The sequence below is a fragment of the Malus sylvestris genome, chromosome 12 (genome assembly GCF_916048215.2).
Source record: "Malus sylvestris chromosome 12, drMalSylv7.2, whole genome shotgun sequence".
In the NCBI taxonomy this organism is placed as follows: Eukaryota; Viridiplantae; Streptophyta; class Magnoliopsida; order Rosales; family Rosaceae; genus Malus; species Malus sylvestris.
Window position 1 is genome coordinate 24,806,186 of NC_062271.1, and position 72,089 is coordinate 24,878,274.

The window sequence follows — 72,089 nt, forward strand, 5'->3', positions numbered from 1 at the left end:
GCAGAATACCAAAACAATGCTCCACATCCTTCCTACACCCCTCTTGACATTTTGCGAAGTGTTTTTCTTTTTCACTTTGTGAATGTGGCACTGTTTTGACAAATGTTGTCCATCTTGGGTAAATGTCTTCTGCTAGCTAGTATGCTCATTCGTATTTATGGTCATTGACCCAATATGTGACTCTTGGTGCTTTTCCTTGCAGCACCTCGTCGAACACTAGAGATTGGGCAATGACATTAATGTCATTTTGAGCTCCTGAAACACTAAAAAAAAGCATGTCAAATCCATGTATCAAATGAAGCCACCGCTTCCAAATGATACTTTTGGCTTTCTTTTTCCAAAAGCTCCTTACTACGCACTTGGACAGTTTTTCCAAGTCCACTGCATATAGTCAATGCCTCCAATCATACTAGGAAAGCATCTCATCTCACCCTTCGTCAAAAGCTTTCGCAAGTCCTTTGGCGTGGGTTTCTAGAGGTACTCATTGCTGTAGATGGCTTTGATTGCAGAGCAAAACCACATCAAGGACTCTAAAGCAGTTGATTTTCCCATCTTTGCTATCTCATCCACTTGATCTGCAGATGCTCCATATGCAAGCATCCACAATGCAGCAATAATTTTTTGCTCAGGAAGAAGATCTAGAACATGAAAAACATCATTTTTTGCACAAAGTATGGATCATGGTTGCAAATAGCACTCATGATTTTGTCGAACAAACTTCGTTGAATTTTAAAACGACATCTAAAAATATGATCAAGGAATAAACTGTTAGGAATAAAATAATCTTCCAAGAGATTTTTACCTCATCTTTTCCTCTTTCTATCCAAGTTTGCGGCACATCTGAGTTTGGATATTTGACCCACAACCTCCATGACAAGACGGGAATGTGAGGACATCTGTCTTCTATGTTCATCATCCTCATCCTCTTCCATTACGAAAGCCTCATCTTCACTCCCTTGAGATTGAACAATTATTCATGTTGTGCCAACAATTTTTTCTGTTGCTTATCGATTTCATACAATCTCCTTGAAGAAGACATTGTAAGAACTCAAGATTTAAAAATGATGAAGAATTATTCTGAGCTAAAAAATGATTGAGTTTGGTGTATGAATGAGGATGGATGTAGGGTTTATATGGACAGAAAAAGAAAGGATGCGGTTTTGGACAATTTCATGTAACACTACGTGATTAGTTGAAAATCTTATTGAAATATTGGCTAAATTATTGTAAACAGATAGTGACACGTGGTGCGTCGAGATTGGTTGAAAATATTATCAGAAATCTATCCACAAAATAGTACGTTTGAATGATGACACGTGGCGTGATAAGATTGGTTGAAAATCTAATCGAAATCTTGGCTAAATTATTATAAACAGATAATGACACGTGGCGCATCGGGATTGGTTGAAAATCTTATCGAACATCTATCCACAAAAATAGTACTTTCGTGTGACAACCCGTCCCTAATACTACGATTTTATAAATTTTAAAGGGTAAATTACATAGCAACCCCTTAGGTTTGAGGTCTATTTGCAATCTTATACAACATCTTTAAAATATTTCACTTTCATACCTCAAGTACTATTTTATTTCAATTTCATACAACCGTTACATTTTCCATCCCATGCTGACGTGGCTGCCAAATGTCTGCCACGTGGCAAATAAAATAATTTTTTTTTTAAAAAAAACATGAAATTGGAAGAAAAAAAAAAGGGACCGAACCCCTGCAACCCAGAAGAAGAAGGAGGAAGAAGAAGAAGAGAAGAAGAAAAAAAAAAACAAGGGACCGAACCCAGAAGAGAAGAGGAAGAGGAGAAGGAGGAAGAAGAAGAAGAAAAAAAAAATGATCGAACCCCTGCAACCTAGAAGAAGAATGAGGAAGAAGAAGAAGAGAAGGAGGAGAATGAGGAGGAAGAAGAAGAAGAAGAAGAAAAAAAAAAAGGACCGAACCCAGAAGAAGAAGAAAGAGAGAAAAAAAAAGTGGCAGGTTTTTTAAAAAAAATTAAAAAATTATTTTTATTTGCCACGTGGCATATATGTGGCAGCCACGTCAGCATTTAACAGATTCATGGATGGAAAATGTAACGGTTGTATGAAATTGAAATAAAATAGTACTTGAGGTATGAAAGTGAAATGTTTTAAAGATGTTGTATAAGATTGCAATAGACCTCAAACCTGATGGGCTACTATGTAATTTACCCAATTTTAAAAGTGTGAATTAACGAAAATGCCCTTAGAGGTAAGGACTTTGACTTCCGTTGACCATTGTTTAGAGAGATGTATGACTCATCCTTTTAAAAAATCCTTGTAGTACTCGACATTTCAAATGCATAGATGCAAACATAACGGAATTCAAAGTTACAACGAAGATTCTACGAAGCATTGAATGTCAGGGGTAAATTTGTAATTTCACATCACGGGGATATCTTGTTCTTTTTATATATTTTATGGCTTTGGGATGTGTGCCAAGTGAGGCCCACACCCCACTCTTCTCCCTCACCCCGTGTCTCCTTCTTTTTTTTCCCCATTTTCTGGAAACACTCTCATCTCTCTCAACCCGTACCATTCCCTTCTCTCTGCAAACCCAAGCAAAATCATCAGACACAGAAAAATGAACTTCAAAACACCACCATCATAATCCTCTCATCCTCACAAGTCCATCCACATAAACAAAATCGAAAACAACTGAGTTTTGAAACGTCGAAAAAAGGTCCAAGAGCTTTCAAGCCATTTACAGTCCAATTTCGTCCACTTCTTGGATTTCAAAAGGTATAAACTTGTTCTTCTATTTCTAAGCTTCATTTCCATATAAAGATCATCGATTTTGGTTAAGAATTGAAGAAGTTATAAATATTTAAAGTTTACCCAATTTCCGGCGACCTCCGAGGATTTTGAGCCATTTTCCGACCAAACCACGGTGAGTTAGCCATTGAGGAGGGTACCACTCTCTTTGTCTCATCCTGAGGTATGATTTTCATTTTTGAATCACTCAATTTCATTAAGTATTGACAAAGTTATGGACGTTTAAATTTTATCTAGTTTTCCAGCCAATTTTCCTAGTTTTCGACGGACCAGTCATCTTTCATGCCATTTTCCAGTCATCTTCGGCAACCATTGGGCTTCAAGTAGGTATAATCTTGTTGTACACTTTCCTAGCTTTGTTTTAATATATTATGGGCAAAAATTGGTTGTGAAATACGTCCGAACGGAGCATTTGAATTCACCCTAGATTTTCGATCGAAAATCTGCAAAATAAATAAAATAAAAAAGTAAAAGAGAAAAGGGCCTAAGCCCAAATCCGGCCCAAACCTTTGAGTCTTTGTCCAAGTCCATTTCTGAAATTAGAGGATATTCCTCTTGGAATATTCCTTTAACTCCCAAGTAACATTAACAAAATATTCCTTCTGAAGAGGGAATATTCTGTTAAAGTTAACCGTTGATTTTTTCAAAATTTTCTCAGAAACCTTGCTAGACTAATTTTGACACTCCGAGTCCATTTTTTACATCCATTTAGTGAAATTCCAGGGTTTTAGCATAGTTGACCATCAGGGCGTCTCCATTGACTTTTAAGGTTGACTGTTGACTTTTTGTAAAATTTGTCAGCAACCTTCCTTAACGTATTTTGGTGCCCTGATTCCAATTCTGCACTCCGTTTTCTCAAATTTGATCGTTTAAGTTGAGTTTTACCAACGGGTCCCAATGTTATGCTTAGGTACGATTATTATCGGTGACTCCAGCTTTTCTAGTTCAAACGACTGCGACCTCGCCAGTATCTATGAGTGGGTCTTAACTTTTAAATAATATATATTTATATAGTTTCCATTTACATGTTTGAAAAATAATTTCTTACATATGCCTGGATTAGACTAATGCTTATAAGAATTAGCGAAATGATGAAATTTATGAAATTATTCTCAATACTACAAGATGCATAGGGATGCGTACTAGTATGAGATGCTTTAATTATATTTGCAACCATGAATAGTGTTATGGTTGATTAGAATTATCGATTACCATTATATGATCATGATTATATTATCTACTCATCGTGTGTTGCATTGGTGTTAGTACTCGCCAGGGCCAGGGTTAGTCTTTTACGTGTATGTCTACATCGCACCGTACGCTCACTTTGGATCCATTGTAGGTGCCAGTCTTGGCCTAGATTGCTATAGGCAATTAGGACTCGTAAGTGATTCGCATAGCGTCAGTCTTCACGTGATTGTAGTACTAGAGCCTAAATCATTATTACACGCAATCTTGTTCACGTCAGAATACCTCTGCATGAACTTGTGAGTCGGCATATGTCAATGAGCACTCGATATGATATGCTTATTTATATGAGATGTTGTGATTATGAAAAATGATGACGAATTGAATTCTTGAGATATTGCAGTTTACGGTAAGCATTTTCTTACTATATGTAGTATGTATATTTTGGAAACTATACTTGTTTTACGGCGATGAGTTATTATGTTTTCAAAAAGGTTTTTATAAAACTTTATTTTTGGCCCACTCACCCTTGTTTTTCGCCCCTCCAGATTTTAGTGGCTGAGCTTTCGTGTTGATGAGGATTCTTGGCAAACTTTGGTAAAGGTGATTACCTTCAACTGTATAATTCTTATCCTACATTTAATGTACTTTACTTATGCTCTGACATCATGTATGAATTGGGTTCATTCCCGCTCACAAACGCACTCTTACATTTAGGCACTTTTAGGTTTAAATTTATTCACATTTTCCACACCACCACATTTTATGGCTTCATCACCCTCCAGGTGTCTGCCAGCACAGCTCGAGTCGAAGTCCAGGTGGACATTTTGGGTCAGGATGTGTCATTTCGGATAATGATACGTGGCGTGACAAGATTGGTTAAAAATCCTATCCGAAATTAAAACTATTTTTTTTTATTATTTTATAAAAAAATTAATAATATTTTAAATGGACTGGATGCTAGCGCAATTTATAGGGGTAGAGATGCATTTGTACCAACACATTTTTCAGACTTTGTGCTAGCGTATTTTTTAGAGGTAAAGATGCATTTGACCAATTATTGTTCATTAGGGTCAATCACTATTCATTTGAATGGATTAAATGGGCTAAGTGCCAGTGCATTTTTAAGGATGGAGTTGAGATTTAACGCGGCTCAACCCACCCATGTCCACTCCTAACCATTGTGCCATTGTGCCATTGTGCATGAGCACTAATGCGTATCTAACCCTATTCTGTTTTGGACCCGGCTTCTCTGCCCTCCTAGTTCCTGTACACTTCCATCCCCTTTTATTTTGTGCGGTCAGGGTTAAGCCACGTCAACATTTTATACTGATTTTTTTATAGAGATAATAAGACAAAAAGCAATAGTGATATAAAATGTTGACGTGACTTAACCATGACCGCACAAATAGGAGGGGGTGGGAGTGTATGGGAACTGAGAGGACAGAGAAGCCAGGTCCATTCTGTTTTGAGTGAAAATGAGGCGATGGTCCATCAGATTGTGCTGGGTGGATTTGACAGGTCGTTTTAACCATATTATTGATGTATGGTAATTGAAATCATAATCACAAGCCGACCTAGATTTCCCAATACATAGCACTTGTATGAAAATAAAAAATAATAAAAATAATTTTGGAAAACTGTCAAAAAATAATAAGCCGACCTAGATTTCCCTATATATAGTGCTTACATCATCTCCAAAGGAGCTGTCAAATTTGACAGCAACTTCATCTGCTACCATTCCATGTCATGTCACATTAGAATTGGCAATTCAGTGGGAAAACACTAGTGATGTCTTTTTTTTACTGTTATTGTTGATGTAAACTTTTTGACTCATTTGAATATGCTTTTAGAAAATAAAATAATAGCGGAAATTTTTGAAATGTCATATAAATTTATACATCTTTTTAATTTGTCATTTGTACTAAAATTTTAAGCAATTTGTCATACGAATTTTCTGAAATCATTAATTTGTCATCTCACAGTAATTATATTAAGTTTTTCATCCAAAAGAATGTTATTTTGGACTTTTAACCTCATTTTTCACAAGTTTATTTATTTATACAAAGATATATGTACGCTAGGGTGGGCAACAAATTATTTTTCATTAACTTATGGTGAACTATTAAAATAGTACATTAGACTCACTAACATGAAGCTTAACTAATTACAAACTTTGAGAATTCAACGTGGTTAAGGCAGTTGAAATGTTCCAAAGAACCTTGAAAATAAGTTATGTGCCTTGAACATCGTTTATTTTGGATAGAAAATTTAAAGGAGTTAGGGTGACATGACAAATTAATTGTTTTCAAAATTTTATATGATAAATCGCTTAAAATTTAAGTTTACATAACAAATTATAAAAGGGGTGTAAGGTAATATGACAATTCAAAAAAAAATTGAAAAATAATATTTAGTAACAACATTAGACATGAGAAAGCTACTAAGAATGCACAAAGCACATGTCAAGTGGAAACTGGTTAGTGTATCTTTTTATAGTTGTTGTTTTCAAGTTTTTATTTTATTTTATTTTATTTGTAGTTTGTTACAGAGTCATTTTTCTCTCTAACCAAAAAAAAATGTGAAATGTAAAAATTAGATTACCAAACTTACCATTTTGCCTTCTAATGTCAAACAAAAGTGAAGTTCATTTCCTCTAATTTTTCCGGGTGAATAAATTTAATTTGCATCTTCAATCAATAAGAAGTAAAGAAAAAACATGATTGATTCCTAATATTAAAAATATTGTTACCTTACCGAAATGTTTTTCTTCTTTTTTGTAGGCAAAATTGCTTTTACCGATTCTTTCCAATTGCCCATTGGGCATATAGTAAGCCCAGATGCATTTTATATGGCCCAAACAGTGTTCGTTTTAACGATTTAAGGTCCAACAACGACTCCGTCGCAAGACCCACGGGCTGGAACCGTACGCGTAGCAAATCTAACAATTTCCAACAATTGTCATTTTGTAACTACGGTCTATTGGTATTACTCTTCACAGTAAAAGTTTTTAGATTCGATTCCCGTCAAAAGTGAACTTAAACCATATTATATCATTATAGCACAAGTATGAGGCTAAGCTCACCCTCCTTAGTATGAATAATATCGTTTGTTAAAAAAACTAGTACATGATCACAAAGTGTGTGAAATTTTTTATTTTTGTTTTTTTAAATTGAATGAGAGAGGGAAAAATGAGAGAGAACGTGGAACTGGAGAGAGGAAGAGAAGTTTATTTTTTATTTTCTAAGAATTAGATATATTAAAATCAATTGTACGTGAAACTTAAACAAAAAAAAAGCAAAATTCTGTTTTGTGAAATTATGTTTTCACCCCTACCTTCTTTTTTTTGTTGTAATAAGAGATTAAATAGTTTTTTCGTCTTTTTTTTATTTTTATTTTTGGTCAATTTTCACCCTTTTTTATTGACAAAGAAGTTATATTCATATGTAACTGAGATAAAAACGAGTTCCAACACTTTACCATGCTGCGCAGTGCGCACCACGTTTTGCAAAGAAGGGAGAGAGAGAGAGAGCATCAATGGCGAACTTTTGTTCACATACTTATTTGGTGTACTAGTTTAATGGGGAAAGGGATCCTCTTCAGATCCCTTTGTTTTACTCCTCATGACCCACAAAACTGGGTCTTTGAAATTTGATCCAATGGTTAAAGTTATTATAACTTTTAATAAAACTCCCTGTTTTTAGTCGTTAGATCAAAATGTCAAGGGTCCGAATTTGTAGGTCATGAGGATTAGGTGGAAGGGATCCGGAAAGGATCCCTTTCCATTTAATGGCTCACCACATGTTTGATGAAAGTCCTCGTTGGCATTGCGGGGTTTATAATTATATGACCGTATCACATGAACAAAGAAAAAAATTAAGAAAAAAAATATGAAGAATAACTCCTCTCACTCCATTAAACTTGTTGCATGAGATGTCAATGTAGCTGAAAACAATTAGAATCTTTACCAACCCATTTCCAGTCCTTTATTGATAACTGTTATAGCCTCCTGATAGTACATCTGACTGAACCTTAGAACTTCAAATCGTATGCTGGGATGCTTCTCCGGAATCTCATCCTGAATATCTTCCAAGCCAAGCTTTAACATCAGAGTTACCATTAGGCCAGGAACTTGATGTTATGAAGCAAACACTGGAACCATTAGATTCTACCCTTCCTAGATCAGTCCTGGCCCCTGAAGCTACTGTGATCAATCTGGAAGACATGCCACCATTGCCACCTTTACCACCATTGCAATGGGGGATGGGAATACAACATGCTTCCCCTTTTTTTCAGAGAGAGAATTGGTTGGAGTTGGTCAGGATTCTTTGCTGCCAATACAGCCATCGGAATCAGTTGAGAAAGCTCAATTTGATATGCCAGCACCACAGGACCTGGTAGATTACCAGAGAGTTGCAAGAAAGATTTAGTTGACTAAGCCTACTGAACTTCCAAATCCAGTTGGTTATTTCACCATGAATCAGGTTTGCTGAAAGGTCCAAAGTGCTTAATTTTGATTGATTTCTCAAGAAATCAGGAAATGTTCTCAACTTTCCAGAAGACAATTTCAATGTCGTAAGTTGAGGGAAGGAAGAATAAGAGGAACTAGTATTAGAATAAGTAATCAACAAGCTATTGTATGACAAATCAAGACTCGAAATTCACAAACCCAGGACCCTTCTGTTTTCAAATTAATTGTACAGAAGCTATAAATTTGAGACTAAGACATGTCTAGACAATATTCCAAACTCCAAGAGTATTGCTTCACAGTTAGTGCAGACACCAAATTTACAACCAACAGTGAAGAGAAAGAACGGAACTCAATGAACATGAATCAACTTTCACTAACAAGGAAATAAGATTACAAGTTACAACACTCTCACCTAGAGCATGAACAGTACAGCCAAAGGGAAAGATGAAAAAACTAACTCAAAAGTATAAGCAACATCTAGTTATCAATGCAATTGAAAACTATGGTGTGGAAGGAAAACCAAAGCATAAAGGAGTGCCACCGCACCATGAAAACATGTGGGGTTTCCAAGACAGCCATAAACAAGGAATTAATATAAGTTGTTTGGTATGTGGGAAGTCATTCTAGAAAAACCACTTCAATTTTAACAGATTTCAGTACCAACAAGGCAACAATAAAAGATTAAACATATGAAAAACATCCTATTTAATACAGTTGAAGTATGAGATAATACAGTTGAAAGTATTATCGACCATTATTATATAATACAGTTGAAGGATGAGAGCTAAGTTTTAAGAATTAGAAGCGTTGGCCGTCGGACAGAGTTCTTTGAGAAATATCCTCAGCTGTATGTGATCAGCATATAGATCTGGTTCAGCTGATTTCAGATCCTGCACTTATCAAACCATCGACATGTATATTAGCGTGTGTACATGTGTGTGTGTGTATATATATATACATATATTTATACGTATATAGATATAAGGAAACCAACATTAGAATTATAAGGGAGTGGAAAATTTAGATATTTACTGGACATATTCGATGTTGATTCGTGTAGAAGGTGAGTGTGAGATGGCTGCAAAAGCATCGGTTGACATGGCTATGGTAGAAGGGCAAGGAGATTGACGGCAAAGGTCGACCACCTTCACCTCCACAGTAGCACCACCCTTGCAGGGCATATTAAATCCACTCAGGCACCTAATTTTATAGAGCCTTCCACACGCAAAACCACCGTGCCACAACCCTTCACTCACCGCCACAAAAAGGTACATCGGAGGGAACTGGTCTGGCCTACTCCCAAAGCATGTTGTTGCTGCACAACAATTACAATAATGGCATAAGAAAAGCTAATTGTCATTGACATGATCCAATTAATTCTCAATGCCCCTGCAACTAACTAGACATAAATTACTCACTTAAAACCATTTAAACCCCCTAATTGTGATAAGGCAATCACAACAATACAGTAATCATTGCGTTGAGATGAATAAGTTGTTTACTTACACATATAAGGAGGACCGTAAGAAGTTGCTGTGGCGAGATCGCCAGAAACTAGCCTTGATTCTGTGCAAAAAAAGCCTAAAACGATCAACATGAATAAGAGTCCCACGTTCATGGAGCCCGCCCAGGATGTTGTCAAAGGAGCAGCCACAGTTTTAATGGGTCCTTTGATTTTGAGGGTTTTGGGAGCTATGAATGAAAAAAGAGGCGGGGGGCATCCCACTCATGGCATAATTGTTTGTGGGATGACACAACTGGAGTCTAATTCTACAGAACCCATGACACTACACAATCCAAAATTAACAGATTACAGTGACAACATTCCAACAAAAGAAAGAAGACCAAAAAAACTATCTATTCTAAAGTAATTTAGTTCCATCATGCATAAATCAAGGCAGTCACGTAAGGCTAGTATCTATAGTAATCCCTCACACAGTGCAGCCCCCTAACAATCTAACAAAGAAAGATTTATGTCAAAAGAGAAAAAGAAAAGGAGCTTTAAATGCGAGTTGTTTGGTGTGGTTTTCGTTTTCTCTTCTTCTCTTACAAACTAAGCATACACCTATCCATCCATCCTCCCATTATGTATAAATCCATATGCAAACACATATTTATATACACGGACAACATTGAGTTCAATCCAAATCTATAGTCCTAACAATATACTTAACACACACAAAAAAACTACATTCAACTTAATAATTTCACAAAGCTTATAATTCACAAAAAACAAAAGAAAAACACTAACAATTTCAACTCTATAATTTCACTAACCTTGTGGCTCATAAGAAGTCTTTTACTGCAAGAAAAAAAAAGAGTGAGCAACAATTAAAACACAAATTTTCAAACAAACAAAAAAACCTACATTCAACTCAATAATTTCACGAACACCAAAAATTACAAAAAGTAAAGGCAATGGCAGTACCTCTCGGGGTTGGGAAGAGGGAGTTCGCCATAGGCGGGGGCGAAGAGATCGAGAGATCGTTTGAGGAGTTTGAGACTGAGCTTCGTCCATTAACAATATACCTAGAATTCCCCAAGTTTTCAAATGGAAATTAAACATTTACATGCTTATATAAAAAGCCAAAATATAAAAAATTAATCAAAAGGTTGGGAGAACTCACATCCCAATCATGCTCATTGCTGATATTAACAGCCATTGACAGCAGCCCTTGATTTGTGGAATTCCCACGCCCAACTCCATGAGCTCTGTCTCTGCCATCCCTCTTTCCCTCAGAACCATACCCATTTTGGACCCACCCCTCAATCCCGACACCAACCCTTGATTTGAGGAGGAAAAATCAATCCAACACTTTTTTTGGCAAGCCTCACTCCTCCCTCTCCCTTCCCCTCCCTGCCAATCCACGCCTATCTCCCTCGTTGTAGCTCTGCAACCCACGTTTTTTGGCACCCTCTCCCTTCCTCTACATGGCATTTCACACCCTCCTCCCCCATTTCATAAACCCAGCCCAAGCCTTACCCCAACTCCGGCCCCCTCACTCTCTCGCAACCCACTTTGAGTGACACGGATGCAACAACCCTCATCCTCTCTACCGCCATCGCCTAACCCCAAAATCGCGCTCTCCCTCTCTCTCTCTCTTTCTCTTCCCAAATTGAGCATCATCACTCAATCCCCTCTCTTTCTTTCCCTCGAATCGTACACCACCTGTGACTCTGTCTGTCTACAAGCCGCATGCCTTCCTCTCACCAAATCCCTATCTCTCTCGCTTCTCTCCTGCTCGCTCTCTCTCTCTCCCCCGACAGCATGGTCTCACCGAGTCCCACTGCAACTTCGGAAAGGAAATGAAAGTCTCTAACCCACCCAATCCGTTCGAAACCCTACAGACTAAAATGGCCATCGCACCCCTGCCTTTCCACAATTATCAACACGTGGCATGAAGATCAACGGCAGAGAGAGTCAGTGGCAGCCTCGTAAATAAAGTGAAATTCAGCCCAAATCACTGTTCATTTTTACAGTGCCAATTCCAATGCTTTCTTTAGACTAAAGTAATAAGAGATTAAATAGTCTTTTTAAACCTCTTTTGATTGACAAAAAAAATTCTATTCATATGTAATTTAGATAAAAACAAGTTCCAACACTTTGCCCAATAGAGAGAGATAGGGAGAGAGAGCATGAATGGCGCACTTCTCTTCACGTACTTACCCTAAAAATTTACACTTTTAGCCGCTTATTTGGTGTACTAGTTTAATGGTTCACCACATGTTTGATGAAAGTCCTCGCCGGCATTTCGGGGTTTATAATTATATGAACGTATCACCAATGCGATGGGGGATGGGAATACAACATGCTAGATCAGTCCTGGCCCCTGAACTCTTCCAAGAACAGTCCTGGCTCCTGAAGCTACTGTGGTAAATCTGGAAGACATGCCACCATTGCCACCTTTACCACCAATGCGATGGAGGATGGGAACACAACATGCTGCCCTTTTTCCACAGAGAGAATTGGTTGGAGTTGGGCAGGATTCTTGGCTGCCAATACAGCCTTCGGAATCTGTTGAGAAAGCTCAATTTGATATGCCAGCACCACAGGACCTGGTATTAGGACATGTCTAGACAATATTCCAAACTCCAGAGTATTGCTTCTCAGTTAGTGCAGACTCCAAACTAGCCCAAGACTTGCAACCAACCGTGAAGAGAAAGAATGGAACTCAATGAAGATGAATCAACTTTCACTAACAAGGAAATAAGCTTACAAGTTACAACTTTTATTTTAACAGATTTCAGTACCAACAAGGCAACAGGAAAGATTAAACATATGAAAAAACATCCTATTTAAATTATTGAATAATAGTAAAAAGGTCGAAATTATCGACCATTATTATGTATACAGTTGAAAGTCCGCGAGCTACGTTTTAAGATTTAGAAGTAGGCCGTCGGACAGAGTTCTTTGACTAATATCCTCAGCTGTATGTGATCAGCACATATCTGGTTCAGCTGATTTCATATCCTGCACTTATCAAACCATCGACATGTATATTAGTGTGTGTGTGTGTGTGTGTATACATATACGTACCACAGTAGAAGTATAAGAGAGTGGAAAATTCAGATAGATATTTACTGGGCATATTCGATGTTAATTGGTGCAGAAGAATTGTGAGAGATGGCTGCAAAAGCATCGGTTGACATGGCTATGGTAGAAGGGCATGGAGATTGACGGCAAAAATCCACCACCTTCGCCTCCACGGTAGCACGACCCTTGCAGGGCATATTAGGTCCACTCAGGCACCTAATTTTATAGATCCGTCCGCACGCAGACCCACCGTCCCACAACCCTTCACTCACCGCCACAAAAAGGTACATCGGAGGGAACTGGTCTGGCCTAGTCCCAAAGCATCTTGTTGCTGCTCAACAATTACAATAATGGCAAAATAAAAGGTAATTGTCATTGATATGATCCAATTAATTCTCAATGCCCTATTCAACCTGCAACTAACAAGACATGAATTACTCACTGAAAACCATTTAAACCCCCTAATTGTGATTAAGGCAATCACAACAATACAGTAATCATTGCGTTGAGATGAATAAGTTGTTGACTCACGAATATAAGGAGGACTGTATGGAGTTGCTGTCCCGAGATCGCCAGAAACTAGCCTTAATTCTGTGCAAAAAAAGCTTAAAACCATTAACATGAATAAGAGTTCCATGCTGAAGATGTGGTCAAAGGAGCGCCCACCCATTATTTAACGAGGGTTTTGGGAGCTATGAATGAAAAAAGAGGCGGTGCAACTAGAGGCTCAAGAGAGACGAGGCCCCAGTATGGGGCACGTGGAAATTTGATTGCTAAGATGGTGACCACTCACAACAACGAAAGAGATTGACATGAGTCAAAGTTAATGGATGGACAATGTATGAAAATTCATTTATTCAACAAGAGGCATCCAAATATGATCATTAGAGACCTTACCTTGGCCGTAATCGGAGATAACATTGCCAGAAGAGTCGGTCCATTTAAAAGCTTCTAGAACTCGGTTATTATTATTATTACTACTATTTTGCTACAATTGGACAAATTCAAATGATGAACCTCTCCCTATTCTAATCCACCAACTTACCCTACCACGACTAATCCACCAACTAACCCTACCACGACACCAAGGACGGATCTGTATAGGCCTAATTAAACTACAAATGAAAAAATGGATTGCATTTCAATTCTAACGTCATAAAAAAAATGGTTCAATGGAAAAAATACAAGGTGTTAGTTTACATGTTTGTGACATTGTACTAACTCTTCCAGTTGCTATACTGCTACAATTGAAAAAATATTTTCAGCCATGAAATTTCTGAAGAATCGATTGAGAAATCGAATGATAGATCAATAGATGAATAATGTCATGATTATTTTTATAAAGAGAGATATTTGATGGTATTAGTAATGATGTTGTTATGCACCGCTTTCAAAACATGAAAACACGTCGAGGAATATTGTAAGATATTGTACGAAAAACTTTATGGATTAATATATAGGGAACTTTAACGAAAAGCTCACGGTACTGTTCACTTTAACAAATAAGTGTTTTGTACAGTAAATTCTTAAGTTTTTTAATTGTACCTTGTTGTTTGAGGATGCCCCTATTCTTACAAATTTCTAACTTCGTCCATGCACGACACTTTGACTAAATAGTCCAAGGGCTTCAACTTTTTCTTAATTTGTGTTGTTTTTTACCCTTGCATGTGAAAGGAGATTTCGCGGCTGAGTTGCCCATAAATATAAGGAAAAATTGCACCAACAAAATCTTGTACTCAGGTTAAAAAGATTTACATAATTCAACGACCAGACTTCGAAGTGTTTCAGTGTATTATCTTCTCCCAATTTTCATCTACTATATTGTGACAAATATGAGCACATTGTGAGTTTCTCTTCCCCACGTTCGTTTCTTGTTCATTCCATAATTATATGATCTCTAGCTGCCATATGAAGACATGGGTGGGTGGGGTATAAATTGCTCTGGGTCCGACTGTGAGAGATGAATTATGACCATCCAAAATAATAATATAATAATAATTACAGGTAGGGAATATGCCTTAATTGTGACATTTTGTAAATATGTTTGATACAAAAGCTCCCCCATGGTCTTCTAGTGGATAGGGTGTTAGCAAAATTAAAAAAAAAATGATACAAAAGCTTCTTCTCACTTAACGTAATATTATTGGCCCGATGCGTTATGTGAAAATATTTATGTGCAATGTGCGTTGCTCTTCAAGACAAGGCAACATTTTATGACTGTCACGCTATTACATACTACTATTAATCAATTTATGTAACATCTCACATCGTCCAGATAAGTGGATCATCTAAGCCTTTTATGTATATTCTCATCTCTACCTAGCACGAGGCCTTTTAGGAGCTCACTAGCTTCGGATTCCATCGGAACTCCGAAGTTAAGCGAGTTCGCGCGAGAGCAATCCTATGATGGGTGACCCACTAAGAAGTTCTCGTCTGAGTTCTCAGAAACAAAACCGTGAGGGCGGTCAGGGCTCAAAGCGGACAATATCGTGCTACGGTGGAGTCGAACCCGAGATGTGGTGGGGGTCCGAGCCAGGATGTGACAATTTACATATTATAATATAAATGAATGATTTACTCATTTTTCATATACCCCATTTGATCACTATTGCACTACAATGAAATTGACACTTTTTGCTCAATATCTTGTGCTTTATAAACCTTATTATGCCAATTTAGGCCATAGTACAAAGCCAAACAAATATATCATTTGCTGCCGCAATTTTGAAGAGAGACTTGCAACCACAAATCGGTAAGTAGGAATAGCGTAAGCAACTGCTTTAATAAGGACCTCACGTCCAGCAAGAGAGAGAGTTTGATTTCCATCCTTGAATTTTTTTTGTTTTATAAGATGCTTAACAGATGCCAAGGCCACCCATTTTGGCAAAGGATCCCGTTGGGGTATTTTTAGAAAAATAGATGGTGAATTTATCTGGGTTTACGAGTTGTCAAGCCAACGAATTACTACAATGTTTCTCTATATCATTATAAACTTGAGTTCTACATAAACTACAAAGCCGCTATACTTGATAATATATATCCTCAGCTGTATGTGGTCATCATATATCTTGCTCGGCTGATTTCATATCCTACATATCAAACCATCCAATATATATATAATATGTAAGGTAAATTACATTTTATTCTCTCACGTTTGATTGTAAGTGCAATTGAAACCTCATACGTCATTTTAAAAAACATTTCAATCGCATAAATTTACTTGTTTTTATTACAATTCCATAGTTCCATTAATTGAATTGTCAATTTGATCGTTAAGTGATGTAATGACAATTGTGGGTCTCATGTTTGCCTGTCAAATTTGTCCATACAGATAAAAAAAAATTATAAAAACCCATGTGGTATAATCCTTTTGTTTTTTAAATAGGATGCTTGTAATATCTCATCATTAATCTGTCTGTTGAATTCGATACTTACTCGTTACTCAAACCACCCAACAATTTCACGGGGATCTCCTATACATTTCAAGCTGCATTATCATCATCACCGTCCAAAATTCCACGTGTAGGCATGCATGGAAATAGTCCTTCACCAAATATCTTGTCAAACTCCGTCCATCAGACTCGCAATTAGACAAAGATCAGTGAATTATTGTCAAGTTGATATGAACCTGTCCTTATCCTAACCCACCATCTTAACCTACCTCAACACTTTGACTATCAACTTTTTCTTTATTTGTGTTGTTTTTGACCCTTGCGTGTGAGTTGAATCTTATACTCTGGTTAAAATGATTTACATAATTCAACGACAAGACTTCAAAGTTCAAAGTGTTTCACAGTGTAATTATCTTCTCCCCTACTATATTGTGACAAATATGAGCACGTTGTGACTTATACGCAAAAACCCCATTTCGTTGGTTCCCTAGTTCACTACACTTGAACTGATATTGAATTACTAAGATGTATTTATTATGTACTAATTATAATTACTAAGAAATGGGATCAACCATTTTAATGAGATACGCATCATTCTTGTTCTTTTCACTATCCTAAAAGTTTGAAACAAATTGAAACACTTTCAATTTTTTCTGTTGAAAATTAGTGAAGGATGAAAATTATTTTAGAATTTGCAGCCATCTTGAACGGTGAAAAGGTACGGCGCTGATGGGTCGATTTGGGAAAAAATTACAAAAATCATAATTGATTCCTAATTTTTATGAACGATCAAGATTGCGTGATCAGAAGGTTCCGCATAATTGAATCTGGAGAAGATCCTAATCCTTTCTGGAAATCTAGACATATATAAAGAGAGAGAGAGAAAGAGGATGTGCAATATAATATTTACCAACCTCAACTGCTAATTTTTTTTTACTTCCACTGAGGATAAGTTGAAAATTTGTTGTTTATAGATACACCCACGCTTATTAGAAAATATTTCTTTACACCCACGCATATTAGAAAATATTTCTTAAATCATCCATATCATTGTCACGGTTGAAATCAATTTGCATGTCTCTAGTTGTCTAAGAGAATTTCTTTAATTCTCTTACTATTGGGCTAAAATATGCTCTGGGAAGAACATTTATCTCGTAGCTAAATTATATCACGATGTAAGCTTGACTTAAATTATTATAGATCCACCAAGTCATATTTCAAACATTTTTTTTGTTTTTTTTTTCTTATAATCTAATGGCTATGATCAAATGAGATCAAATCTAATGGTAAAAAAAAAAAAATTGATGGTCCAAAATTAAATCTAACTCTAAAATAATTTTTTTTTAATTATTTAAATCAAATTTAACTTAAAACTTTATAAATACCTATGTATTTGTATGATTTTTAATTACTTATCAAAATTTAAATATTTTTAGATTAAAATGTTCATAAAAATAAATTAGGATAATCTACATAAATTTTATTTTTTTTAAAGTTACCAAAAAAATTAGGCTAAAATCATTAGTTAATAATGTCAGACTAAAATTTTAAGACATAAGGGTTGGAAGAGAAAAATAGTTTCTAGGTTATGGCTTAGAGTTGGTTTGAGATTGTAGTGCTTTAAAAAAAACAACTTATTAAAAAATTTAGAACATTAAACGTGTTTGGTAAAAATTAAAAAAATATTTTTTTTTAAACTGCTGTCAATAAAAGTAGAAAAACAGAAGCAGAGTCTAACCTGTTTTTAGAAAGATTTTTTTTTTCTTTTTTTCAAAGCATAGTAACCAATATACATATATTTTGCACATGTTTCAAACACTTAAAGTGTCAGTGTCTTATATATCTGACCCACGGACTTGGATTCTCTGCCCTCCCAATTCGATGCCCTCCCCGTGCCCTCTTGTTTGTGTGGTCACGGTTAAGCCACGTCAATATTTTATATTACTATTTTTTTTGTCTTATTATTTTTATAAAAAATAATATAAAATGTTAGCATGGATTAACCGTGACCACACAAAATAGGAGGGCACGGGGAGGGCACCGAAATGGGAGGGCAGAGAATCCAAGTCCCTGACCCACAACCCAAAACAGAGAGAACCTCAACCTCATGTTGGGACTTGGCTAAAACCTTATTTTTAAACATCCCAATAGCGATTAATCTAAACATATTTGGTTCTCCGTAACTTCGGATATTATATGGGTAAACATCAGCGTTCTTGTATGCTATTTTGGAAGGGGTGTGCTATCCACACACCCCAAATTACTTCTCACACACCCCTTGTTAATTTATGTCCGTTGATCTTCTTCAATTCATCTGATCCAACGGCCGAAAATTAGAAGAGTATGCAAGAAGTAGAATAGGGTGTGTGGATATCATACCCCATTTTGAAATTTGGGGGGCTTAGATTAGAGCCACATTTTAGTCTGACATCAATAATGAGAAGAACCATTCTATTAATAATTTAGTACCTCACACACTATTGCCAAGACCTTTTGTTGAAACCCCTTATCAATTAATCTCCTAGGCGGCTTAAGATATTGGCAATATCGACTCATATGCGTGAGCCCCGCCGGTGTGTTTCCACACCAGATGCTCTGCAAAAAAGACACAATCTCGAATTAGAAACACATAAAGAAGAAACATATAGTATACATATATAGCAAGGGAAAGTAAAAATAATGAAAAGTTCAATCAAAGTGAGTGGAGGAAACCCTTTTTTCTTACCCAAAGCATTGAAGTAGCAGAAGCCATTATTTTGTTCTCTTTTTGCCCTCTTCCCGTGTCCCTTTCCTTTTTTACCTCTTTAAAATGATAACTGATAAGAAAAATAAATAAATAAATAGATCTCCGTACGTATGACTTTTATGCTTCTTTTCTTCCTCTTTCCCGACAACACATTTCTTATTCGGCAACTTTATACTTTGAAATTTTGGCTTTTTATTTTTTTAAATTTAAATTTCTTCATTTTATAATATTCAATTTTTTTTTTGTTAGTCTACAATGCCCAATTGCCAATGATTCTAACTATACTCTTGCCTTGCCTACAATCTATAACAAAAGAAAAGAAGAAAAAGAAAACTCCAGAAAAAAAAATCCTACTGAGCCATGAAATTTAAATCTACCACAGCTCAAAATTCAAAATATGAAAATTAATATATCGGCAATGTTCATTTTCTTCTAATAATTGCGTATTCAATTTAACGAATTAGAACAGCGGGAAATGATCATATGTTTTCCTTGACAGGTATCAATAACAATGATACGAATGAAACACGTCAGAGGGAATCAAGCAGATGGATTCATCAAGCGCGACGAAATTCCTTACCTGGGAAATGTTTGGCTTGGTGATGTCTACTTCCTTGACTCTGCACATCCACAAACTGAAAAATATTTGGCTACTTGTTCATCATCGTTCGATCACTCTTGTTAATTTTCCTTTTTTTATGTTTCGTTTTGTTTTGGCTTTTCTTTAACATCGTAGTACACATAACCAATCAAATTGATTCATTAACTTAGAGCATCTCCAAAGAAAATGTCAAAATGTCCAAATCAGTAATAACGATAATAAAAGATAACAATAATGTCTTCCAACCGAGAAGGCAAATCTGATATGGCATGACATGGAAAGACTTCTCTTCCATTTGCTGCCAAATTTGATAGCGCCTTCAAAAAAAAAAAAATCAATTATTAAATGCTTTTTATTGATTTAAAGCATTGCCTTTTTGTTTCTTGGTTTTTTAGCCAAAATAGTCACTGAGATTTGCATAACTCCTCACTTTGGTCCCTAAGATTTCAAATCAATAGAAGTGGTCCCTGAGATTGTCCACTATCCATCATTTTGGTCCTTCCGTTAAGTGTCCCGGAGCTCTTGGCCGGAAGTTTGGGCAATTTTCAAAGTTTCGTAACTCAATCGTTTCTTAACCAAATTCGACCCATAATATATCAAAATGAAGATAGGAAAGTGTAGAATAAGATTATACCTACTTGGAAGCCCAATGGTTGCTGGAGATGGTCGAAAAATAGCTTCAAAGTTGACTGGTCCGAGGGAAAACTAGAAAACTTGCCAGAAACTGGGTAAACTTTAAACGTTCATAACTTCTTCAATACTCAACGAAATCAATTAATTCATAAACAAAAATCATACTTCTCAACGAGATGAAGAGAATGGTACATTTTTTTACGGCTAACTCATTGTGGTTTGGCTGAAAAACGGCTCGAAAGTGGCTAACTCGAGACTAAGACAGCCATTTTCGAGCCATTTTTCGACCAAACCACGACGAGTTAGCATCTAAAAAATGTACCATTCTCTTCGTCTCATCGAGAAGTATAATTTTTGTTACTTGATTTCGTTGAGTATTGAAGAAGTTATGAACGTTTAAAGTTTACCTAGTTTCCGGCGAGTTTTCTAGTTTTCCAGTTTTCCAGTTTTCCCTCGGACCAGTCAACTTTGAGGCTATTTTCCAACCATCTCCGGCAACTATTGGGCTTTCAAATAGGTATAATCTTATTCTACACTTTCCTATCTTCATTTTGAATTATGGGTCAAATTTGGTTAAGAAACGATTGAATTACGAAGCTTTGAAAATTGCCTAAACTTCCGGCCAAAAGTTCTGGGACACTTAACGGAGTTTTTAACGGAATGACCACAATGATGGATAGTTGACAATCTCAGGGACCATTTCTATTAATTTGAAATCTTATGGACCAAAGTGAGAAGTTATGCAAATCTCAGGGACCATTTTGGCTAAAAAAACCTTGTTTCTTTTCGTTACCAATGTAATATTTAAATATTTTTATACCTTTTAATTCATTTTCTTTCATTCCCAATGCAAAGGAAATAAATATCCATTTTTGTTTTATGTTTAAAATTTGATATATCGGGTAGGAAGTAAAAATTTAAAAGATGTCAAAGTGCCACATAAGTCTTCAAATTTAAATTTTAGGTTTGAAATTTGACATCTCCTATGATGTTAGGCAACAAAAGCATGAATATTTTTTTTTCAAATTTCAATTGAAAAAATAGAACTAATCAAATTCATTCACCAAATGATGCACAAAGCATACAACTTTGAAACCCAATCCCTATTATTAATATTACACACAAATTCTTGACAAGCAAAACCCACCTCAAATTCCACATAGCAAAAATCCGGGATATATGGGTAAAAATCCAACACCTAATCTATCAAAATATTGAATCACATACAATTGTTAACATGTATGTGTGGGTAGGTATAATATGGGTCAGCCATTGCTCGAGTGAACCCCATGATCCTCATCCAAGGTTGCATGCGTGGAATCTGCTTCACCGATGAACTGGGTTATGGAAGAAGAAGAGTCGCTTAACATGAAAAGAAGGCAAGAGGTTCGAACTCCGCCTCACACGCTTGATTTTCTTACATTCCTTCTATAGTGAATAAGGACAACAAAATTGAAAAAATCACGATAAATGCTTCGTTTAGTGTTGAAATTAAATATGCACACCTAAAGCAAACAATAATAACGATCATCAATATGATATTATCGACATTTTGATATTTGCCCCTGTTACGTCGCTATACTTTAAGTTTTTGGGGGCCCGAGAAATTAAAATGAGGCCTTATCCGAAACATTATTTCACAAGAAAAATAAAATGTTCAAATTTTTTCTTTATAGAAAGATAAATACAAAATAGAAAATGTGAGAGGAGGAGATAGAAAGGAATGGAAAGACGATGGAAGAGAATCCTAGTCCCATCACATATTGAAGGAGTACAACTATAGTCTAAAGTTTATTATTCGAATTAAGAAAATGGAATTTTTTTTAAGATTATAATTGCACCCCTTCAATATGCTGCTTATTGAGCTCTGCACATATGTGGATCTATACCCTCTCCTATGTTGCTTATTCAGCTCTGCACATGTGTGGATCTATACCCTCTCCTATGTTGCTTATTAAGCTCTGCACTTCGATCAATTGATTCAGGAATGTCCTAAAGGTTCTCTTTGTAAATTCCTAGTTCTTTTTAAGCGAAAAAAAAGAAGAAGAGAGAAAGGTAGACTAAAAACCTTAACACGCTATATAGTAGGGAAAACACTAATTAGTACGGAAAATTGCATAATATCATCATAAACTTATATGTTTGTGAAAATAGACTAAAATTTTTCCTAATTAATTATGCGAGATATGTGACAAGTTTTGACATCTGCATTCAACTCTCTCGAATTTCATCCATTTTTTGGACTAAATAAAAAAAAATGTTACTCTTACCACATATTTGTGTCATCATTTGTATCATCTTTTTAATAAATATGACATCCACATGTGTTGGTAGGCCCTACATCTATTAGAGAGATAATTGTAATTAGACACGCATGGAAGGTCAAATATCATTTGGCTGGTGCTATTCACACTCTCATTTTTACCTCCCACATATTCTTCTTAATTTCTGGCAATCGGATCAAATGAATTGAAAAAGGTTAAAGGACAAAATCAACATACTGTGTGTGAGGTAAAAAAGAGTGTCTAAATAGTACTGTCGTATTATTTAGTCTATCAAGCTACATCTAAATTGGATGCTATGCGGTAAGGTTGTTCATGTTAGAGTATGAGTATGAGATTTTGATCTGTAACTCGGCCTATCGTCATTTTCTTTGCGTCGCATGAGTTTTGGTTATGGATTTTAATATGGTGGTTTTGGTTAGGGATTTTGATCTGTGGGTGTTGATCTATGGATTTTGATATGAAGAAACTCAAAAATCCGCAGAAGGATCCTCCTGTGTTTGATTTTGTTTTTAATTTTTAAATGTCAAATAAAAACTTAACGGTGTTATCTCTCAGTTAAGTTAGAGGATATGTGTCAAAATATTAGTAAACAATACACAAAAGAGACATGTAAAAGGGGACAGCGAATCTGCAGCCGGATTTGACAGGTCGTTTTAACCATATTATTGATGTATTGTATTTGAAATCATAATCACAAGCCGACCTAGATTTCCCAATATATAGCACTTGTATGACAAATAAAAAATAATAAAAATGATTCTGAAAAACTGTCAAAAAATAATAAGCCGACCTAGATTTCCCTATATATAGCCGCTTAGAACTTCTCCAAATGAGATGTCAAATTTTAAACATAAAATTTAAATTTAAAGGCTTATAAATATGTAGCACATTGATCTTTTTTTAAATTTGTTTATCCAACTGATATGTCAAATGTACACTATTATTTATTACATTATTTACTTTTTATAGTTGTAATTAGTTTTTTTTTTTTAACAAAAGATAAGAATAAAAATTATGAAAAACATTTATTAATTTCTAAAAATAGATTTGAAGCGGCTGTCAAATTTGACAGCAACTTCCTCTGCTACCATTCCATGTCATTCCACATAGGAATTGGCATTTTGGTTGGAAAACACTAGTGATCTCTTTTTTTTTTACCGTTATTGCTGATGTGAACATTTTGACATCTCATTTGAAGATGCTCTTAGAAAATAAAATAATAGCGGAAATTTTTGAAATGTCATATGAATTTATACATATTTTTAATTTTTCATTGGTACTAAAATTTTAAACAATTTGTCATACGAATTTTCTGAATTATTAATTTGTCATCTCACATTAATTATATTAAGTTTTTCATCCAAAAGAATGTTATTTTGGACTTTTAACCTCATTTTTCACAAGTTTATTTATTTATACAAAAATATATGTACGCTAGAGTGGGCGATAAATTAGTTTTCATTAACTTATGGTGAACTATTAAAATAGTACATTAGGCTCACTAACATGAAGTTTAAGTAATTACAAGCTTTGATAATTCAACGTGGTCAATCATGTCCATTAAAAATAAAAGGCAGTTGATGACACACCCCGATCCTAGAATCAAGGCGTGCTAATGTTTCAAAGAACCTTGAAAATAAGTCATGTGCCTTGAACATGGCTTATTTTGGATAGAAGACTTAACCAAGTTAGGATGAAATTACAAATTAATTATTTTTGAAATTTGATATGACAAATCGTTTAAAATTTAAGTTATATAACAAATTAAAAAAGGAGTATAAGATCATATGACAATTAAAAAAATCCAAAATAATATTTGGTAACAACATTAGACATGATAAAGCTAATAAGAATGCACAAAGCACATGTCAAGTGGAAACTGGTTAGTGTACCTTTTTATAGTTGTTGTTTTCAAGTTTATTTTTTTTTAAATTTATTTGTAGTTTGTTACAGAGTCATTTTTCTCTCTTACCCAAAAAAAAAAAATATGTGAAATGTAGAAATTAGATTACCAAACTTCACTTTTGTTAAGTTCATTTCCTCTAATTTTTTTCGGGTGAATAAATTTAATTTGTAGCTTCAATCATATAAGAAGTAAAGAAAAAACATGATTGATTCCTAATATCAAAAATATTTTTACCTAACCGAAATGTTTTTCTTCTTTTTTGTAGGCAAAATTGCTTTTACCGATTTTTTCCAACTGCCCATTGGGCTCATAGTAAGCCCAGATGCATTTTATATGGCCCAAACAGTGGTTCGTTTTAACGGTTTAAGGTCCAACAACGACTTCGCAAGACCCACGGGCAGGAACCGTACGCGTAGCAAATCTAACAGGTTCCGACAATTGTCACTTTGTAATACGGTCTATTGTTGTTGTTCTTCACTTGTTTGTAAGAGTTTTTAGATTTGATTCCTGCTAAAAGTGAACTTGAAACACATTATAGCATCATTATGAAGTTATGCTCACCCTCACCCTCCTTAGTATAGACAATATCGTTTGTTTGAAAAACTAGTACATGACCACAAAGTGTGTGAAATTTTTTATTTTTGTTTTTAAAATTGAATGAGAGAGGGGAAAATGAGAGAGAAGAACTAGAGAGAGAGAGGGATAGAAGGTTATTTTTTATTTTTTTAAGAATTAGAGGTATTAAAATAAATTGTAGATGAGGCTTAAACAAAAAAAGTAAAATTTTATTTTATGAAATTATGTTTTCGCCTCTACCTTTTTTAGTTGTAATAAGAGACTAATTAACAAAGAATGTTCTATTCATATGTAGTTCGGATAGAAACAAGTTCCAACACATTGCCATGCTGCGCACACGTTTTGAAGGAAGAGAGAGAGCCTAAAAATTTGCACTTTTAGCCGCTTATTTGGTCTACTCGTTTAATTGCTCACCACATGTTTGATGAAAGTCCTCGCCGGCATTTAGGGGTTTATGATTATATGAACGTATCACACGAACAAAGTAAAAATTAAGGAAAAAAATATGAAGAATAACAACTCCTCCCACTCCATAACCCACTCCACTAAACTTGTTGCATGAGATGTCAATGTGGCTGAAATCAGAGTCTTTACCAGCCCATTTCTAGTCCTTTATTGGGAACTGTTATAGCATCCTGATAGTATACCTGACTGAACTTTAGAACTTCAAATTGTATGTGATTAATTTTTGACTAGGTATCATCTTCGCCAGCCATCATTGCTTACCAGGTTCTCAAGCATCTTCCTGGTAATTCACCACCAAAATTGTTGCGAGCTATGTCTTTGAAGCTTTGGCCAGGTACCACTGGTTTTGTGGCATCCAACGCGTCCATAAAAAAGGTTGGATCGAAAAACAAGAACACGCAAGGAGGACATCTGCTTCAACAAGCAAGGATAGATACATGGTCTGATAGATCAACAGGATGCCTGACAGGCACATGGCTTAACATAGCAGCAGGATGCTCCACAGACACTTGTCTAACACCAGCAGCAGGATGCTTCACGGACACAGGGTCTCAAAACCATATGGAGTCAATACAACCAGTTACCATTCGCGGAGCACATCAATCAGGAAGTATGCTGGGATGCTTCTCCGGAATCTCATCCTGAATATCTTCCAAGCCAAGCTTTAACATCAGTTACCATTAGGCCAGGAACTTGAAGTTATGAAGCAAACACTGGAACCATTAGATTCTACCCTTCCTAGATCAGTCCTGGTCCCTGAAGCTACTGTGGTCAATCTGGAAGACATGCCACCATTGCCACCTTCACCACCAATGCAATGGAGGATGGGAATACAAAATGCTTCCCTTTTTTTCACAGAGAGAATTGGTTGGAGTTGGTCAGGATTCTTTGCTGCCAATACAGCCATCGGAATCAGTTAAGAAAGCTCAATTTGATATGCCAGCACCACAGGACCTGGTAGATTTACCAGAGAGTTGCAAGAAAGATTTAGTTGACTAAGACTACCCAACCAAATCCAGTTGGTTATTTCACCATGAATCAGGTTTGCTGAAAGGTCCAAAGTGCTTAATTTTGATTGATTTCTCAAGAAATCAGGAAATGTTCTCAACTTTCCAGAAGACAATTTCAATGTCGTAAGTTGAGGGAAGGAAGAATAAGAGGAACTAGTATCAGCATAAGTAATCAACAAGCCATTGTATGACAAATCAAGACTAGAAATTCACAAACCCAGGACCCTTCTGTTTTCAGATTAATTGTACAAAAGCTATAAATTTGAGACTAAGACATGTCTAGACAATATTCCAAACTCCGAGTATTGCTTCACAGTTAGTGCAGACACCAAATTTACAACCATCAGTGAAGAGAAAGAATGAAGATGAATCAACTTTCACTGACAAGGAAATAAGCTTAAAAGTTAACACTCTCACCTAGAGCATGAACAGTACAGCCAAAAGGAAAGATGAAAAAACTAACTCAAAAGTATAAGCAACATCTAGTTATCAATGCAATTGAACACTATTGTGTGGAAGGAAAACCGAAGCATAAAGGAGTGCCACCACACCATGAAAACATGTGGGTTTCCAAGACAGCCACAAACAAGGAATTAATATAAGTTGTTGGCTATGTAGGAAGTCATTCTAGAAAAACCACTTCAATTTTAACAGATTTCAGTACCAACAAGGAAACAATAAAAGATTAAACATATGAAAAAACATCCTATTTAATACAGTTGAAGTATGAGATAATACAATTGAAAGTATTATCGACCATTATTATATAATACAGTTGAAGGATGAGAGCTAAGTTTTAAGATTTAGAAGCGTTGGCCATCGGAGAGAGTTCTTTGAGAAATATCCTCAGCTGTATGTGATCAGCATATAGATCTGGTTCAGCTGATTTCAGATCCTGCACTTATCAAACCATCGACATGTATATTAGTGTGTGTATATGTGTGTGTGTATATATATATATACACACATATATTTATACGTATATAGATACAAGGAAACCAACATTAGAAGTATAAGAGAGTGGAAAATTTAGATAGATATTTACTGGGCATATTCGATGTTGATTTGTGTAGAAGGTGAGTGTGAGATGGCTGCAAAAGCATCGGTTGACATGGCTATGGTAGAAGGGCAAGGAGATTGACGGCAAAGGTCCACCACCTTCACCTCGACAGTAGCACCACTCTTGCAGGGCATATTAGGTCCACTCAGGCACCTAACTTTATAGAGCCTTCCACACGCAGAACCACCGTCCCATAACCCTTCACTCACCGCCGCAAAAAGGTACATCGGAGGGAACTGGTCTGGCCTACTCCCAAAGCATGCTGTTGCTGCACAACAATTACAATAATGGCATAAGAAAAGCTAATTGTCATTGGCATGATCCAGTTAATTCTCAATGCCCCTGCAACTAACTAGACATGAATTACTCACTTAAAACCATTTAAACCCCGTAATTGTGATCAAGGCAATCACAACAATACAGTAATCATTGCGTTGAGATGAATAAGTTGTTTACTTACGCATATAAGGAGGACCGTAAGAAGTTGCTGTGCCGAGATCGCCAGAAACTAGACTTGATTCTGTGCAAAAAAGGCCTAAAACGATCAACATGAATAAGAGTCCCATGTTCACGGAGCCCGCCCAGGATGTTGTCAAAGGAGCGGCCACAGTTTTAATGGGTCCTTTGATTTTGAGGGCTTTGGGAGCTATGAATGAAAAAAGAGGCGGGCACGTGGAATGCTGATTGCTAAGATGGTGGCGTATCACAAGAAGATTGACACGAGTCAAAATAATATATTTAATGGCTCGAACAATGAAATATTAATTATCAGTCGAATGAAATGAAGAGGAGGAGAAAGAAAATAATTATAGAATATTATGAAAACTTTAAATATAAACTTATGATAAAAATAATATTATTACCCGCCGGAAAACTCATCGGTTTCTGGAATTTTTGGCCGGTTTCTGGGTGAATTTCAAATGATCCATATATGAAAATTCAACGATCCATATATGAAAATTCATCTATTCAACGAGAGGCATCCAAATATGATGGTTAGAGACCTTACCTCGGTCCATTTAAAAGCTTCTAGAACTCGGTTTTTCTTCGGCCTTTCACGAATCCGGTTCGTGGAGACGAGAGGAATGTTTGAGGGTGGTTTTGGTGTTAAATTTTTGCCATTAAAGTGATGGGGGTTTGTGGTTGTTCACGTGGTGGCATTCCCACTATCTAAGATCTCATTTTTCAGCTTGAGGTGGCAGGTATGTGAACAGGTGTCCTTTAGTTCAAACTACAACACAAACGCAAGAGAGTGGCAGGTATGTGAACAGGTCTCCTTTGGAACTCGGTTTTTATTAAGAAAACTAATGAAAAATGTTTGAAAACTTTGAGTTTTAACGACAATGATAAAATAAAGGGTAAAGTAAATAGTATCAATATTGATTTTTTAGTGTAAAAATATGATTTTTTCGTTAAAATGAACAATATCGGGAGCTTTTCGTTAAAGTTCCTTTTTTATTATTGTGTTAACTTTTATTCTTTCCATCAAAGTTTAAGGGAACCGGATCCCCTCCCCCCTGAGATTAGTATACTGACCCCTGAGTAAAGGATCGGATCGTTAAAATTTGATTCAACGGTTACAATATTATAACTTTTAGAGGAACCTTCTGTTTGTAGTCGTTGGATCAAATTTCAACGATCCGGATCCCTTGCTCAAGACGCTCAATACACTAAGTTCAGGAGGGGATCCGGTCCAAAGTTTAAGCTTTTTTTATTAAAATTTAAGTTTTTTTTATTAAATAAAATAATTAGGTGTTTTTTCTGGTTAATAAAAAGTTATTTTGTTTTTTCATTAAAGTCCCAAATAAAGGAAATATCTTATACATCGGGGACCCTAATTTGAGATAATTATCTGAATAGGTGAAGACAATTCTATTGTTGATTAATTTAGAGTAATTTGTTTACCAGTTAATTAGTTTCCATCAAATCGTGTTGGTAGGTATAGTATAGATAGCAATTATCTTCCTATTTATTTCTAGGACAAGGATTGTCTGCCCTCCACTTCCAGTGCCCTCTTCGTGCCCTCTTATTTTGTGTGGTCACAGTTAAGTCACGTCAACATTTTATATTATTTTTTTATAGATATAATAAGACAAAAATGAATGGTAATATAAAATGTTGACGTGGTTTAACCGTGACCACACAAACAGGAGGGCACCGAAAAGGCACCGGAAGTGGAGGGCAGACAATCCTTGTCCTTATTTCTGTCCCAAAACAAGTTGCAAGTTGATATGTGTGCCCACTCTTGAAAAGGGAGAAGTGCCTCTTGGTTGTGTAGTTGCTTTTGACAATTTGAAATTGTAGTCAAGTTGATATGTACCTCTTGGTTTTTTAATTTCTATGAAAAGTGAAAATAATTATTATTAATTGTTATTAACATTCAAAAATTCTTATGTTGCATTTGAAATTTTAAAATATTAATAATAATAAAAGTAAAAGATATTTAGAATAAAATTTTAAAGTGTTAATAATAATGACGAGGAACCATAACAAAGTAATTTAATATATTCGACAACGGAATATTCTCCGTGTATCTTGACGGCTATATTTAATAGCTTTGACAAGTTACCGGTCAAATGAAATGAGGAGGAGGAGAAATAAAAGAATTATAGAATATTATATGAATTAGAATATTAGGGTATCCAAATGCGCATAACTCACTCATTTCTCAATTAAATTCAACGATCCATATGAAAAATCATCTATTCAACGAGAGCAATCCAAATATGATGGTTAGAGATCTTACCTTTGGCCGTAATCGGAGATAAAATTGCCCGGAAGAGTCGGTCCATTTAAAAGCTTCCAGAACTCGATTTTTCTTCGGCTTTTCACGAATCTCAATGATGAACTTTTCCTTATCCTGACCCACCATCTTACCCAACCTTGCGTGTGAGTTGCCAATAAATATTAGGAAAAATTCCACCAACAAAATCTTATACTCTGATTAAAATGCTTTACATAATTCAACGGCAAGACTTCAAAGTTCAAAGGATTTCTCGTTACTCATGCTAGTATTCTCGCTTCTGATATTTCTATTTCGTTAGTTCCCTAGTTCGCTACACTTGAACTGATATTGAATTATTAACATATATTTATTATGTACTAATTATAATTACTAAGAGATGGGATCAACCATTTTAATGAGATCCGCACCATTCTTGTTCTTCTCACTATCCTAAAAGTTGGAAACAAATTGAAACACTTCCAATTTTTTCTGTTGAAAATTAGTGAAGGATGGAAAATTATTTTAGGATTTGCAGCCATCTTGAACAGTGGAAAGGTACGGCGCTTATGGGTCGGTTTGGGAAAAAATTACAAAAATCATAATTACCCTAGAATCTGAAAAAGATTCTAATCCTGTTTAGAAAGCTAGACAGAAATTGAGAGAGAGAGAGAGAGAGAATGTGCAATATAATATTTACCAATCTCAACTGCTAATTTTTTACTCCTGTTTAGAAAGCTAGACAGAAATTGAGAGAGAGAGAGAGAGAGAGAGAGACAGAGAGAATGTGCAATATAATATTTACCAATCTCCTCAACTGCTAATTTTTTACTCGTTGACTATTCCACTGAGGATACTGAGGTGAAAATTTGTTGTTCATAGAGTACAATACACCCACGCATGTTAGAAAATATTTCTTAAATCATCCATATCATTGTCACGCATTTTTCAAAATCAAGCATTTACAATTACAAAGCACAAAATTGTCAATTCATTTAACCTTTTATGTGTCATAGTCGACTCGACAACTTCAATCGTATTATTTCTTCTTTAGTTTCTTATATTATGAAAGAACTAAAAATAGGTTAGGAACCTATAAATATTTGAAGCGAGATTGAGAAGTGTTGAAGATCAACATCAGTCCAATTGGTGTTTGAATTCTACTAGCAGCAAGTCTAGAAGACAGAGCTTCTGGAAGACTTGCACTTTGTCCATGTGCAATGAACTAGATTTTTCTAGTTTAAATATGCAAGAAGTGGCGGTGCATACAGAAATATATAAAGCTAAAGTAGTTTCTAGAAAGACTATAAATAGGAAAATATGAGACCAATTTGCAAAGCCATATATCGGTGGCAATGCATGATCAGTAGCTAGAAAGTTCTAGCAATGCCAAAGTCGGCAAATCTCACTATAAATATGCAGTGGTGTAATACAATGAAGTAAGAATCAAGAGAGAGCTAAGTAAGAGAGTGAGAAGCAAGAGTAGTTTTGTATGAGTGTGAGTGGTCTAGAGTTTGTCTCTAGAAAGTAAGTGAGTGATATAGCTTTTAAAGAGTGTCTTTGTTAGTTTGTGTGTTGTAATTAGGGGTGGGCACTTGGAATCAAAAATTGAAACCGAAACACGAACCAAATCGAATCTCACCGAACAACTTGGTTTTGTGGTTTTGAAACGGTTTTGGTTCGAAACCGAACCGCAATGTAGAAAAACGGTTTGGTTTCGGTTTTGACTTTTGAAAACCGCACCGAAACCAAACCACACCACAAATATTAATTAGTTGTTTGTTACACTTTGTACATTTAATTAGTTGTTTCCTGCTCACTGCTACTCTCGGTCTCATTTGGCATTGGGGACAAAACATTTTACATAATATTGGGGACAAAGCATTATCATAATATTAGTTCATGTGTGTGCATGTAAATCAAATTCAGATATGTATGTTTTTTGTCCTCAATTACTTTGTTTGGGCGATTATTACTTTTCTTAGGCGTCAATGGTGGATCTTGGGCAAGGTATTGAAGGCTTCAATATTGGTTTTTGGGTGATGAATGTGAAATGGTAATAGATATTGACAAGGGTACCTTAATTTGTAAAAAAAAATGGTTTATTCTGGTTGAAAATAGAATTTATTTTCATTTTGTGTGTAAATGGTTTGAAACTGAACCAAAACTGTTTGAAACTGCACAGAACCGAACCGAACAGTGTGGTTTCATTTCGGTTTTGACTTCAAAACGGCACCAAACCGAACCGCAAAAAATTGCAGTTTCAATTTTGGTTTCACTTAAAACCGTATCAAACCGAACAATGCCCATCCCTAATTGTAATATTTTATAAGTGTAATACAAGTAATTCTTTCCAACACTTAAGTTAGAATTATGTACTTTAATTTTTTTTCCTCAACAAGAAGGACAGAAGGGAAATAAAAAAGCCGGAATATTGTTGTTTGCACGATAGGTTTGGGAAGATATAATTTTTTTTTTCGTTTTGTCAATATATATAGCTTGTTTGAGCTCCTATGCCACCGTTGTCTTCTTGGAAGAAATAATATTTTTTATGTACACTATTGTTATATATATTAACACTTCAAAAATTTGATTGCACATTCCTCATAAGAATAATTTTATTTTTAAATATAGAAATTTTGAAATGCACAATTTAAAATGTCAATAATAGTTCTCTTTTAAATATGTATACTAATATATATATATAAATAAAAAAAATTTAGGGCCTTGAGCGGTCGACCTTCCCACCCTTGCTCAGGAAGGGCCCTAACTATAAAGCTAGGTTCTAACAACACTTCAGTATCTAGGACAAATTGATTTTGTTTTATAAGAGTGACTGGGCGTCAAAGAAAACTTGCTATTTTTCAATGAGCAATGCTTGGCTATTCAAGGATTAGTAGAAATTTTTATTCAAAATTCTTTGTGTTGGAATTACAGAGTTTTGTACTTATGATCAAAATTGTTCATATTATGAATCATTTTGTAAATATCATCTCTACAAAAAATGAATTAAAACTGAGGTAATTTAGTTCATCTATTGTAGTAAATCCATAGACGGTTCGTAATGCTCTTATCAATTTCGTTCATCTATTTTTATATAATTTGATGACTAAACGACCTTAGTTTAATTGATTTTTTGCAAAGTGTGATCTTTATAGAGTAATTTATAATATGAACGATTCGATTATATACACGGAGTTCTATGAATTGACAGCGAACAGTTTTGAGTAGAAACTCCCACTCATCCTTTGAGTAGCCAAATATTGTTCTTTTTCAATTATGTGTATGTTCAGTAGATAAATTGAATAGAATGTTTTGTATCAGGGTATTCTTAGGAGACCAAAATTTTTAACTAAATTTTGTAAACCAAATGATATAGATGCTAACGATTAGATTATTACTGAAATATTGATTAACGTGCTTATTTTCTATTTGTGACATATCATTTATCTTATAAAAGCACACCTTTTTCCTTTTTTTATTTTACCTAATAATAGTCCAATGCCAAATTATATAGTCATGTGAATTTCATGTCCAACTTGAGATTAGAAATTTAATAATAATTATATATTCATGTCCAACTTGAGATTAGAAATTTAATAATATAACTAATGCTCAACTTTTAATTAAGTTCGCCAAATTTAGTATCATCTCAATTACGTTTTAAAAGCTTATAATATAAGATTATCCAATACTTTTCAATATTACACTTTATGAAACCGAATGTCATCCATCCTTAAATGTATGTAAGTTTTCCTCTACACTTGCATATCCACACACCAGACTAGCCGCTCTCTATAAAACTATAAATTTACAAATTCAAAGATCAAAGAGTAAAACCAAACGTTTAATGAAGCATTGAACAAAACACGCTGTCGTTAATCACCAACCATGTGTTGCATATCCATCATAGAGGTATGCCCAAAATTCTAAATTTGTAGAAATTTAAGTATCCTTTTATAATTTTTCTGAAAAGAATTGAGAAATCTGGTTGAAAAGAACTGAAAATTCTAGCCAATATTTATACACACCTAAGTTCTAACTGTAAAAAGATTTAAAAGTTTCAATTTATCCTCTATATTCCATAATATATATTTTCTTTGAAAAAAAATATATAAATAAACATTGGCCAGCATATGAGTGTTAGCTACAAAGCCTACAACATTATGTGAGGTCTTGATGATGAACCTAGGCCCATAATCCTGGCCCAACTTTATATGGGAGTTGGAATTTTTACTTGGCCCAACAAGATCGGAATTGCTATCACCACCTCTCTCGCATGATACTCTATGTTGGCCAATTCATGTCCATCATCACATATTGAAGGAGTACAACTATAATCTAAAGTTTATTATTCGAATTAAGAAAATGAAATTGTTTTTTAGATTATAATTGTACTCCTTCCATATGCTGCTTATTCAGCTCTGCAAATGTGTGGATCTATACCCTCTCCTATGTTGCTTATTGAGCTCTGCACTTCGATCAATTGATTCAGGAATGTCCTAAAGGTTCTCTTTGTAAATTCTTATTTCTTTTTTAAGTGAAAGAAGAAGAGAGAAAGATAGACGAAAACCTTTAACACGCTAATTAGTACGGAAAACACTAATTAGTACGGAAAATTGCATAATATCACCATAAACTTCTATGTTTGTGAACACAGACTAAAATTTTTTCCTAATTAATTATGTTAGATTCATGTTATGTGACAAGTTTTGACACCTGCATTCAACTCTCTCGAATTTCATCCATTTTTTGTACTAAATAAAAAACAAAAAGTTATTCTTACCACATATTTGTGTCATCATTTGTATCATCTTTTTTAATAAAATGGGATCCACATGTATTTGTGGGCCCTGTTTCTATTAGAGAGACGGTACAAAGAATTGTACAAATATTTGGTAAATGTAGTACTACTCATTAAATAATAGGGGTGTGATATCCACACACCCCTTTTTACTTCTCCCATACCTTTTTTATTTTCGGCCGTTGGATCGGATGAATTGAAGAAGATCAACGGACATAAATTAACAAGGGGTGTATGAGAAGTAAAAAGGGGTGTGTGGATAGCACACGCAGTCGGATCAAATGAATTGAAAAAGGTTAAAGGACAAAATCAACATAGTGTGTGTGAGGTAAAAATGAGTGTGTAAATAGCAGTATCGTATTATTTAGTCTATCAAGCTACATCTAAATTGGCTGCTATGCGGTGAGGTTGTTCTTGTTAGAGTATGAGTATGAGATTGAGAGTTTTTTGTTAGAGTGAATATGAGATTGAGAGCTTTCCAATTTAAATAAGAATGTCTTATTACAAGAAGAGGGCTAATCCTTATTGGTTTAGAATTGCAATAGAGCATTAAATTGATATCAGTTTCCTATATGGATTTAATAAGGAACCCTTATTGGGATTTCTATATCTATATATATAGTGGTCTCCACCTCCATAAACTTGTAGAATATACGCTTTTTTTTAGAATAAAACCTTTTGTAGTTTGAGCATTGAGATTCTAACAAGGGTAAAAGACTGTTTACTACCCTTAAGTTTAGTGGTTTTCAACATTTAGTACATCAAGTTTTTTTCGTCTCAGAGTCATACCTAAAGTGTAAATTTTGGGACAGTCTCATACATCCGTTAGTCAAACTGTTAAGTCTTCAGTTAAACGTGACGTGGCGCCCATGTGGCCAATGACTGGGCGCCAGGTGGGTCGCCACGTGTGTCCACGTGTTTTTTTTTTTTTTTTTGTAAGAGGGGTTTCAGTGAAAAAAAAAATTATTCAAAATTCAAAAATCAAAAATCATGACTCCCCATCTTCCCAGAAAAGTGAAATAGTGAAAAAGTGAAAAGTGAAACCGCATTTCACTCCCCCAGAAAATCGCGACCCCCCATCTCCGTCCGAAACCCTACCGTCACTCGACCTCGCCGTCGCTCCTCCTCGCCGTCGCTCCACCTCACCGTTCGCTCAACCTCGCACGCCGTCGCTCCACCTCAAAATTCAAAAATCGCGACCCCCCATCTCACCCAGAAAAAGTGAAAAAGTGAAAAGTGAAACCACTTTTCACTCCCCAGAAAATCGCGACCCCCCATCTCGGTCCGAAACCCACGGGCTATCACTCAACCTCGGCTTCGCTCCACGTCGCCGTCGCTGGACCTCGCACGCCATCGCTGGACCTCGCACGCCGTCGCTCGAGCTCGCACGCCGTCGTACGTTGCGCACACGTTTCTGGGAAAGATTGTCTTGAAGCCATTGCTGCCGATGGGGTGGGATAAAAGGAGGATCGAAGTGGGTGAAACACCACTTTATCGTAAGTAACCTACTTTTTTCGATTTTTCAATTTTGAATTTTAGGGATTAGGGATCTGTGAGTTCCATTGGTTTTGTTTTCAATCGTGGTCCCCGTGGTTTGGTTTCAATTTTTCAATTGTTTATCTTCAATCGTGGTCCCCGTGGTTTTGCTTTCAATTTTTCAATTGTTTGTCTTCAATCGTGGTCCCCATGGTTTGGTTTCAATTTTCACGTTTTTTTCTATGGTTTCAGGAAAAAAGGTGGAACTGTAACCATGGTCCCCATGGTTTTGTTTTCACCTTTTTTCCTCATGGTCCTACTAGTGTTTTCACCTTTTTCCCCGTGTGCTCCAGGATTTTATGTTGTTTTCACCTTTCTCCTTGACTTTGCAGGCATGCCCGAATTATTTAGCCTTAAAATTAACCACGGTGGGAAGTGGTCTAAAAGTGCATATACGGGAGGGTTTGAGGCTTGGTTTGATTATGTAGACAAAGACTTCATGTCTTTTTTCGAGATTGATGAAATGGTTAAGGAGTTAGGATATGATGGGTTTATGTTGTATCACTATAGGATTCCTGGGATGTCTTATTGTGAGGGATTAAGGCTTATTGAACGGGACCAAGATGTGGGTGAAATGTACAAGCATGTTCCAGGGGTTAGGGAAATAGAAATGTACCTAGAACATCTAAGTCCGAAAGAAGCTGCCTTGAAACATAAGCTTTTGATGAATCTAGATGAGAGTGCCATATTAAAAAAAGGTGTCATTATAGAAGATATTGAGGAATCGAGTGTGGCAATTTCGATTACAAAGGGAAGTGGATCAAAACTGAAGAAGGGTAGAGCAAAAGGGGGTGCAGATGACTTAGAAAAACGGCTATGTCTTTTGAATGACATAGCCTACAATGGTGATGATGAACATGAGGCTGAAGGAACTAAGGGAGGACAAGGAAGTGGAGATGAGGCTGAATATGGTCCTCTCAATGCTGATGATGAAGGTGATGAAACTGAAGAAGGTCACGAAGCTGAAGAAGTTAATGAAGGGACCGAAGTAGAAGGTAATGAAGGTAAAATTTTTGAAACATTTATTTTTACAATTTTAATTTCAGTATTCAATTATTTTTGCAAAGTTTAGGTTTTTAACAAATATGCATTGTTTGTGGCAGTAAATGCAGAGGATGACACTACAGATAGTGAGTTTGTGGACAGTGACTACAGTTTGGAAGATGATGATCGTTGTGCAGCAGATGATACGGCTGTAGAAAATGTCGTTGGAGATGCTGAAAGAGGTGAAGGGGTTGCTGAAAGGGGTGAAGGGGTTGGGAACCAACATCCAGAAGACATTATTGATGCAAGGGATGTAGAAGACGTTCCCCTTGATGATAAGAGACAAGACTCAGATGGCCTGCACAGTGTTGACGATTCAGGTTCAGAATGTGATGAGAAGGTCATCTACCCTGAGTTTAATGAAGAAGCCGACAGGGATGATCCAAAGTTTGAAAAGGGATTAAAGTTCAGAGATGATGCACAGTTGAGAGAGGCAGTGTGGTCTCACTCCATTAAGCATGGTGCACCTTTTATTAAGCTAAAAAGGAATGAGAAATGGAAGATTAGTGCAAGGTGTGAGAAAAACTGTCCATGGAGATTGTATGCTTCCAGGATGTACAATGAAGATTCAATCCAAGTGAAAACCTATGTTGGGAAACATGAATGTCCGAGGATTTGGAGGGAAAATCCTAACTGCAAAGTGGCATGGCTTGTGAAGAGGTATGTGGACAAGTTCAGACTCAACCCAAGCATGCCCATCACTACATTTGTGGAAACAGTGAAAGAGGAAAGAATGGTTGAGATCCACATCAAGACAGCCTACAGAGTGAGAGCACAGTGTTTGAAAATCATTGAGGGGAGTCACTTGGATCAGTACACAAAGTTGTGGGAGTACTGTGATGAGCTTAGGAGGACAAACCCGGGTAGTACAGTTCAGATGAAGGTGCTGCCCTATGATGATGCTCATGTGATATTCCAGCGGATTTATATTTGTTTGGGGGCTTGCAAAAATGGATTTAAGAATGGATGTAGGCAGCTTGTAGGGTTGGATGGTTGTCACTTGAAGGGAGTGTTCAAGGGCCAGTTACTGTCTGCAGTGGGAATGGATGCAAATAACCAAACTTGGGTTATTGCATATGCTATAGTAGAGCTCGAGAACAAGGACAGTTGGGTTTGGTTTCTGGAACTGCTAGCTGCTGACTTGGGAATTGTGAACCAGCGTGCTTGGACTTTCATTTCTGACAAACAAAAGGGTTTAATACCAGCTTTTGAGAAGGTGCTGCCTAATTGTAATCATCGGTTTTGTGTTAGGCACTTATACACTAACTACAAGGCAGATGGGTTTAAAGGGAAAGGATTAAAGGATGCCTTGTGGAATGCTGCCAAGGCAACAACCATCGCTGATTTTAGAGAGAATATGGCTGAGGTGAATAGGCTGAATGAAAAAGCTTATAAATGGTTGGAGAAGAGACCAGCCTTGCATTGGAGTAGGTCACACTTTGACACACATACTCAGTGTGATATTCTGTTAAACAACCTCTGTGAGAGCTTCAATTCTTTTATCCTAAGGTCTAGGGACAAGCCTATTATTACCATGCTGGAAACTATAAGAGTTTTATTGATGAAGAGGATATGGTTGAGAAGAGATGCAATGAGGAAGGATAAAGGAGCTATCTGCCTAAAAATCCAGAAGAAGTTGGAGGAGTACAAACTGAAAAGCTCACACACTGTAGCTACATGGTCTGGAGGAGAAAAATTTGAAGTGGATGAAGGCAGAGGCAATGTATTTGTGGTGGATTTGAATGGGTGCACTTGCTCATGCAGAAGATGGGATTTGACAGGCTTTCCTTGCATTCATGGTTGCTCGGCCATCTATTATGCAAGGAGACAGCCTGAGGAATTTGTTTCCTCTTGGTACAAGAAGGAGAAGTACTTTGAAGCTTATGAAAACTTGATTCAACCCGTCCAAGGCATGAAATTTTGGGAGCCATCTGAAAACAAATGCATTCTGCCTCCAACTTTTAAAAGGCAGCCGGGGAGACCAAAAAAGAGGAGACATAGGGAGGTTGATGAAAATGAATTCAAGTTAAGCAAGAGAGGGCAAAAAAGTGTGAAATGTAGTGTTTGCAAGGCCTCGGGACACAACAAGGCCAGATGCCCTACCACTCATCCTCCTCCAGCTGCTAGAAAAGGAAGAAAAGCAAGAAAAATAAGGTATAATTTTGATATTTTTTGTTGATTTTTCATTTCTTAAGTGAATTTGTTATTTGTGAAGTGTACTATCTGTCAGTGCTAATGCTATATGGGTTCATTACTTAGGCCTCAGCATCTAAGGCATCACAACCATCTCAGTCATCTCAGCCATGCACTCAGGAAGCTCCACAACCTTCATCTCAGCCAACTCAAGCCTCTCAAACCACTTCAAAGTCTACTGCAAGAGGTCAGAAAAGGAGGAGGAATGTTCCATGATGCTGCTTTAATGCTTTAGGTTGTTTAAGGGTTCATTGTGTTATAGTTGAATATGCCCTTAGTGTTTTGGACAGTTTTTTGGACAGATCTTTAGTGTTTTTGGAAGAACACCTTGACTTTGCAGATTTGGAACTTTGTTGTGAATTGGATGGTGTATATTGAACTTTGTTGTGAATTGAAAGTTGTTGAGAATTCAACTTTGTTGGTAGTTTAAATGATGAATTTGCATATTTAGAATTCAAAGTTTGTTTGGAATTGAATTTGCAGATTTGGAACAGAAAGTTGTGGTATTTTGCAGGGTGGTATTCAACTTTGTTGATTTGTTTTTTTCAAAAAATTTTGGCGGGAAAAAAGTGTAAGGTGCATGGTTGTGGGAAAAAAAATTTGGCGGGAATTTTTTTTTTTTTTTTTTTTTTTTTTTTTCACTGAAACCCCTCTTACAAAAAAAAAACACATGGACACACGTGGCGACCCACCTGGCGCCCAGTTATTGGCCACATGGGCACCACGTCACATTTAACTGAAGACTTAACAGTTTGACTAACGGATGTATGAAACTGTCCCAAAATTTACATTTTAGGTATGACTCTGTGACGAAAAAAACTTGATGTACTAAATGTTGAAAACCACTAAACTTGAGGGTAGTAAACAGTCTTTTACCCTTCTAACAAAGAGGAAAAAAACGGTTGCCTTGTTCATTTGTTTTTGTTCATTCATGACTTCGACTAACAGAAGTTCTTCAGATTAGTTTTCTACATTAACTCCATATATTATAGTTTTGTATGATTAATTGTCGCTCATGAAACTTGATCTTGGTTGCAGATTTATGTCTAAATTTATCTTTGTCTTTTTTTTTTGTCGATAATTTATCCTTGTCTAAACGATAATATTTGTAGCTATCTTCCTAATAAACAAAGATTGGAGAGGGAGAGAGGGAGGCATGCCGACTTTAACGCCTATCCTCTTGTGTCCCAAAACACTACAAATACCCAATTGGGGTGTGATATTCATACATCTTATTTTACTTCTCATACACCTTTTTAATTTTCGATTGTCAGATTGGATGAATTGAAGAATGTCAACGGACAGAAATTATCAAGGATGCAAGAAGTAAAATGGAATGTGTGGATAACACATCTGTACCCAACAATCTATCTTGTCACTCTCAGACATTACACAAAAATACACCTGCAAATATATACATTTATAAAAATATATAAATAAATAAAAACAGCAAATAAACAGAGAGAAAAGGAAAGGCTTTGCATATTTAGACGGACAAGACAAGAAAAATCAGAAAAAATAGAAAGAAAAAAAAAAGAGGGAAAAAAGAGAGAGATCGCGGTTGCAACGGCCAGGCACGCCACCCTCCACCTCAACACATCTGGTTGCAAATTTTGCAAGTCAATGTGAGCAATCATTCCTTCGTTCTCTCCCTCCTCTCTTTCTCTTCAAAACACCCCAACTTTCTCTCCATTTTCTTTGGGAAAAAGAAAAATACCCAGTAAAATCTGCGATTTCCCCACCTCGAATTCGCCTGCATCACCATCGTTCCCGCCTCCAATTTTGTGTCCTTTTTTTTTTTTTCTCTGGGTGCCCAAACGGTGGTGCTTGCTGGGCAATGAGGTAGCTCTCAATTACCTATCTATTTCTTCAAATTTTATTGAATTAATTGTATGTTGTGTGAATTTAGAGCTTTGAATTTGAGGGTGGTTTGGGAAATTTGAAAAAGTTCGGTACTTTGGAAGATGCAGCATAATATATTTACTACAATGCGGAGCTTGAAGATCATGGATGGGTGTAAAGGAAGTCAAGTTTTCGCGCTTAATCCTTCCGGAGCTACTGCCGCCGGCGGAAACGGCGGTGGTGGTGGTGGTTCGGGGGACAAGCTTCTTTACGACCATCTCCGGGTCAACTCGATTCGATCCAGAGCGAGTCGGGGCAGTTTTCAGGCTCCGAACCCTACCGCCAACAATGTTTTGCTTGAGACTCTTCTCCCATACGGTCTGCCGGTGTCCGATCTCCTTGAGCCCCAAATCGAACCATCCCTCAAATCGGTTGATTTTGTCGAAACCCTATCTGATGTGTACCGTAGGATTGTGATTTGCCCCCAATTCGAGAAGTGGAAGATGTATTTGGAGCAATGTGCGACGTTTCAGGGCCTGTCGGATCCGAAATTGTTCCGGCGGAGCCTCAGGTCGGCGAGGTAGCACGCGGTCAATGTGCACTCGAAGGTGGTGCTGGCGTCTTGGTTGAGGTATGAGAGGAGGGAGGATGAGCTTATTGGGTCGTCAGCAATGGATTGTTGTGGTAGAAATGTTGAATGTCCGAAGGCTAGTTTGGTTTCCGGGTATGATCCTGAGTCTGTTTTTGAGTCTTGTATGTGTTCTAGGACGCCGCGGGGGCAAGATGACGATGATGATCTTGTGATGGGGGATGTCGAATGTTCCACTTCGGAGGAGGATGGTGATATGTCGTTTTGTATTGGAGATGCTGAGATTAGGTGTGTTCGATACAACATTGCTTCGCTTTTGAGTCCTTTCAATGCAATGTTGTATGGTAACTTTATGGAGACACGAAGGGAGAAGATAAATTTCACACAATGGGATATCTGTGGAGGCAATGAGGGCAGTGGAGATTTTTAGCAGGATAAAAAGAGTAGATTCTTTTGAAGTGAAAACTGTTTTGAACCTGCTATCCTTTGCAAACACGTTTTGTTGCGATGAGTTGAAGGCGGCATGTGATTCTCATTTGGCATCTCTGGTTTGTGAGCTGGAAGATGCGATGCTGCTGATTGACTATGGGTTGGAGGAGAGTGCTCATTTTCTCGTGGCAGCTTGTTTGCAGGTGTTTTTGAGGGAGCAACCGAGTTCGTTGCACAATTCTCATATGATGAGATTATTTTGTACTTCAGAAGCTAGGCAAAGGTTGGCTATGTCCGGGCACTCTTCTTTCGTTTTGTATCATTTTTGAGCCAGGTTGCTATTGAGGATGACATGAGATCGAATACAACGGTGATGCTTCTAGAGAGGCTGGCAGAGAGTGCCACCGAAAGTTGGCAGAAGCAACTTGCATTTCACCTGTTAGGTGTTGTGATGCTTAAGAGGAAAGAATTTAAAGATGCTCAGTGGTGGTTTGAAGCAGCAGTAGAGGTTGGTCATATTTATTCCTTGGTTTGCAAGGGCCAAGTTCAAGCATGGACATAAGTATGCGGCTTACAAGCAAATGAACTCATACACCGAAATATGTTGTAGCTTTGAAGAAGATGAAGCATAGAAAAGCAGTAGGCCCAGACGATATACCAATCGAAGTGTGAAAAGTTTTGGGAGAGACAGGTATAACATGGCTCACTGACCTTTTCAATAGGATTTTGAAAACGAAGAAGATGCCAAATGAGTGGCGAATGAGCACTTTGGTGCCTATCTACAAGAATAAGGGCGACGTACAAAATTGCATGAACTATAGGGGTATTAAGCTATTGAGTCATACAATGAAGCTCTGGGAGAGAGTCATTGAGCATAGATTGAGGCAAGAGACACGGGTTTCGGACAACCAATTCGGGTTCATGCCAGGACGCTCAACCATGGAGGCAATCTATCTCTTACGAAGATTGATGGAAAGATATAGAGATGGGAAAAAGGATTTACACATGGTCTTTATAGATTTGGAAAAAGCGTATGATAGGGTCCCAAGAGACATTCTTTGGAGGATTTTAGAGAAGAAAGGAGTACGAGTAGCATATATCCAAGCTATACAGGATATGTATGAAGGAGCAAAGACTGCCGTAAGAACTCATGAAGGACAAACCGAAAGCTTTCCCATAACTGTAGGATTACATCAAGGCTCATCCTTAAGTCCTTACCTTTTTGCGTTGGTAATGGATAAGTTAACATGACATATTCAAGATGATATTCCTTGGTGTATGCTTTTCGCAGACGATATAGTGTTGATAGATGAAACTCAGGAAGGGGTAAATGCAAAGCTTAACCTTTGGAGAGAAGTGTTGGAATCTAAAGGTCTTCGCCTAAGCCGATCAAAGACAGAATATATGGAGTGCAAGTTCAGTGCAAATGGAGGTTAAAACGAGTTAGGGGTGAGGATCGGAGATCAAGAAATACCAAAGAGCGACCGTTTTCGTTACCTAGGATCTATCTTGCAAAAGAACGGAGAATTAGATGGAGACCTCAACCATAGAATACAAGCTGGATGGATGAAGTGGAAGAGTGCATCCGGCGTGTTGTGTGACCGCCGTATGCCACTGAAGCTCAAGGGAAAATTTTATAGGACGGCAATAAGGCCGGCGATGCTGTATGGCACAGAATGTTGGGCGGTGAAGCATCAACACGTACACAAAATGGGTGTAGCGGAGATGAGGATGCTTCGTTGGATGTGTGGGCACACGAGAAAGGATAAGATTAGGAATGAGGATATCCGGGGTAAAGTAGGAGTAGCCGAAATTGAAGGAAAGATGAGAGAAAATCGGTTACGGTGGTTTGGACATGTGCAAAGAAGGCCTACTGACGCTCCGATTAGAAGATGCGACTATGGGACAGAGGTTCAGGGCCGAAGGGGTAGAGGAAGACCTAGGAAAAGTTTGGAAGAGACCCTAAGAAAAGACTTAGAGTACTTGGATCTAACGGAGGACATGACACAGGACAAAACACAATGGCGTTCTAAGATTCATATAGCCGATCCCACTCAGTGACTTGGATTTTCCAAGTCTCCAACCGAGAAGTTTTCCTCACTCGGGAAATTAAGGGAACACTACCTCAACCTACATGCTCCACTCACAAAACTTCAACATACAAGCTTCAACAAAAGAAATTTCAAAGAACTTAGCAAAGAAGGCTTTGGTGTATTTAACACAATACGTTGAAATGAATGAAAGCTTATTTATTGATATCCCTGATAAGTTACAAATATGTACATATACTTGAGTCAAATAAACAAACAAGAGGGAGCCTTCACAAAGGTTGCTTAGGAGAAGTCTCAGCAGTCGGTAGAGCCCCAGAAAGAGAAGGCACCGGAGGGGGATCATTCGGAGCCTCAGTACTGGACAAAACCCTAGAAGGAGGAGGCATCAGAGGTTGATCATTTGGAGCTTCATTACGCGGTACAGCCCCAGAAGACGAAGGCAATAAATGCCTTTGGAACAAACCCACAAATCTCTGATGATCAAGTAAAACCTGACCATCAGATTCCTTCATCTGGTCAAGCTTCCTCTTCATGTTTGTAGCATAGTCATGTGCGAGCCGGTGCAACTGTTTATTCTCCTGCTTGAGCCCTCTAATCTCCTGTTTGAGACTCATCACTTCAGCCGCCAATGATTCAACTTGGCGGGTTCGAGCAAATAGGCGTTGGGCCATATTAGACACAGAACCTGCACACTGAACACTGAGAGCCAGAGAATCCTTAACAGCCAACTCATTAGACCGTTTGGAAAGTAGTCTGTTATCTTTGGGAGTGAGAAGGTTCATGGCCACTACCGCAGCGGTCATATCATTCTTCATCACGGAATCCCCAACGGTAAGAGGACCAGTAGGGGAGACGAAGGATGGGCGCCATATGTTGTCTGGAGAAGGCGGGGCTGCCTCTTCAACAAGGTTCAAGTCAAAACGACGGTCAGAGGGGTCAGACATTTTCAAAGGTGTTGAAGAGAGAAGAGGTCGGACAAATCAAGATCTTAGAAGTGCAAGAATGGAGCTTCTACTAGTGGATATTCAAGTGTGCTTTGGAACTTAATGCCAGCCCCTATAAAAATCTGCACTCGACGAAGCTTCAGAAATCGAAGAGGCGCCTGCTCAGAAATCGAATAGGCGTTTGCTTTCTCAAAAGCTGGGCTGCTTAAAGACCATGAAGGCCGATATCAGAAATCGAAGAGGCTTGCTTTCTCAAAAGCTGGGCTGCTCAGAGACCACGAGGGCCGATCTCAGAAATTGAAGAGGCACATACTTTTCCAGCCTTGTCAGCACCTGTCACACGCACACTCAGCTTTGCGGAAATTATGGGCATTTTGTCGAAGATTTCTGGCGAAGTAGAAAGCACATGAATCGTACTATTCAATCACCCACTTCCCACACGCAACAGTAACTCATGGGTACCACAGATAACTTTGCCAAAGTTCTCTGACAAAGTTGAGACACGTGAAGCTTGCAGCTCCCGCTACATCGCTCTGACCAAGAAGGGTAAAAGAATTGCAAAGAAACAACACTAACAAAGTTTAGACACATAAATTTTGAAGGTCTAGCTACCATATTATTACCCACAAGGGTAAAGGAACAGTACCACTGCTGGATAATTGGAAAGTCCCGGTGTGTCAACCTCTGTGCTTCGTGGCAAGGTAGACTAGCAAACATGCCCAACCTTTACTCACATTCGAGAAAACACTCCCAACAGGATTGCTTGCTCCAAAAATCGAAAAGGCACCGCCCTCCGAATCTCGAGAGCCAGACTCCCAACATGATTACTTTCTCAAAAATCGAAGAGAGGGTAAAGGAACAGTACCACTGCTGGATAATTGGAAAGTCCCTGTGTGTCAACCTTTGTGCTTCGTGGCAAGGTAGACTAGCAAACATGCCCAACCTTTACTCGCATTCGAGAAAACACTCCCAACAAGATTGCTTGCTCCAAAATCGAAGAGGCACCGCCCTCCGAATCTCGAGAGCCAGACTCCCAACATGATTACTTTCTCAAAAATCGAAGAGAGGGTAATGGAACAATACCACTGCTGGATAATTGGAAAGTCCCTATGTGTCAACCTCTATGCTTCGTGGCAAGGTAGACTAGCAAACATGCCCAACCTTTACTCACATTCGAGAAAACACTCCCAACAAGATTGCTTGCTCCAAAATCGAAGAGGCACCGCCCTCCGAATCTCGAGAGCCAGACTCCCAACATGATTACTTTTTAAAAAATCGAAGAGACACCGCTCTCCGAATCTTGAGAGCCAGACCCCCAGCAGGATTGCTTTCTCAAAAATCGAAAAGGCATCGTTCTTCGAATCTCGAGAGCCAGATCCCCGACAGGATTGCTTGTTCGAAAACCGAAGAGGCACCACTTTCCCAACTTCAAGAGTTGGATCTCCTTGGATAAAGCTTGTCTGTAATCTTCACACGCAACATCAGTTTTCCACAGGCTCATTCCAGATACCACAGACCACTTTTTCAAAGTGCTCTGACAGAGTTAAAACATGTGAAGCTGGCAGCTCCCACTACCGTGCTTTGACCAAGCAGGGTAAAGGAATAGCATTATTACTTGATGTTAGGGAGACTCCTATATATGTCGACCTCCACCCCTAACGGACAGGCAGACCTGCAAAAATGCTCAACTCTTTCTCTTATCTGAGAGGGCACTCCCAACGAAGCCTTTCGAAATATTCAGCTTTCTTTCCCCCCGATAATACCTCTGTAAACAAGCTATACTAGAGCAAGAATATCTCATATCATCAGGGTTAAAAGCAAGAGTATCCCATATCATGCTTTTTCCCTGTCTTTTCCTTTGGTCTTGTTCTTACCTGCAAGACAAGGAGAAAGAGAGCAATCAGTCAGCACTTGGAATCAAGCTTTCAGCCAGGAACTGACTGCCTGGAACCCCTTACCTGATTACTTACCTGGCATTGCTCTCGAGTACTCATCTTCAACATCTTATGCTTCCAGGGAAGATACCGCATCTGCCTGAGGAACAGATAGGGCAAGTGAGAAGGATACAAGGAAGCATGTGGAGACAAGCGTAACAGCACACGTGCCGATACATCCACTACTCTGTCAAAAGCAAAAGTATCCCATATCAGCAGGGTTGAACGTACTCTAGATTTGATGGACTTGTTTTGACCCTCAAATTCTTCAGTCGACCTTATACTTTGGAGGAAACCAGAAAACCCTCCAGCCCGGTTCAAGAATAAGCCTGTGGAAAGTTACTTCTTCAAAAGCAAAAGTATCCCATATCATCTCTTCTCATTTTTCTTCTCTTTATCCTTCATGCTGCCTACAAGATAGGGAGAATGTGAACAATCAGCCGGAGCTCTGATTGCTTACCTTGTCTGTCACCTCTTTCAACAGATCCCCTAGCCCGGCGACTTGGGGACTCCTACTACATGGTTTGTATCGCGCTTGACCAAGCCTGAAACTACAAGTAAGCTTCAAGTGAAATTGATACATTACCTTGTGCATCTCCACCAGTTACAGATACCACCCCTGGATGGAGGAAGAGTACTCCCAGAGAAGATGCCACATCTACCTATGAGACAGATAAGGCAAGTCAAGACGATACCACACTCCGGTACTTAGAAGTTTCGTGGTTACGAGATCATTCTCCCACAATATTTCCTAATGTCATTTGTACTAAATCATTCACTTGTACTCACTAAAGGAGAGCTTGAACCTATGTACTTGTGTAAACCCTTCACAATTAATGAGAACTCCTCTATTCCGTGGACGTAGCCAATCTGGGTGAACCACGTACATCTTGTGTTTGCTTTCCTATCTCTATCCATTTATATACTTATCCACACTAATGATCGGAGCAATCTAGCGAAAATCACAAAAAGTGACCGTTTTCGCCACCTAGGATCTATCTTGCAAGAGAACGGAGAATTAGATGGAGATCTCAACCATAGAATACAAGCTGGATGAATGAAGTGTAAGAGTGCATCCGGCGTGTTGTGTGACCGTCGTAGGCCACTGAAGCTCAAGGGAAAATTTTATAGGACGGCAATAAGGCCAGCGATGTTGTATGGCACAGAATGTTGGGCGGTGAAGCATCAACACGTACACAAAATGGGTGTAGCGGAGATGAGGATGCTTCGTGGGATGTATGGGCACACGAGAAATGATAAGATTGGGAATGAGGATATCCGAGGTAAAGTAGGAGTAGCCAAAATTGAAGGAAATATGAGAGAAAATCGGTTCCGGTGGTTTGGACATGTGCAAAGAAGGCCTACTGACGCTCCGGTTCGAAAATGTTACTACGGGACAGAGGTTCAGGGCCGAAGGGGTAGAGGAAGACCTAGGAAAACTTTGGAAGAGATCCTAAGAAAAGACTTGAGTACTTGGATCTAACGGAGGACATGACACAAAACCGAGCGCAATAGCGTTCTAGGATTCATATAGCCGACCCCACTTAGTGGGAAAAGGTTTTGTTGTTGTTGTTGTTGTTGTAAGATAACCGAAATCTATCATATTTAACAGTTACTTATGAGGTGAATTCTTATCTGAAATTTGGTTCAAATTGTTGACAGAAGAATGTAATCTTCTAATTGATTAATTGCAAGCTACAACGACAAATCTTGAACCTTCAATTGAAATTCATTTGAGTCTAACAAATCAAGGACTAAATAAGATTAGCAACAATAGTACTGCAGAACCCATAATGGACGAACTAATTAACAAGTTAACAAAGAAAAATACTTTAAACACAGCTTTGCTAGAGATGAGGACAAACGTTATACAGCAGCAGATGTTGGAACTTTTGAATCAAGTTAGCTGAATACAAGGATTACATACTATTTAATGTGTATCGTGTAAACCACAAATCAATATTGCACTCTATATGCAAATATATATATATATATATATATATATATATATATATATATATATATATATATATATATCATGCTTCTGTGCAATTATAAAGCTTTAAATATTACCTGAAGACGACATTCTGATGAATGAACGAGATGAAGCCAGGAACAAACTGAGTATGCCATTGCAGTCGGATGAATGCACATAGAAACACACGAGAGAGAGTCTTCTACTCACGTCAAACCCTAGTGATAGTGCTAGAAAGTGTTTGACATATTCTTCGTGTGAGCAGGGACATCTCCTATATCGATAAATTACTCAACTACATCCCAGCTATCATGGGATGGTTGAAGCCTAGTAATTCTCCACGTTTATTCAGTTGTAAAACCACAACTAATGACGTACACTTGTGTCCTACAAACAAGAGACTTTATCTTTCAGAGGGTTTTGACTTTAATTAATTAATTTCACGTTGATTATTCTTATAATACTCAGTGACAATTCACATAGAGAAGATGGACAGAAACAAAAGCCTTACTGGTACTGAATACAAAAAGATTCACTCCAACTCCTAGCCTGTGAGGTCAACGGCCAACGGTTCCTCTGCGCCTTTTTCTTCGCATTCATACTAATATTTTATGTCGATAGTTTAATCTGCATGAGAATACGTGAGCCTATTAATACGGAACAAACCCATTATTTGAGAACGAGGATGTCTGTCGTCTTCTAGGGAAAGGGATCATCTCCGGATCTCTTCCATCTAATCTTTCAAACCAACACATTCAGATTTTTAAAATTTGATCCAACAACTACAAATACAAATTTCTATTAAAAATTATAATAACTTTAACCGTTAAATCAAATTTCAAATGTCCGTTGGTTTGGAAAATTAGCTGAAAGGGATCGGAGGATCGCTTTTCGTCTTCTAAAGGTCTCTCGGCCCCTTCACACATATTTTATTATTATTTTATTCACAGTAGGGCATCAGTGCCCGCATCTTTGTAATATTGTAATGCATGCCTCCATGCATGCATGGTACACTGCACCATATGATTTCCATTCAAGCCGGCCTTTAAATATGAGAGCTTTAACGAAAAGTTTTAGGTGCTGTTCACTTTAACGATAAATTACAACTTTACTCTAAAAATCAATTATGGTACCATTTACTTACAATACCTTTTTGTCATTTTCATTAATACTCAAAGTTTTCAAGCTATTTTCATTAGTTTTCCTTTTAAATACTAACAGAAAACACACGCTTTGTGTGAGTGAACAACCGTCCACCTCCTTCCACATTCTCCTCAAGCACAACCGCTTCAATTCATTCAAACTATCCAAAAAACATCAAATTTTAAAAAAGAGTATGAGACAATGATGATGGGATATCTTAATAAAGACATATTTGTCTTAAGATTACATAATTACTATTTTGCCCTTTTTATGTAAATATTGTGTATCAAAAGTGAAGGTAAAATAGAAAAAATGGGGATATGATTGTCATTTTGTCAAAAGGTACAAAATTACTATTTTACCCTCCTTTTTGTCAAGAGTTTGTCTCAAAAGTGAGGGCAAAATTAGAAAAAAAAAAGTGGCAAAAAGCTGACAAGGAGGATTTTCTTAATATATAGTATATATATGTATATTATGGGACAGATGTTCAGGGCCGAAGGGGTAGATGAAGACCTAGGAAAACTTTGGAAGAGACCCTAAGAAAAGACTTAGAGTACTTGGATCTAACGGAGGACATGACACAAAACCGAGCGCAATGACGTTCTAGGATTCATATAACCAACCCTACTTAGTAGGAAAAAACTTTGTTGTTGTTGTTGTATAGTATATATATGTATGATCGATCGATCGATGATGGCGTATAAATAATTTTAGGTATTTTCAAAGAAGTTTCACAACTGCTCCAATGTTTATTGGTAGGTGGGATCGATGGTATTTCCATTCTGTATTATTAAAACAAAATTGGTGCATTTACATGGAGGCCATGAAAAAATTTCATAATAAACTGGTGAGGAAGTTGGACCTTTGAATAAAGTAGTAGAAAATAGATCGATCTTTTCATGAAGGTCCTGCGCTTCATATTCCCTTCTACCACCCGATTATAAGTGAATTTTTTTTTAAGAAACACTAATGAAAAGGGTTTGAAAACTTTAAGTTTTAACGATAAGGACAAAATAAAAGGTAAAGTGAATAGTACTAGGATCGACTTTTTAGTATAAAAATATGATTTTTCGTTAAAGTAAGTAATATCATGAGCTTTTCGTTAATTTTTTATTTTTTTTTAAATTCTTTCCCTGTCGTCGCATTGGGGTCCTAAAAGCTCAAATATACCTACACTAGGGAAGTGACACCAATATAATTATCTATTAAAAATGAGTTGAAATGATGAATTTTTAATTTTTAAAATGATTAATTTTTAGTATTTAATTGATATATAGCTAATTTTTAGTTTTTAACAGTACCAAAATTGGAATTTGCAAAACTATGCATATATGGGGTATAAATTCACTAAACTTTATCCATGTATATGTATACTTTAAACAAAACTCTTGCTAGGGTTGTGCTTGGTAACAAATGCTGAATACATGATGTGCTCACATAAAATCATATATATATATAGCTAGTCCACTTTGTATCTTTGTTTGATGAAATTGTTTCTTATTAATTACTCTCTGTACATATGTTTTGGGTTTTCAATATATATATATATATATATATATTTTTTTTTTTTTTTTTTTTTTTTTTTTTGCCAAGGCTTTCTTTTATGTGGACTGCAGTTGGTGAGTATCACTTCTATATTAATATAGTTTCTTTTGTTGCAGATGATATGAAGAACTGGAATTAATGTACCTGATGGAATGGGAATTTTAATTTTCTGCTTTAGGCAATGAAAGTGTTGAGGTCATGTTTTAGTTTATGGTCTTCATTTTTTTTTTTCCTTGCAGTCATTTGATTATTAATCTAAAAGCACTTAAGTTTGTCTTATTGATACTCTCTTCAATTTGATTAGGTCGTGTTTATAAATGAAACCCTTTACCGATTAGATAGAGAGAGTGCATAAAAAGATTACTGAGTATATTTATAATTGAAAACTGGCAGTAGCATTCGAACATAAAGGAAATTTTTTTGTAGCTTTATTTTCTTTTTTTATCAAGCGATCGATAAACGATATACTATATGATCAACTAGGTTTTGGGTGAGTTTGTTTGTAATTTTTTTATTTTTTTAATTAAATGATAGATTTGTAAGATTAAATGTTAGATTAGGGACCGATAAGGTTCGAACTCACGCCGTGGTGCAAATGCAACACTTTTCTCCACCACTGTGGTAGAAAGCCACTTGCGAGTTTGTTTGTAACTTAAAACAATGTGTTAAATTGACAGCCACAATAACTATAATGACATTATTAATGTATATACCTAACAATGGTAAACAACTAACGCAACACAATTTTAGAGGCACATAGCGTCCGTGATTAAAAAAAAAGGCATCTTATATGCGCATGAGCGTGCAGAGAGGCTAATACAGGTGTATGTTTATTTTCACACATTTATACTTGATAAAGATAATACACTTAAATCTGAATTATTAAGCAGAATTCTTATTTAAATGACATATTCAAATTGACAAGAAAACTACTTTGTATAGTCTATTGATATTCTTCTTCACTTGTAAGTGAGATGTCACTAATTTTGAATCTCGTGAATGACAAATTCGACTCTTAGTGTAAATATATTGTTTCATAAAAACATTGACAATCAGTACAAAATTAACTTTCAAATTTAATTGGACGATATCAATATAAGTATTGCATTAATTTTATGGCATCATTTTAGATATTGGTACCTTTTTTTAATGAAGTTACATAATCATTAATGTCACATCCCGGCCCGGGGCGGATCACTTCCCGGGCCCGCTCCACCACCGTAGCACGATATTGTCTGCTTTGGGCCCTGACCACGCCCTCACGGTTTTGTTTCTGAGAACTCACAAGCAACTTCCCAGTGGGTCATCCATCTTGAGAGTGCTTTGGCCCCCTTCTCACTTAACTTCAGAGTTCCTACGAAACCCGAAGCCAGTGAGCTCCCAAAAAGCCTCGTGCTAGGTAGGGATGTGAATATACATTTAAGGATCACTCCCCTGGGCGATGTGGGATGTTACAATTAAAGTTTACTGTATAATAATGACGAGATTATAAAAGGATATAGTTTATTACACACTATCAACGTGATCGTTACACCATGAACTTCTTGTTACAATATAGATGTAAGTTTTTTAATGTACCTAAAAGTCTGTATAAATGGATACACCAAAATATATTAAATAAATTAGTGTACCTATATAAAAAACACAAATTTTATCAGAATATATTATATAAAAAAAATTATTTACCTAAATGTCTACAATAACTAATACATTAAAAGTAGAAAGAAAAACAGAAATAAAACCTCAAAACATAATTAATAAATGAGGTGAATAAATATATCAAGGGACGAAAATTAAATTCTAATCTTACAAAATGTTATAGTCTAAAAGTCATCTTTTTTTCTTTGACAAAAAATAAAAAAGTTATATTTTCAATGATTAAAATGAAGTTTTCTATACACTTTAAACCTAAATTATTAAGTGGATTTCTTATGTAAATATCATATCCAAATTGACAAGTGTAGTTTCGTACTACTTTCTATTGATATTCTTCTTCACTTTGTCAGTTAGATGTCATTAGGTTTGAATCTCGTGCAGAAAAAAGTAACTTTTGTTGATGCACAAAACCAGAATGATCTTGGAACAACGTAAATCCGACCGTGAATCTGCAAGAAAGTAAAGAACGCAAGATGTATCGTGGTTCACCCCAATGTTTGGGTTACATCCACACTGATGTTGATATCATTTCACTATGAATGGTGAATATACAAGAAGGCTAGAGGTAGTGTGCTCTCTAGCCTATTTTTTGTATGCTCTCTTCCCATGGCCTAAATCTTGGCATTTTCTAATGAGGAGAGTGATGAGTCCTTTTATAGAATAAGGGCTCATCACTTATTACATATTTGCCCCTTCATTTATTACATAATTACATTTGAGTCCCCCGAGTATTTATACGAGGTCTAAATATGGAGGCCCTAAGTATGGTACAAACAGTAGTCCCCCAAGTCTTCAATCAATAGAGTCTTTTGGCTTAAGATTTGAAATTCAGTCAATGTGTGGGCCGAAGTAACTAGATGTCGTCTAGAACTGATACTCGATATGAGGCGGTGTTCAATCTGAAATGATGCTCAACTAGAAGTAGCACATGTTGCGAGGCTGCTTGGCTTGTGGCCTATGTTGCCTTGTTTGGCGCAACTTGTGGCGTTGAAAGTGAGGGAGTCCCTTTTATAAAATAAGGGTTCGCTCCTCAATACATAAATGATGGGCTAGAGTTGATGCTCGCGGCGAGGCGGTTGCTCTCTAATGATGGCGATGCTATCTAATGATGGTGAAGGAGTCCCTTTTATAGAATAATGGTTTGCTCCTCAATACATAAGTGATGGGCTAAGAGTCTCTCTCTAATGAAGGTGAGGGAGTCCCTTTTATAGAATAAGGGTTTGCTCCTCAGTACATAAATAATGGGCTAAGTTCCCCAAGTATTTTTCATGAGGCCCAGTTGCAGTATATGGTACATAGTGTAGTCCCCCAAGTCTTCAGTCAATAGAGTTTGTTGGCTGGAGACTTCAAATTCAATCCATATATGGGTCGAAATAGTCGTTGTTCGGATGCGGTCTTTGCATACCATGCACTGAAGCTTTGTAGGTGAAGCTTTGAAAGTGAAGCTTTGAAGCTGGAGCTTTTGTAAATGAAGCTTTGAAGCTGGAGTTCTGTAAATGAAGCTTTGAAGCTGGAGTTCTGTAAATGAAGCTTTCGAAGCTGGAGCTTTGTAAATGAAGTTTTCGAAGCTGATTTGACATGAGTAATGCTCATGTATAATTTTGGAGTACTGGACGTATTTTTGATCACATGGTTGGTGATAATAGCGGCAGACTGCCGAATAATTTTGGAGTACTAGACGTACTTTTGATCACCTAGTGGGTGATAATAGCGGCAGTCTGCTGAATAATTTTGGAGTACTGAACGTACTTTTGATCATCTGGTTGGTGATAATAGATGCAGGCTGTCGAATAATTTTGGAATACTGGGCGTACTTTTGATCACTTGGTTGGTGATAATAGCGGCGGGCTGCCGAATAATTTTGAAATAATGGACGTACTTTTGATCACCTGGTTGGTGATAATAGAGGGTGAACCTTAAGTGGAGGGATGAAGGTTGGAGTTTGAAGTTATAGGGCTTGGCTGTTTTGGGCATATGGGTCTTCGCCCTACACATAACATTCTAGCCCACAATTTTGGGCTTGCTAACATTTCACCCTTTTTTTTTTTGCATGCTGTCTTCTTTATTTATTTATGATTACAAGATTAGAGGGGCCACACCACCACCAGTTACAATTCCTTCCTCTTTATTTTTCTTCTTTTGGCAGATGGCAGACATTAATGACATGATATAGCTAGGAATTGTGTGTTCATACCCACTGTCATTTGACCAGGGTGCGGTCAAAAGAAATTTTCCAGCTCTTTTGAGGCATAAAGAAGGGCAGCACCGCAATTCATTCCTCTTTATTTTCTTCCTTTTTCCTACAGGTTGCTTTCTGCTTTTCCACCGCACATCTCTCTGTCTCTATCTTTGCGCTGTTGTCATGCATGTGCACACTATCTTTTGCCGTTACTACTTTTGCTTTCTTAGAAAATGATTTCACATGGCTACCACCCTACAAAGAAGATGCAGAGGATGGGTCACTGAGCTCTCTGAATTATTGCTTGTCCTACCTCACATGGTGAAACTGAGTGGAGCTTTGGTTCGAAGAGAGCCTGGGTACGAGGAACCGCCAGCTGAATTCGAATCTGGGTACGGTCGGAAGCCCAGCTCAGGAGTTGCTCCAGCTGCCCTCATAGTGGCTACTGCCATAGTTTAAGTGCCAAAAGAGCTTGATTAACATATAAAATGAGCCTCAATTTCTACTGCAGAGCCAACAAATTGCTCCTGGTTTCGTTCAAATCATGAATCTGCGTCGTGCACTTGACCAAATCGACATCCAAGATCTGAAACAACTTCTTCGTCCTTCCTACGAAGTAGTCACTCAAGCACCTTCGTTATCAAACAATAGCGATCGAGAGAAAGATGATGGAGGACAACAAATAGAGGGTCAGACTGAGAATTCACAGAGAGATAATGAGCGAGCGCGATGGCGTGAAAATAGAGAGAAGGAATTGAGTTTTTCCATTGAAACCTATATGGGCTCAAGATCTCCACCCTCACGGCGACCGGACGGCGACAAATCCGGAGAGGTGGGTCCGAGGAACCTCTCGAAGATGGTCGTGACTAAGAACAGGAAAATGAGGATGGCAGTGGCTACAAATCCAAACGATACCGTTGAAGTTGGAGTTTGAGATCCAGACGATTCCGATGGGATGATTTTGAGAGCGATTTCTGTGATGCTTGATGGGTAGGTTTGCAAAGTGGACTACCCTCATTCCCAATCTACTTCCCATGGTGAATGATTTTCTCGGCTTCTCTGTGAATTTGGTACGACTGGTACTGGAGCAACTTTGTGTGTAGCTTTGGGTGCGGGAGAGAAACTCCTCCACTTCTCATTTCTCAGTGGGAGTGGGCCTATGTTGGTGATGGACCCAAAAAACTAAGGTTGAAACGGGTTCTCGGGTCGTACAGATTCACGGTGGATGTTGTGGTGAGGTTTCACGGTGGTGAGATGAAAAAAATGAAAGAGAACCGACATAACATTTCTTGTCGATTCCCACAGACGACGCCAAATGTTGATGCATAAAACCAGAGGGGTCTTGGAACAACGTAAATCCGACCGTGAATCTGCAAGAAAATAAAGAACACAAGATGTATCGTGGTTCACCCCAATGTTTGGGTTACGTCCACACTGATGTTGATATCATTTCACACTGATGTTTAGCCTATTTTCTGTATGCTCTCTTCCCATGGCCTGAATCTTGGCATTTTCTAATGAGGAGAGTGATGAGTCATTTTATAGAATAAGGGTTCCTCACTTATTACATATTTGCCCCTTCATTTATTACATAATTACATTTGAGTCCCCCGAGTATTTATACGAGGTCTAAATACGGATGCCCTAAGTATGGTACAAACAACTTTGACATTTAGTTGGATGATATTAGTATAAGTATTGCATTAATTAAATGGTGAAACATTCATAATCCCAAAATTGCCATCTCCCATAAATTTTTAAATAAAACTAGCATATGGGCACACACAAAGTGTGTGTGAGAATTTTTTTTATTTTTGTTTTTGAAATAGAAGGAGAGAGGAAGATAGTGATAGAGAATGTGGGAGTGGGAAGTTTTTTTATTTTTTTTATTTTTTTATTTTTAATTAGATATATGTTAGGATTACATGTAGGTGAAACTTTGAAAAGAAATAAAACAAAATTTGGTTGTGTGAAATTACATTTTGGCCCCATATTTTTTATTCATGGTTAAAGTGGTAATTTCATAGAGTTTTGGTTGACAATGAGTGGTTTATTAATTAGTAGAGATAAGAAATTCACACCAAAAAAACCCACTCCCATAACTAACTTTGTTTTTTTTAAATATATTATTATTTTGTTTTTGTTTTTTGGTTTTTTTTTTCAAATAAAAAAGCAAAAGAGCCAATTGCCACACGCGTACACGTGTGGCAAGAGCCTAATGTTTTTTATGGTGTTACAATATGATGCTAGCACTATGTATGAATTACAAGAAAGGTAGGCAAACTAGTGTGATAATACATAATTAACGTAATTTTAGTTCTAATGAAATTGTTATTATTATAACAAGGTTGAGTTTTACATTGTGGACGTCATATTATACTATCAAGGTATAATCTTATGCATAAACACAATTGCATTACAAAAACATTAATCAATTAAATTAATACCGCTTTACTTAAAAGATATCATACACTAAAAAACCGAAATCTACCAGCATACGAAAATAAGAGTACCAATAAACTTGTAGACATCGAAATTTCGATGAAATAAATGTCACCAATGCATTAAAGTTTCGACATGTCAGGGCATACGTAGCATGTGCTATGTGTCTCACAAATCGTACACATGGATGTGATTCATCAAAATCGGACGAGTTATTGTGACATCCCACATCGGCCAGGGGAGTGATCCTTAAATGTATATTATCATCCCTACCTAGCACGAGGCCTTTTGGGAGCTCACTGGTTTCGGGTTCCGTCGGAACTCCGAAGTTAAGTGAGAAGGAGGCCAGAGCACTCCCAGGATGGAAGTTGCTAGTGAGTTTCCAGAAACAAAACCGTGAGGGCGTGATTGGGGCCCAAAGCGGATAATATCGTGTTACAGTAGTGGAGCGGGCCCAGGAAGTGGTCCGCCCCGGGCTGGGATGTGACAGTTATCAAGAAGGACACGTGTCAACACTTAACGGAAATGAATTATTTGATTTTAATTTAATTAAAGGGATACTTTGGATGTGGTCCCTAATCCTTAACATTCTTTGACTAAAACCTTAATGGTATTCAAAGTTTGATCAAAGTCCCTTACTTTGTACACCTCATTATATTACAATTAATATTTATATTTTATAGTTTTGACATTAATTGTTTGATATTTTATGAGATTTATAATTTTATAAATTTAAAATCCCTCATTAGAAGACTATTATAAATGGTTACAATAAAAAAATTTAAACATTTTGATTGAATATGTAACATCCCACATCGCCCAGGGCAGTGATCCTTAAATGTGTATTCCCATACCTACCTAGCACGAGGCCTTTTGGGAGCTCACTGGCTTCGGATTCCGTAGGAACTCCGAAGTTAAGCGAGAAGGAGGCCAGAGCACTTCCAGGATGGGTGACCCACTGAGAAGTTGCTCGTGAGTTCCCAAAAACAAAACCGTGAGGGAATGGTAAGCCCAAAGCGGACAATATTGTGCTACGGTGGTGGAACGGGCCCGAGATGTGATCCGCCCCGAGCCAGGATGTGACAATTTGGTATCAGAGCCAATCCCTGGCCGAAAGTGTGCCGACGAGGACGTCGGGCCCCTAAGGGGGTGGATTGTAACATCCCACATCGCCCAGGGCAGTGATCCTTAAATGTATATTCCCATCCCTACCTAACACGAGGCCTTTTGGGAGCTTACTGGCTTCGGATTCCGTAGAAACTCCGAAGTTAAGCGAGAAGGAGGCCAGAGCACTTCCAGGATGGGTGACCCACTGGGAAGTTGCTCGTAAGTTCCCAAAAACAAAACCGTGAGGGAATGGTAAGCCCAAAGCTGACAATATTGTGCTACGGTGGTGGAACGGGCCCGGGATGTGATCCGCCCCGGGCCAGGATGTGACAGAATAAATGGATAAAAACTATGTAAAAATAAGAAATAATAAATGGCAAAAGAATGTATCCATAGTGTTAAAAAAAATTGGTACATTTCACATATAACAAAGTGGTACATTAATAAAAAAAGAATGGGTACATTATAAATAAATTAGGGTAGAGATAAAAGATTAAAAAATTATGAGTACAAATGAATTTTTAAAAAAATATAGGCGCTAAAAGAAATTAATACATGGGTACAAAATAAAACTAAAAAGAAAATGCTACAAATTTAAAAAAATGTTGCAAATTAAAAGTGGGTACAAACTAAAAATATAAATATATGATACAAAGTTTAGGCATAAAACATAAATATACCATATGTAATTTTTCTATCATTGATTAAAGATACAATGTCACGTGACGGTATACACATGGGTACAAACACAAATAAAATTTTAAAAAATATGGGCACAAAAAGAAACTAATATATGTGTACAGATTAAAAATGAAAAAAAATTGTTACAAATTAAAAATAGGTACAAACTAAAAATAAAAATATATGATAAAAATTTAGCCATAAATATAAATATACTAATTGTAACATTTTTAACACTAAAGGAATATATTTAAAAATAAAAATATTTTATTATTCAAATAATTAATGATGTTATTAATACCCAAAGACCTTGATCAAAAATTGAAAATGAATAGTATTTTAATCAATGGTGTAGCAAAAAGAAGGATGTGAACCTAATTTCTTCTTAATTTAAATCAAATGTTAATTGATGGAATCAAATCACGAACATGCCCACAAATCGAGTCCTAGTTTTTTCGTCAATTAATCAAGCCCAAAATCAAGGCCGAATCCATCTATAGTCAAGGCTTGGATTGTCGCAGGATTTTTGTGTTTGCAAAACTAGAACGGCTTGGTGAAGAAAATAACATGTTGAAAACTGCGGTAAGTGTTTGAAGAGTCACATATAAAGTATGACATAATATATTACCACTTATAAATGAATGGTTCTATTACTAGTAGCATTATTGTCTTCTGCAACAAAATTCAACACGTTGGGCCGTGCAGATGATTAGAGTTGGGATAACGTTGATGTATTTAGTATTGGACCATTGGCATTCGACTTTGAAATCTTAACGTTATATTCTCTGTATTACTCGCCTGCAGTGGTAAATATTTATGTTGTAAATGATTAGGAAGTATGTCTACTTTTGGCATACAAGAGGTCATATTGACGTCCCTCTATAGGTTTGGTACAGGGAAGCATATTCCACACTGGCCATCTTGTTATATATAAAGATAGGACTACATAGTATAATGTATGGGGTACATAACGAATTTCTTTGCTGAGTTAGACATGATCTCTTGCATGATTTTTATGTTAAAAAATATTATGTATGTGCGATTTGATTATATAAAAGATTGAGACATATGACAGCGGAATATAACATCAATATATAGTAATTAATATTAATTTGTGTAAAGATTGACGTTGTTATTTTATGAGTCTATTCGCATCTCATATACGTATGCATGGTTGGCAGAGCATGTGAGTAGAATATGGAACCCACGTATACCTATCGTTTGTTTGTCGTCTTTAAGCTAGAAATCCATTTTAATATATGATTTTTTTTTTTTTGGTCAAAGATTTTAATATGTGATGTTGAAGCTGCATAGATTATTTGAATTGTGCCTACTATAATCAAGAATTAAATTAATTCTTCTAAAAAATAATTATACATACATACATATATATTCTTTTTAGTCCCATAAATGATGTACTCATAGCATTTTCAAGAGAGTCCATATAATTAAATTTGAAGTGCCACGTAGGATTTTTTGTGTTCCAAGAGAGATATCAAATGAGTCTTCAAGTGAAATTGATACATTACCTTGTGCATCTCCACCAGTTAAAGATACCACCCCTGGATGGAGGAAGAGTACTTCCAGAGAAGATGCCACATCTACCTATGAGACAGATAAGGCAAGTCAAGACGACACCACACTCCGATACTTAGAAGTTTCGTGATTACGAGATCATTCTCCCACAATATTTCCTAATGTCATTTGTACTAAATCATTCACTTGTACTCACTAAATGAGAGCTTGAACCTATGTACTTGTGTAAACCCTTCACAATTAATGAGAACTCTTCTATTCCGTGGACGTAGCCAATCTGGGTGAACCACGTACATCTTGTGTTTGCTTTCCTATCTCTATCCATTTATATACTTATCCACACTAATGACCGGAGCAATCTAGCGAAGATCACAAAAAGCGATCGTTTTCGCTACCTAGGATCTATCTTGCAAGAGAACGGAGAATTAGATGGAGATCTCAACCATAGAATACGAGCTGGATGGAAAGAGTGCATCCGGCGTGTTGTGTGACCGTCGTAGGCCACTGAAGCTCAAGGGAAAATTTTATAGGACGGCAATAAGGCTAGCGATGTTGTATGGCACAGAATGTTGGGTGGTGAAGCATCAACACGTACACAAAATGGGTGTAGCGGAGATGAGGATGCTTCGTGGGATGTGTGGGCACACGAGAAAGGATAAGATTGGGAATGAGGATATCCGAGGTAAAGTAGGAGTAGCCGAAATTGTAGGAAAGATGAGAGAAAATCGGCTCCGGTGATTTTGAACATGTGCAAAGAAGGCCGACTGACGCTCCGGTTCGAAGATGTGACTACGGGACAGAGGTTCAGGGCCGAAGGGGTAGAGGAAGACCTATGACAACTTTGGAAGAGACTCTAAGAAAAGACTTAGAGTACTTGGATCTAACGGAGGACATGACACAAAACCGAGCGCAATGGCGTTCTAGGATTCATATAGCCGACCCCACTTAGTGGGAAAAGGCTTTGTTGTTGTTGTTGTTGTTGTTGTTGTTGTAGCATCATCAAGATCATTGAGCGGCGACTGTTTTCAGAGTAAGATAGTAATTTTTCTTTTTCTTTTGATTTATGTGCATGACAAAAGACTTTGGAGAGGAAATTAACTCGACGTTTGTTGAAGCTAACTCATAGTAATGCTTCTTTACTGACGATTGCAAGATCCTTAGACGATGGTGCACCCTTTTTGTTATCTTTCAATTTGCAAAGTTTAGTCCATGGTTGTTATCTTTCATGTTGGTTATTATCTGTGATTAAAGAATTGTATTGTGTTGCTAATAAGTTTGACAAATCAATAATGCATATATATTATATTTGCGAGGATTCTAGTCCTTTTTCGAATGTGAAACATTTGACGCATAACATTTCGTTGTGGCTTAAAGTTGATATTTTCGCACCATACAAGTACATCTTTGCTCATCGCTTCATGTTTCAATTTTGAAGTATTTAAGTAGAACTATATATAAAGTATTTAGCACAAAATATTGGATGTTGTAATGAGGTTAGCAAAGATTTACAATCTAAAGAGATGCTTATTGATGTTGATATAGAATAAGTACAATGATTGATCTCTTATTTTGAAAAGTAAAGAGAAACTGAGTTTGCGGATGCCATAATTAATGCTAAAAACTTGCTATTGAAATGGAAATTGATTTTGTGTTTCCAAAAAAACGTCAAGTTCGTAGCAAAAGACACTTTGATGAGAATGATTATGAATCATCCCAATTAACTGAACAATCAGCGGAGGGATCTTTTTGGGTTCATTACTTTTTATATATAATAGGTTAAGTTATTGGTTCACTGAAGAGAAGGTTTGAAGAATATCAAGCATAGATGATATATTTGGGTTTTTGTTCACTTCAGAAAGGTTGAATTCGATGGACAATGATAAATTGAAAGATTGTTGTGATCATCTTCAAAACTTTCTCAAGAAAGGTAAGTTCTTTGATGTTAATGGGGATGCATTATCTGTAGAATTGATGCCTTTACGAGAGCGTTTGCCGAAAGAAATGAAGACATCCATTGACATATTGAACTACTTAAAGAGGATGCGTTGTTTCCCGACTACAAGCATTGCATATAATTTTGTTGATTGTACTGTTACCATTGCATCTGTGGAAAGAAGTTTCTCAAAGTTAAAGTTATTAAAATCATACTTACAATCAACCATGTTGCAGGAAAGGTTAAATGCACTTGCTTTGATATCGATTGAAAGTGGTTTCTTAGACAAAATTGATTATAAAGGTTTAATTGATGATTTTATAGCAAAGAATGCACAAAGAAGCATCTTTAAGTGAAACTTCAGTGCCAGACTTTTTTAAGTTTTGTTCATTTGTTTCTTAAGATTAAACTGATTGTTGATTATTTAGTAATATGATTATTTTTATAGCTTTCTTTACATTTAATGATATTTAGAAACCGATAATTACTGTGAGTTTTTAAGTTTGTTTCAGTATTGCTTTTTAGCATTAGTACATTGTTCATTTTTTTTTTTTTTAAGATTGTCTTAAGAATGACCCTTTTTATAAATTTGGTACAAGGCTCCCGAAATCTCAAAACCAACCCTGAGGTACACACGGTAAGTGCAAGGAAACAGTCCTCGGAAAGTGGAACGGCAGAAACAATATAACTCTCGCAGATTTTGAGCAGCAGCGGCACGATGGTACGTTAGGTTTTTTTTAGTCCTAGCTCTCGATGCTAAGCAGAATTGTACACTCAAAATACTTTCTTATTTATTATTCACTGAAGCTTTATTGTACACACACACACACACACACACACACACAAACCTCGTATTACAAGGAAAACTATAAACACAATATATTTCCTTCCTAATAAAAGACACCTACAATTTCTCCAATGACTCTTACAATATATATTCTTAATAACTCAAGTTAGCAGAAGGTTGTGCCTAGAACCGTGTCTTTCGACAGGGTTCAATCTCGTCTGCTGGAACTTCACAACTCTTAATACAAGACATTTCAAAGAGTAAATATTACTGCAGAGCACGGTGTATTGCTCTTCGTAATCATTTCAACGCGTCCACCTTTGATGTATGTCAACATGTCTTCGATGAGGGAATATCTTTCCTCCAGCTAAGGGAATATCTTTCCTCCAACAATAAATCCAACTTCAGCACCAACCAGATCCCATTCAATTCCGTGCTCAGAATGTGAATGTTCGCCTTTTAATGTTGGTGACAACCTTGATGATCCGTCATCCATGTTACCTGGAGATAACGGTGGCCCATATAATCCTTTATTGCCTACAAAAGAATCTGCTGAAAAAAGACTGTTTGGGTTAATATTTGAACTTTATATTTAAATGAACAGTATTTTGAACCACATTTCAGTTTATTTACAAGCTTGCCACTATGGTGAAGGTGGCTGGGTTAGGCAATCTCCAACCGAAGGGTCCAGAGGGCCAGATGGCCGAAAATAGCTCGAAAACCGTCTCCAACCGAGGGCTAGGCCAGAGGGCTCTGGAATCTGGGAAGGCCCCACATGATCGGAGATGGCTGGAGGGCTGGCTGGCTGGCTATTTTTTTTAATGCTTTGTTATTTCTGTCGGTTATAGCCGACATAAACAATATATACTATATTATTAGTGTCGGTTATAACCGACACTAATAACAATGTTAGTGTAATATCAGTTTAAACAATGTCGGTTTTATAATTTGAATTCCAACGGCTAGCCAGTCACTAGCCGTTGTATTCAATTTTTTTTTTTTTTATGAATTTAAACCTTTTTTTTTCTATAACTTCCTATAACTTTTTTTCTATAACTTATATTTTACAAAAATTGGTTCATATTTTTTTTTAAATTCCATTTTTTTCCTATAACTTCTATTTCACAAAATTTGTTTCATATTTTTTTTAAATTCCATTTTTTTCCTATAACTTTTATTTCACAAAATTTGTTTCATATTCCATTTTTTTCCTATAACTTCTATTTCACAAAATTTATTTCATATTTTTTTTAAATTCCATTTTTTTCCTATAACTTCTATTTCACAAAATTTATTTTTGAAAAACATTTAAAAACATAAAACGTTGGAATTAAGTTTAAGTTGTAGTTTTTAAATAATAAATTATATTTGACCCTATGGCCCTTTGGCTCTCGGTTGGAGACGGTTTTTTGTGACAGGGCTAAAACGAACCCTCTGGCCATCTGACCCTCGGTTGGAGACAGATGCAAATATGACCATGTATTGTTCATTAAAATATTAATATCTTGGAGAATCTTGGAGGGCCAGAGGGCTAAAACGAGCCATCTGGCCAGCCATCGGTTGGAGATGGCCTTAGTTCGTTTTGGGCTGTGTTTGCTGGCCTTGCCTTAATTGTTGATGAGGCCGGCCCCTTGGGTGTTCAAATAATTTAGCCCTCTGACCAGCCATCGGTTGGAGATGTCCTTAGTTTGTTTTGGGTTGTGTTTGCTGGCCTTGCCTCAATTGTTGATGAGGCCGGCCCCTTGGGTGTTCAAATGATGGAAAATGCCTATCAAGGGTTAAGATCGGACGGCCCCGATTAAAAGTTTGGGGGGTACTTTTGTCATCTTAATTGTCGGGACTAATTGCGATCGATGGTGAGGGGGTTGTAGGGCAGACAGAAAACCATTCTCAGTTTCTGCTACTCTCCGCAAACCCTAATTTCTTCGTATCTTTCCAGTATTCAACGACAAACCCAGATCCCTAAATGCAAATTTCTTCATTTTTTCCTTCTCCCGTTCCTGCAGGAGTGTCAGATGTATACAGATGAGCAGATCCTCAAGTCCAAGATCGAGCTCCTTAACTGACCAACACGGTGGACTACGCCATGGACATCCACAAGTCCCTCCATCACACGAAGATGTTCCCCAAGGTGATTAATTTCCATATTGGGGTTCCATTTTTCTTCATTTCTGGAATTTGGGTTTTAATTTCAGTAATTTATTTTTATTAATTTTAGTTATGTGTTTAGTAAATTTTATTCCCCTTTTCTTTTCCTCTTTCTCTCCCCTCTCTCTGTAACCATCCATCAAATCCCCTCATCCCTCCCTTTTCTCACTGTGACAAGAAGCATGTCGAGCGTTGAGAAGGGGATGGCACCAACGTCGGCAAGAGCGGCGATTAGACTATCAAGAAGTTTGTCGGACTTCATCAACGAGATCAAAGCTGATCATAATGTTCTCTTTGAGCTGGTCTTGGTGAGTATTGTGATCCCAACTCTTTGTTATTATTAGTTCAATTTCTCTGTTCGAGTCACTGCAGAGTTTTCTGTCACTCAAAAGCAGGAGTCGCTTTGGCTCTCCATTGTTCAGCAGCTGCACCAGAAACGATTTGATTTGATTAGGAGTCTTAATCTGTTTGAGTAATTATATATATATATATATATACATATTGTTTGGCTATCTACTATACAAATTACCACAAAACAAGAAAGATTTAGTCACAAGTAAATAAAAGTATAATTCTCTCTTAATTAATGCTGCAAAATCTGTGTTGGGTCAATAATTGCAAGCTATTTTTTCCGAGAAACAATCAGATTATTGGATCTAAGTTGCTAATTATTTTAATTTTGAGGCTTCAATCAAATCAGCACCCACAACTGGAGGAATCAAGAAGCCTGACCGTTACCGCCCTGGAATCGTCACTCTTCGGTAAGTTTTCAACACAATAGAGTTCAAATCCTCTTAATTATGTTCTTGAATTTTACAATATGTATCGTGTTCTTTGCATTTCGTTATCCGAACTCTATTATTTGAATTTGGTTACCTAAATCATGCCTAATATTTGATGTAGCCAGTGGCTTTGTTGTATGGCTGACTGATGTGATTTGGGAGTGTTTTTAGTTAATGGGAAACAGGGGACAAAAGTGTGGGGGCAGCAAAGTCAGGTGTGATTAGGAATTTAGGATAGTCGAGTATTTGCTAATTTATGGGATTAGAAGTCTTCTTTTATTTTTGTCTTGGTGTGATGACAAAAAATGGGTGAGTAATTTTAACTCCAGTTTAAGGTAATAACATGTGAATTGTTCTCAGGTATATTGGAATTAAATTTTTCATGATGCTCTTTCCTTTTCTTCTCAGTGAAAAAACATATTAAAGCAACAATGTTATGGTGGTGGGAATAAGCGTTCTCAGGTATGTATGGATGTGTGATATGAATTAGGTGATTGATGTTGAAACATCAGTCAATAAAAAACAGATAGGATCTCAGATATTATACGTTAATCCATACATAATGTTTTTGTTGTCCTCCCTGCATCAAGGTGAGAAAGGTCTTCTTTATTTCGGCCTCAATTATTAATTGAAAACTCATTCATATTTTTTCATAGAAATTCCATCATTATGCACTGCTGTTTAATAGCTCTTTTTGGGTTTTGTAGCCAAAAAGTAGGTCAGTGTATATTTATTTAGCTCCCCTGATTTTCCTTTTTAATTTATTTTTTCTTTGTTTTGTTGGGTGATGCAGTTTGATCGAATCAGGTTGAATTGAATAATCCTTGAAGTGACAAGAAGGAGCCAACTAAGTAAGCAATACTTCTTAATTACTTACATGTTTTCATTTTAATTTATGATTTGATTGGCCCTTATAGAAATTTTGAGCTCCATAATTGTTGGACCATTGATATTTTATGAGTGTTGATTAGTGTAGGTGTGTAAATATAGTGTATGGATGTTAAGTAATTCAGATGTTATCGATGATCTCAGAAGGGAAGGGGTATCCCCTTCTTCTTTTTCTCTTGAACTCTCTCTATCAAAAAACTAAAGCACGACCGCCAGTTTTCTTATCCTTTAATCGCCGATCTCCTCAGGTTTGCCTTAAGCCGGCGAAGGAATCAGGGGAACAGAGCTCAGGCTATCAGAGGTATATTTTCACATCCCTAAATTTTTATTTTATTTTATTAATTTCAACCGGATCTGAGAATTTCTAAGTCATGGATCTATGAATAGTGTGTGTTGAGTCTCTGAGCATCTCTATTTTTTTTGTCATCAAATGGTCTCTGTGGTGTCTTTGTGTTTGTGCATCCATGCATGAATATGATCTCTGCAAGCTCATTATTGTCCTGGGAAACCACCTAAATTATTGATTCCTTGCTTTTTATGTACAATGTTGTCAAGTTCTGTTTTCTAATTTTCTGATTTTGGGGTGGATGGAGTGCTAATATAGTAATTTTCAGGTATTTTGTGTCTTTTGGGTAACTTTGTGATATGCAGTTGATTTTAGGAATTGATTTATGGTGAAATGCACTGACATAAGTTATTGTTTTTTTGTTAATGCAGATGACGGAAGTCGACCCGAGTTCAAATTGAAACAATATGATTATTTTGGTTATGGTGAGAACTCAGAACCCTTTCTTAATCTTTCCTGTTTTTGGAATTAAGAAAATGGGTTAATTTTATGATGATTCACCGAGAATTTGTTAATCGCTTTAATGCATATGAGATAGGGTTTCTGCTTTGTAGGATCTATTTTTGGTCTTTAGAAATTGCTTGATTTCATATTGTCAAATGGTATATGAATTTCCATGTTCACTTTGTCAGTATGTTGTTGTAGTAGTTTAATTGGATGCGATATAAGTTGAGGTGCTGACATGAAATCGAACACAGGTAGTTTTCCTCGATTTCGCGGGATAAAGTTGTAGTTTGATTTAGGCTATAAATGATAACCAAATTAAGTTGAATGAGTTGTCACAATCAGAGACTGCTGATGCCATTTTGAACTGGGTTTCTTATAGCATGCATATCCATACTAAGAAGCAAAGTTTCACTTCATTGGTTATTATATTTGATTGAGTTAAACTTGGATTTTGGGATTTTGACTTTTAGTTTGTTTCTCTGTTGCAGAGTTGGCTTCATTTCATTCCAGTGACTCTAAATAGGTCCAAGAACTCACTAAATAGGTAATTGTCTTATATCTTCTTCTCTCTTTGTGTTTATATTTATTTTTCCTGAGTTGTGTTCGAATATGACAAACAAGAACTACAAAGGCAGCTAAGAATATCCAGCAATCCATTACCCATTGAACAATTAATTGGCCATATATCTTGGATTTGCAGCGTTTTCGTTTCGGAAACATGGGAGACTTTATGCATCATGTATATCTGCAATGCATATCCCTTATATATTTATTGTACAAAATATTAGTTCACTTACACTTTAATTACGTTTATGTTTACTTTTGTTAGTTTGTTGACAGTTTGGTATGTATATCATATTGATGGAACTAAATTGTGAGTTAATTATGGTTTAGGTTGTTGAATTTTGAATTCGGAATTCCCTTTCGAAACTGTCACTAGCGATGTGTCTGCTGTGGCTACAGGAATCAAAGGCGAGTGAAAGGTAAAGCTTCTCTCCAAACATTCATCGCCTGCAATTCCAACCAGAGCCAGGTGTATCTCTCCTCTTGCTTTATCTCTACAATGTTCTATCCCAATTTCTCTCAGACAGTAAGGATTTTGGTTTGCTTTCTTGGATTAGATTTATACATATTCCATTGCATCTCAGTTTTCTCTGATTTAATAGCATAATCTGGCTCTTGGTATTCTAACTTTGCTTTCTTTGCATCAAAATTGTATCTGGCTCTTGGTTTTCTTGACCTATTTTTTTATTTCTATAATTAGATAAATTAAGGAAAAAATTTCTATTAGTATATGAGTATTCGATTCTGATATATCATTTTCCTCCATTTGACATGATTTTGGATTATTAGGACTTAGGCTTGCCTTCCGCGTTTTCGTTGAAAAAAGGCTTTTAGCTGAGTAATATACTAATTTGGTTTTGATTATCAGCTATATAAGAGAATTGGGGGGGGGGTTTAATTTTTAATTATTTTGATGCCTAAGCCGATCAAAGACAGAATATATGGAATGCAAGTTCAGCGCAAATGGAGGCCAAAACGAGTTAGGGGTGAGGATCGGAGATCAAGAAATACCAAAGAGCGACCGTTTTCGTTACCTATGATCTATCTTGCAAAAGAACGGAGAATTAGATGGAGATCTCAACCATAGAATACAAGCTGGATGGATGAAGTGTAAGAGTGCATCCGGCGTGTTGTGTGACCGCCGTATGCCACTGAAGCTCAAGGGAAAATTTTATAGGACGGCAATAAGGCCGGCGATGCTGTATGGCACAGAATGTTGGGCGGTGAAGCATCAACACGTACACAAAATGGGTGTAGCGGAGATGAGGATGCTTCGTTGGATGTGTGGGCACACGAGAAAGGATAAGATTAGGAATGAGGATATCCGGGGTAAAGTAGGAGTAGTCGAAATTGAAGGAAAGATGAGAGAAAATCGGTTACGGTGGTTTGGACATGTGCAAAAAAGGCCTACTGACGCTCCGATTAGAAGATGCGACTATGGGACAGAGGTTCAGGGCCGAAAGGGTAGAGGAAGACCTAGGAAAACTTTGAGAGAGACCCTAAGAAAAGACTTAGAGTACTTGGATCTAACGGAGGACATGACACAGGACAGAACACAATGGCGTTCTAAGATTCATATAGCCGATCCCACTCAGCACTCAGTGACTTGGATTTTCCAAGTCTCCAACCGAGAAGTTGTCCTCGCTCGGGAAATTAAGGGAACACTACCTCAACCTACATGCTCCACTCACAAAGCTTCAACATACAAGCTTCAACAAAAGAAAATTCAAAGAACTTAGCGAAGAAGGCTTTGGTGATTTAACACAATACGTTGAAATGAAGGAAAGCTTATTTATTGATATCCCCGATAAGTTACAAATATGTACATATACTTGAGTCAAAATAAACAAACAAGAGGGAGCCTTCACAAAGGTTGCTTAGGAGAAGTCTCAGCAGTCGGTAGAGCCCCAGAAAGAGAAGGCACCGGAGGGGGATCATTCGGAGCCTCAGTACTGGACAGAACCCTAGAAGGAGGAGGCATCAGAGGTTGATCATTTGGAGCTTCATTACGCGGTACAGCCCCAGAAGACGAAGGCAATAAATTTCTTTGGAACAAACCCACAAATCTCTGATGATCAAGTAAAACCTGACCATCAGATTCTTTCATCTGGTCAAGCTTCCTCTTCATGTTTGTAGCATAGTCATGTGCGAGCCGGTGCAACTGTTTATTCTC

The 72,089-nt window shown here is 36.9% G+C and overlaps 4 protein-coding genes across 16 annotated transcripts in view; 1 reads left to right on the forward strand and 3 right to left on the reverse strand.

The window, feature by feature from the left end:
* Positions 1 to 8,810: 8,810 nt before the first annotated feature.
* On the reverse strand, positions 8,811 to 28,918 carry LOC126593125 (EG45-like domain containing protein). 12 transcript variants are annotated; one of them, XR_007612880.1, is made up of 6 exons: positions 28,679 to 28,918; positions 28,533 to 28,574; positions 28,130 to 28,189; positions 27,655 to 27,937; positions 27,250 to 27,504; positions 8,811 to 9,096 (listed from the first exon to the last, which is right to left on the reverse strand). XR_007612880.1 is itself a non-coding variant. In XM_050259015.1 (5 exons), exons 1-5 carry the CDS (start codon positions 28,686 to 28,688, stop codon positions 9,335 to 9,337), a joined length of 417 nt encoding a protein of 138 aa, XP_050114972.1. In that variant the 5' UTR covers positions 28,689 to 28,918; the 3' UTR covers positions 9,083 to 9,334. The 12 variants fall into 12 exon arrangements, 8 of the variants coding, with proteins under 8 accessions (XP_050114972.1, XP_050114977.1, XP_050114976.1 ...); XR_007612881.1 differs by lacking the exons at positions 8,811 to 9,096; positions 27,250 to 27,504; positions 27,655 to 27,937; ... (1 more) ...; positions 28,533 to 28,574; positions 28,679 to 28,918 and adding exons at positions 9,692 to 9,776; positions 9,968 to 10,027; positions 10,739 to 10,763; ... (1 more) ...; positions 11,089 to 12,517; positions 26,554 to 26,990; XR_007612882.1 differs by lacking the exons at positions 8,811 to 9,096; positions 27,250 to 27,504; positions 27,655 to 27,937; ... (1 more) ...; positions 28,533 to 28,574; positions 28,679 to 28,918 and adding exons at positions 9,692 to 9,776; positions 9,968 to 10,027; positions 10,739 to 10,763; ... (1 more) ...; positions 11,089 to 12,291; positions 26,293 to 26,987.
* Positions 12,638 to 13,692, reverse strand: LOC126593124 (EG45-like domain containing protein 2). 2 transcript variants are annotated; one of them, XM_050259012.1, is made up of 3 exons: positions 13,527 to 13,692; positions 13,044 to 13,326; positions 12,638 to 12,932 (listed from the first exon to the last, which is right to left on the reverse strand). In XM_050259012.1, the coding sequence occupies exons 1-3, from the start codon at positions 13,663 to 13,665 to the stop codon at positions 12,926 to 12,928; spliced, it is 429 nt and encodes a 142-aa protein (XP_050114969.1). In that variant the 5' UTR covers positions 13,666 to 13,692; the 3' UTR covers positions 12,638 to 12,925. The 2 variants fall into 2 exon arrangements, with proteins under 2 accessions (XP_050114969.1, XP_050114968.1); XM_050259011.1 differs by having other exon boundaries at positions 12,638 to 12,937.
* Positions 28,919 to 41,365: 12,447 nt separating the features above from the next.
* Positions 41,366 to 43,169, forward strand: LOC126593123 (ethylene-overproduction protein 1-like). Its single transcript, XM_050259010.1, has one exon. The coding sequence runs from the start codon at positions 41,933 to 41,935 to the stop codon at positions 42,392 to 42,394; it is 462 nt and encodes a 153-aa protein (XP_050114967.1). The 5' UTR covers positions 41,366 to 41,932; the 3' UTR covers positions 42,395 to 43,169.
* A 1,789-nt stretch (positions 43,170 to 44,958) lies between these two features.
* Positions 44,959 to 72,089, reverse strand: part of LOC126593122 (uncharacterized) — a 27,448-nt gene continuing 317 nt past the window's right edge. The window contains exon 2 of the mRNA XM_050259009.1: positions 44,959 to 45,564. Within this exon, the coding sequence (XP_050114966.1) occupies positions 45,149 to 45,564 (416 nt within the window). The 3' untranslated portion in view covers positions 44,959 to 45,148. The remainder of the gene's footprint in view (positions 45,565 to 72,089) is intronic.

Coding starts and splice junctions, on each gene's coding strand:
- LOC126593124 (XM_050259011.1), bottom strand. CDS start 13,665: ATGGGTGGGCGCTCCTTTGACCACATCTTCAGCATGGAACTCTTATTC. Junction 13,327..13,526: donor ATACAGTCCTCCTTATATTC/GTGAGTCAACAA, acceptor ATTGTTGAGCAG/CAACAAGATGCTTTGGGACT. Junction 12,938..13,043: donor ATTAACATCGAATATGCCCA/GTAAATATCTAT, acceptor TGGTTTGATAAG/TGCAGGATATGAAATCAGCT.
- LOC126593125 (XM_050259015.1), bottom strand. Junction 9,777..28,129: donor TTACGGTCCTCCTTATATGC/GTAAGTAAACAA, acceptor ATTGTTGTGCAG/CAACAACATGCTTTGGGAGT. Junction 9,357..9,493: donor ATCAACATCGAATATGTCCA/GTAAATATCTAA, acceptor TGGTTTGATAAG/TGCAGGATCTGAAATCAGCT.
- LOC126593123 (XM_050259010.1), top strand. CDS start 41,933: ATGCAGCATAATATATTTACTACAATGCGGAGCTTGAAGATCATGGAT.